At 39.0% G+C, this 72,089-nt stretch overlaps 1 protein-coding gene across 1 annotated transcript; it reads left to right on the top strand.

Moving 5' to 3' along the window:
* Positions 1-23,647: 23,647 nt before the first annotated feature.
* Positions 23,648-69,123, top strand: CYSLTR1 (cysteinyl leukotriene receptor 1). Its single transcript, XM_062183396.1, has 3 exons — positions 23,648-23,965; positions 58,748-58,832; positions 66,699-69,123. The coding sequence occupies exon 3, from the start codon at positions 66,726-66,728 to the stop codon at positions 67,746-67,748; it is 1,023 nt and encodes a 340-aa protein (XP_062039380.1). The 5' UTR covers positions 23,648-23,965; positions 58,748-58,832; positions 66,699-66,725; the 3' UTR covers positions 67,749-69,123.
* The last annotated feature ends 2,966 nt before the right edge of the window (positions 69,124-72,089 follow it).

Here is a 72,089-nt window from a genome sequence, read left to right as displayed (position 1 = left end):
GCTTCGGATCAGCGCGGTGTGCCGGTCGCAGCACGCCAGCCGTGGCGGCCATTGGAGGGTGAACCAACGGCAAAAGGAAGACCTTTCTCTCTGTCTCTCTCTCTCTCACTGTCCTCTCTGCATGTCAAAAAAAAAAAAGAATCTTGATGTGAATGGGATGGGAGAGGGAGTGGGAGATGGGATGGTTGTGGGTGGGAGGGAGGTTATGGATGGAAAAAGCCACTATAATCCAAAAGTTGTACTTTGGAAATTTATATTTATTAAATAAAAGTTTAAAAAATTAAAAAAATAAATAAGATTTTAAAAAAATAAAATGAGGTAAAAATTGTAAAGTGTGGTCCCATTTATTAACACTCACATATACATATGCATGTATGCTTATATATGTTTGCATATGCACAGATTATTTCTGGAAAGACTCACAAGAAACTTTCAATAATGAAGCTGGTATGGGGTTTTGGTTTTCATCTAAAATTCTATGTAGTTTGAGAGACACATAGACTAATGGAACAAAACAGACACCTTAGAAGTGAACCCACACATCTACAGGCAATTGATCTTTGACAAAGGATCTAAGAACACACATTGTAAAAAGAGCTGTCTTTTTTTCAATAAATGGTATTAGGAAAATTGAATATACACATGCAGGTGAATGAAATAACCCCTACCTCTCAGTATGTACAAACTCAACTCAAAATAAACTAAGTATCTAAATATAAGACCTGAAACTTTCAAAGACTAGAATAAAACATAGGGAAGATACTTCAGGACATTGGAATGGACAAGGAATTTTTGGATCAGATCCCAAATATAAAAAAAGACAAATGGAATTCAACTAACTAAAACAGCTGATATACACACAGCAAAGGAAACAAAAGAATGAAGAGATAACCTAAAAAAATTGAGAAAATATTTTCAAACTGTATATCTGACAAGGGGTTAGTAACCAGAACATACTGGGTCAAACATTCAGTGTAGTGGTTAGGATGCCAGTTGCAATGCCTGCATCCTATATCAGAATGTTGAGGTTCACGTTCCAGCTCTACTCCTGATCCCAGCTTCCTGCAGATGCTCACCCTGGAAGGCAGCAAATGATGACTTACATGGGTTGAGTCTCTGACACCCACATAGGAAACCTAGATTGAGTTCCCAGCTCCCAGCTTTGGCCTGGCCTGGCCTGGCCTGGCCTGGTTCAGTCTGTTGTTGCAGGCATCTGAGGAGTGAAACAGCAGATGGGAGACCCCCCCCCCCTCTCTCTCTCTCTCCTCCCTCCTCTCTCCTCTCTCCTCTCTCCTCTCTCCTCTCTCCTCCCTCCTCTCTCCTCTCTCCTCCCTCCTCTCTCCTCTCTCCTCTCTCCTCTCTCCTCTCTCCTCTCCCTCCCATCTCTTCTCTCTCTTTCTCATACAAATAAAACAGGTTTTTAAATTTTAAAATAAATAACCAGTGGGTTCGGCATTGTGGTGTAGCAGAGAAAGTTGATGTTTGCAATGCTGGCATCCTGTTTGGGCACCAGTTCATATCCCAACTGCTCGACTTCCAATCCAGCTCCCTGATAATAGCCTGGGAAAGCAGTGGAAGATGGCCCAAGTGTTTGGACCCCTGCCACCCATGTGGGAGACCCAAAGGAAGCTCATGGCTCCTGCCTTTGGCCTGGCCCAAAACTGAATGTTGCAGCCATCTGCAGAGTGAATGAACAGATGGACGATCTCTATTCTGTTCTCTTTCAAAGAAATACATACATTTTTAAAATAAATAACCATTAAATAAAACAACTCAATAGAAAAAACATAGATAATTCCATTTTAAAATGGCCAATAGATCTAAATAGACATTTTTAAAGGAAGACACTCAAATGGCTAGAAGGTACATGAAAAGATGCTCAACATCATTAACCAAAGAAAAATAAACTGAAACCACAGTGAGATATTATTTAACTCCAGTTATATTGAATATTATTTTTAAAAGAAAAAAATAAAAAGTGCTGGCAATGATGTGTAGAATAGGGAACACTTGCACACTATTGGTGGGAATATAAACTAATATAGTATGGTGGTTCTTCAAAAAACTAAAAATAGACTACCACATGATCCAGAAATTGCATTATTGAGTATAAAATCCATGAGAAATGAAATCACTTTGTTGAAAAGACATCTGCACTCTCATGCTTATTTGCAGCACTATTCACAATAGCTAAGAAATCAAAACAACTTATGTGTTCATCAACTGATTAATGGCTAGAGAATATGGTGCTTATATACAACATAATACTATATAGCCATGAAAGAGAATAAAATCTTGTCATTTGTAACAACATAGATAAAACTGAAGGTCATCATGTAAAATGAAATAAACCAAGCATAGAAAGACAAGTACCATATGATCTCACTCATTTGGGGAATCATAAAAGTTAATCATTTAGAATTTAGGAATATAATATTGGCTACCAAAGACCAGGGAAAGTAATGGGAGGGAGGGAAGAGGAAAATTTGATTAACAATTGACACTTTTTGATCACATAAATAAGACCAAATGTCTGCTAATAATAATCGATTGAATTAAAAGGAGAGAACGATCCAACATGGGAAGCAGGACACACAGCAGACTCATAGAATGACAGTGAATTTAAATTTTTCTATATTAACACATAGTTCTTACACAATAATAAAGCACAGTGCTATTTTTAAATCATAAAAAATAAAAAGGCTGACACAGGCATTTGGCATACTGTTTAAAATGATGTTTAAGATGCTGCTTGGGACACCAGCATCCTATATCACAGTGCCTGGATTCAAGTCCTTGCTCCACTCCTGGTTTGTTTTCTGCTAATGCATACATGGGAGGCAGCAGGTAATGGTTCAGTCTGTTGAATACCTCTCCTTCTCCTTCTCTTTCTCCCCACTCTACTTTCAAATAAATAAATATCTTTTTTATACAAAATTTTAATCAAAGCATTAGGAAAATCATATTTGATACATAGAAATAATCAGACTATAACAATGCTGCATAGATAGTGACATTAGAAGTTCCCTGAAACTTAAGTGACTTCTTTCTAACTAAAACTTCAATTTTCAAGTCATCAGGAAGAAAATAGTGGAGGCCTTATTTCCCCTCTCTGAGGCTGCAAAATCACTTCAATGGTGAGAAGTCACACCACTTTAACAACAAAGATTATATTATCCTCCAATTTAATTCTGTTCCCCTCTTGTTATTTCTCAAAGATGACAATTTGGAATGGAAGGATTATTGGAAGGGAATACAAAATGAATTACCACTTAGGAGATACACTGAGCAGTGCCTGTCTTAAGCAGACAAAACACTGAATTAAGTTTAAAAAATTGCAACCACACTATTATGCTGAACTAAAATTGCCAAAATGATTACTTTTTTATATAAGACATTGCATGCATACTAAAATAAAACTGACCTGTTTCCTATCTTTTCACCTTCAGTAGAAAAGAAATGTTTATCAACTAATGGTAGTTTGAAAAATAATTTTCGCAGAAAAGCATTATCTCTATAGAGATCAAAATCTTTTCTGAATATTTAAAATAGATTTAATCATTCCATGAGAAACTGCTAAAATTTTTTATGAGTACTTTTTCAAAAGGAAGACAATTTATTTGGAAGGAATTTCTGGCTGGAAACACAGTTCTTTAACAAAATATTGTTACCCTGAGACTCTCAAAATTACCAGTTTTTAGAGGCCCTCTCCAATGCATGAAGAAGAAATTTATAGGATCTAGCCTCTTAAGAGTTACCTACATGAAGAATGTTCTGATTTGAAAAATTTTGGCTCCCCAGCTACACTGATAACAAGTCACAACCAAAATCTTGGAATGTAATACAATATAAGGAAATTCTACATTCATTTTGGGCAGGCTTCCACCTTTTCTAAGAGTCTGTCATCCTTGCCATGGTCTTGAAAACTCAACCTATAAGTAAATTGATAGTTTTCCTAGTAATAGACCAGACAAATTTGTTCAAATACATAAATCTTTAAAACTGAAAAAGCATACAATAACTTTAGGTGACTTGATGCATCTGTTTAATTCCTTGGGACCCTTTGTGTCTCTAGCCTTAATGCATGTCTATGTAGATTCCTAACTTCTCTCCATACTATGACCAATAAATGTTCTTGTTTTCAAAGATTGAAGAGCTGTTTAGAAGTTCAAATTTCACCAAGCTTACCAGCACTCTTGTATTTTATAACCATAAATGGTTATACAGTTCTTTTAAAGTTTCATAATATAATTTATTTCAACCTCTACAGCCCACATTTGTCAATGTTTCTATATATGTATACCTGCATAAGATATACATGTATGAAAACATTTCATGGTACTCCATAAAATGTACAATTTTTAAATGTGTCAGTCAAAATGAAATAAAATATTTAAAAATTTTAAAATAAAGGGTTCTAGTCTTCGAATTAAAATTTTTGTTCAACATTGTATTACACTAGCATAGCTTATTTACTCACATGAGAAGCCTATAAATAAAGATTGGGGAAGGAATTCAGAGGAATTCAAGAAGGAAAAACTGACGTCATCAGCCTTTTATAGTCCTCTAACCCCTGACCCTTGTTCAGTGGTTCTCATAAGAAAATATCTCAATGTTATTTATCAAAACTGTAGATAAACTCTTTAAGTGTAACAATAACAGCAAAAAACACTTCTTTACCTAAGTTTCTGAAACATAACTAAGCCATGTATTATCCCTCTTAGAAAAAGGTATTATTTGTTATTTATTTTTTCAGACATACTGTGTTGAGCAAACAGCCTGTGATAAAGGATTATTATTGTCTCGAGTTTTATATACCCACTATAATATTGAACATAGTACTATGTTCATTTATGTTATTCACTATAAACCTACTAAAGAGGCAATGAAGAAACAAAGATGAAATCACAGTTCTTTCCTTCAAGTTCACAGTCTAATGAGGAAGAAAAACTTAAAACAAAATGTGGTGAGTACTATAAGGGGTAGTGTAAAGTCTTCCTCGGCACAACATGATGTTAAGATATTCCTCACTCCTTTGTGATACTTTTTGATGAGACAGGTAGATGTTTAGAGGTAAAAATGTAGATCAATACAGCAGTGAGCAACCAAAATGAAAGAGGAAGAATTCAGATAGAAAGGAGTTCTTCCCTGATTGGTATATGAATAAATGTGAACCAAAAGACCCTCTCCATCAGAATACATCCACAGACTGAAATATGCAAGGAAATATTGGTCTAACAAGGAGATCCTATCCTGGGAGTCAGGACACCCAGAATTAAAATCAACTGGTGTCCATCCAAACAGTGAAGCAATCATCAAAAACAGTAAAAAGGTAGAGACTAAACAATAAGAAGATTGGGGGAGGGGGAGAGGAAGAGAAGTGTAATGAGACTACATTGGTAAAAATAAACCAAAACTGAATTTAGACCCTCTGAAATAAATAGATTACTCAACTCTTATCTAATCAGCCAGCAATACCAGCAATACCTAGTGGTGTGCTAATACTTTCTGTCTCCTCATTTTTCTAAGAAATAGAAGGCTTATCTTTAATCCTTTTATGGGACTTCTAGCACTGTAGATAAGTAATATGTGGGGAAATGATGCTCAGATTACCCTCTTAAGTATACAATCATGATTAGAAAAGAAATAGAAATGTATTTTCTTTAGTCCCTAGCTATTCTAGTAAGTGTATAATTTTATTGCATACTTAGTATGTATGCAATGAACCACATTGTGGCTTCTCTCAGAATGTATAACTATGAAATCATATAATAGTAGCATTGGTAGAATTTCAGATATTCCAGCAATGGAAGAATTCTCTCTATGAGTATTACATTCTTGACATATGTAGTTCTACAACCTGCAACAAGAAACTCAATTCAGTAGTCCTTACAACAGCCAACTAACTCTATTGATGAAAATTTGCACTTCAGAAAATTTTTTCTATTGTAAGTCAAAACCAGTTCCTGTTACATCTACCCTAGCTCTAGCTCTCCTCTAGGAAGCTAGAATCATCACTTTCACTCTGTAATGGACTCAACTTGACTTGTTCATTTCTCTCCCCTTCCAAAGAGTAGTTTTAGACTAGATACTACCATTAAACACAGAAAGCTCAATTTGCCAATCTGTGCAATAAGAATAATAACAAGGATTGCACAAAGATAAGTTAAGTAATATAAGTAATATCTAATAATCCTTTAAAGTTATGAACCCATTAGAAGAATATCAATATAATATTATATGTGGTTGCTAAATCTTTAGTTTGGGTCCAGGCAACAAAGGAGAAGCTTTTAATGAGATTAGGTTATAAAATTAAAGAGGTAGATTGGACAAATTTCATATTCCTTTTCCTAATATTGGTTCTCAACTCATCAGAATTACATTCCTTTACTCTTCCAAAGAATTCCCCTGATTTTTCTCTCTTGTGTATAATTCAACATTCTCATGATCCAGTTTGATTTTTAACATTCCAAAGAAAATGACTAACATCAAATGATTCCCAAGATTGCTCAGAAATTTTCAACCCAGCTCTAGGCAATAATATACTTTTTAAATTTTTAAAGATTTATTTATTTATTTATTTATTTATTTATTTGAAAGGCAGAGCTACAAAGAGGCAGAGGCAGAGAGAGAGAGAGAGAGAGAGAGAGGTTTTCCATATGCTGGTTCACTCCCCAGATGGCCACAACAGGCAGAGATACACCAGTCTGAAACCAAGAACTTCTCCCAAGTCTCCTACACGGGTTCAGGGGCCCAAGGACTTGCACCATCTTCTACTGTTTTCCCAGGCCATAGCAGAGAGCTGGATTGGTAGTGAAGCAGCTGGGACTCAAACCAGCGCCCATATGGGATGCCGGTGCTGCAGACTGCGGCTTTAACCCACTGTGTCACAGTGCTGGCACCACATTTTCTTTTATTTTTTAGACCATGATGAAGATTTTTGTACATAGACTCCTAGAGAATATATAATTAATTAAATTAAAACATCTGATCATCTCCTTAATTTAATTAATCTACTATATTCTCTAGGAGTCTATGTACAAAAATCTTCATTCATGGTCTAAAAAATAAAGAAAATGTGGTGCCAGCACTGTGACACAGTGGCTTAAAGCCGCAGTCTGCAGCACCAGGCATCATATGGATGCAGGTTGAGTCCCTGCTGCTTCACTTCCAATCCAGCTCTCTGCTATGGCCTAGGGAAAACAGTAGAAGATGGCCCAAGTGCTTGGGCCCCTTTACCCGCACGGGAGACCCAGAAGAAGCTCCTGACCCCTGGCTTCGGATCAGCTCAGCTCTGGCCATTGCAGCTATTTGGGGAGTGAACCAGTGAATGGAGGACCTTTCTATCTCGCCTCTCTGCTTGTAAGTCTACCTCTCAAATAAATAAATAACCTTTTAAAAATAAGCAAACCTATTTCACACAAAAAGGTACCAGAATTCTAGGATTAGTTGACTAAGATTTAAGAATGTCACTAAGAATCTGTTTTGATAAGTACACATTATATACATGTATTGAAATGTCACACCTGGAGGGGTTCCAAGATGGTGGAATAGGGAGAGAGCTTACTGATCTAGTCCAGGAGAAGATAGTTTAATAAAAGTGGAGATAGTGTAGTCTCAGGGAAGAGTTAGGGAAAAACAGCAGAGGAAATTCTTCTGTAATTAGAGGGACTTTGTGGACCTACGTGGAGGGCATGGGTGCCCACAGCTCGGGACCCCAGCTGCCAAGAGGCTCTGCACCAGCACTGGAAAAAGAGGTGAGACGAAACTGCAGTAGCCTGAGACACTGGCGGAAAAGCAGCAGGAAGAGCCTAGAGGGAACAAGGCTTGAATACTCGTGGGGGAAAGTACACCAGCCTCACTAGAAGAGAAAAAAATAAAAGGGACGGTACGGACATAATTCTCTCTTTCCACACACCTTACAAAGACAAGCGAGACAATAGAGCAGGTGCCATTTTGGACATACATAACAGCTGCGCCAGCTCGGGCCTGTGCCTGCCCTCAGCCAGGCAGAAAAATCTAACTCTGGTAGGGAGAAATAACAGGAGACTAAGACCTAGTGAATGTGTGGAGCTTATGAACCAGAACTGTGAAAAAAGAAACTGAGGGTGTGTGGGAGAACTCATGATGTAGCTGAGACATGAGTAGTCTTGGTGGGAGATGCCACAAACTCCTGAAATCCATGCAGGACATGAAAGAAAATCTCTCTCAAGAAAATGAAATCTTAAGGAGGAATCAAAATGAAATGAATAATTCAATAAAACATGAAATTGAGATATTGAAGAGAAATCAAAATGAAATGAAGACTTCAAAAGAACAAATAAAGAATGCAGTTGAGAGCTTTAAAAACAGAGTCAGTGAAGCAGAAGAGAGAATATCAGGCTTAAAAGACAGAGCACAGGAAAGTATACAGTCAAACCAAAGAAAAGAAGAGTAAATTAGAAATCTAAAAAATATTGTTGGGAATCTACAGGATACTATTAAAAAAAAACAACATTGGGGTTCTGAGAGTTGCTGAAGGCATGGAGAGGAAATATTAGAAGGCTTTTTTAGTGAGATACTTGCAGAAAACTTCCCAGGTTTAGAGAAAGAAAGAGACATCTTAGTACAGGAAGCTTATAGAACCCCTAATAAACATGACCAAAAGAGATCCTCACCACGACATGTTGTAATCAAACTCACCACAGTGAAACATAAAGAAAAGATTCTAAAATGTGCAAGAGAGAAACACCAGATTACTCTCAGAGGATCTCCAGTTAGACTCACAGCATATTTCTCATCAGAAACCCTATAGGCTAGGAGGGAATGGTGAGGTATATCCCAAGTACTAAGAGAGAAAAACTGCTGTCCCAGAATATTATATCCTGCAAAGCTCTCATTTGTGAATGAAGGTGAAATAAAGACTTTTCATAGCAAACAGAAATTGAAAGAATTTTTCACCACTAGTCCAGCCCTGCAAAAGATGCTTAAAGATGTGTTACACAGAGAAACACAGAAACATGGTCATCAATATGAAAGAAGGTAAAGGAAGAAAATCTCTCAGTAAAATATCACAGGAAGTTCAAAGTATATATTAGAAATATATTGGCGGAAATGGCAGGGCAAAGTCACTACTTATCAATAATCACATTGAATGTTAATGGCCTCAACTCTCCAGTTAAAAGATACAGACTGGCTGAATGGATTTTTAAAAAAAAATCTATTTGCTGCTTACAAGAAACACATCTTTCAACAAAGATGCATGAAGACTGAAAGTGAAAGGTTGGAAAAAGATATTCCATGCCAACATAAACCCAAAAAGAGCTGGCGTGACCATCTTAATATCAGACAAAATAGACTTTAACACAAAAACGGTTAAGAGAGACAAAGAGGGGCACTATATAATGATTAAGGGATCAATTCAACAGGAAGATCTAACTATTATAAAAGTATATGCACCTTATTACAGGGCACCAGTTTATTTAAAAGATATGTTAAGGGACTTAAAGGGAGACTTAGATTCCAATATAATAGTATTGAGGGACTTCAATACTCCACTTTGAGCAATGGACAATCAACCAGACAGAAAATCAACAAGGAAACAGCAGATTTAATTGACACTATAGACCAAATGGATCTAACAGATATCTACAGAACTTTTCATCCTACACTTGAAGAATATGCATTCTTCGCAGCAGTGCATGGAACTTTATCTATGTTTGACCACATGCTAGGCCATAAAGCAAGTTTCGGCAAATCAAAAGAATCAAAATCATACCATGCATCTTCTCAGACCACAATGCAATGAAGCTGGAAATTAGCAACTCAGGAATCCCTAGAGCAATGCAAACACATGGAGACTAAACAATATTCTCCTGAATGAAAAGTGGGTCATAGAAGAAATCAAAAGAGAAATAAAAAACTTTCTGGAAGCAGATGAAGATAACAACACAACATATCAAAACTTATGGGATACAGGCTGGCTTGATCACGGGAAAGGAGTGGCAGTCAAAGTAGGAAGGAAAAAACACTGTGCCTGAGCAGCTAGTAGAAGGATAGAGTGGTTTGTCCGTGTTCCCTGTGGCTTGTACCAGGGCTATGGGAACACACTACCTTTGGACCAACCTGGACTCTCAGGGCACAAACAGCCTGACTGGAGGCAAAACATGGATCCCCTCACTTTCCTGTCCAGGCCTGGGCTGCTGGTGCCTGCAAATGCCTCTGACTACTACATGGACCCTTAAAAACGAACACAGCTTAAAGCCATTCTTGCCCAGATGAATCCCAGTCTGAGGCTGCAGCTGTGCAAGACCAACACCAAGGAGGTGGGAAAAAAAACTAAAAAAAAAAACTTATGGGATACAGCAAAAGCAGTGTTAAGAGGAAAATTTATAACAATAAGTGCCTATATGAAGAAATTGGAAAGACACCAAATGAGCTATCAATGCATCTCAAGGATCTAGAGGGGGCCGGCGCAGTGGCTCACTTCGTTAATCCTCAGATCCGCAAAGAGATCAGGAAACTCCACAACAACAAAACAAGCAACCCATTTAAGAGATGGGCAAAGGACCTCAATAGACATTTTGCAAAAGAGGACTCCAAACGGCCAACAGACACATGAAAAAATGTTCAGGATCACGAGTCATCAGGGAAATGCAAATCAAAACCACAATGAGGTTTCTCCTCACCCTGGTTAGAATGGCTCACATAAGAAATCTACCAACAACAGATGCTGGCAAGGATATGGGGGAAAAGGGACACTAACCCACTGTTGGTGGGAATGCAAACTGGTAAAGCCACTATGGAAGTCAGTTTGGAGATTCCTCAGAAACCTGAATACAGCCCTACCACACAACCCAGTCATCCCACGCCTTGGAATTCACCAAAAAAAATTAAATTAGCAAATACAAGAGCTGTCTGCACCTCAATGTTTATTGCAGCTCAATTCACAATAGCTAAGACATGGAATCAATCTAAATGCCCATCAACAGAAGACTGGAAAAAGAAATTATGGGATATGTACTCAATAGACTATTATACAGTAGTAAAAAAAAAATGAAATCCGGTCATTTGCAACAAAATGGAGGGATCTGGAAAACATCATGCTGAGTGAAATAAGCCAGTCCCAAAAGGACAAATATCATATGTTCTCCCTGATCGGTGACAACTAACTGAGCACCTAAAAAGAAACCTGTGGTAGACACTATGAGAAACAATGACTTGATCAGACTTTGTCCTGACTCCTGAGGAACAACTTACTATTTTATTCCTTTTAGTATTATTTTGTTCTACTTAATACCATTATTTGAACTCTTTAATTAACACATAATTATCTTGGGTGTTTAAGTGTAACTGAAAAGTGATCCCTGTTAAATATAAGAGTGGGAATAAGAGAGGGAGGAGATGCACAGTCCAGCACATGCTCACTTGGACTTACCCCTAATGGTAGAGCTAAAAACATGCCAGGGGATTCCAAATCAATCCCATTAAGGTACCATGTACCAATGCCATATTACTAGTCAAAGTGATCAGCTTAAGTTCATAATTGATCATAATGCTAGGATTAAGTGTCAAAGGGATTACATAAACAAGATTAGTGTCTGCTAATACTAACTGATAGAATTAAAAAGGAGAGAACAATTCAACATGGGAAGCAGGATACACAGCAGACTCATAGAATGACAGATGCCCTAAACAGCACTCTGGCCTCAGAATCAGCCCTTAAGGCATTCGGATCTGGCTGAAAAGCCCATGAGAGTCTCAGGCATGGAAAGCCAAGACACTCTGGAAAAAAATGACCTAAATGAAAGATCTCTGTGAGTGAGATCCCAGTGGAAAGAAGAGGCCATCAAAGAAGGAGGTACCTTTCTCTGAAGGGAGGAGGGAACTTCCACTTTGATTATGGCCTTGTCTAAATAAAGTCAGAGTTTGTGAACTCAAGAGGCTTTCATAGCCTTGGCAGCTCATGACAAGAGCCTCAGGTGATTACTGACGCCATAAATAAGAATGTCAATTGTTAAGTCAACAACTGGAGTCACTGTGCACTTACTCCCCATGTAGAATCTCTGTCCTTAATGAGTTGTACTATGTGAATTAACAGTAAAACTACTACTCAAACAGTACTTTATACTCATGTATCTGTGTGGGTGCAAACTGTTGAAATCTTTACTTAGTATATACTAATTTGATCTTCTATATATAAAGATAATTGAAAATGAATCATGATGAAGAATGGGATGGGAGAGGGAGTAGGAGATGGAATGGTTGCAGCTGGGAGAGAGTTTATGTGGGGAAAAGCCACTATACTCCAAAAGTTGTAGTTTCAAAATTTATGCTTATTAAATAAAAGTTTAGAGGTGCCGGCACCATGGCTCACTTGGTTAATCCTCCGCCTGTGGCGCCAGCACCCAAATTGGGTGCTGGTTCTAATCCCAGCTGCTCTTCTTCCAGCCCAGCTCTCTGCTATAGCCTGGGATAGCAGTAGAAGATGGCCCAATTCCTTGGGCCCCTGTACCCACGTGAGAGACCTGGAAGAAGCTCCTGACTCCTGGCTTCAGATTGGCGCAGCTCTGGCCATTGCAGCCATCTGGGGATTGAACCAGTAGATGGAAGTTTCTCTTTCTCTCTCCTCTCTCTCTCTCTCTCTCTCTCTCTCTCTCTTTCTCTCTCTCTCTCCTTCTCTCTCTCTCTCTCTCTCTCTCTCTCTCTCTCTCTGTTACTCTTTCAAGTAAATAAATAAATCTTTAAAAAAATTTTTTGGATATGTACTCCGTGGATTACTATATAGCATTAAAAAATGAACTCCTGTTGTTTGCAACAAAATGGATGAAACTGGAAAACACCATGCTTAGTGAAATAAGCCAGTCCCAAACAAACAAATACCATAGTTCTCCCTGATCCAAGGTAACTAATAAAACACCTGAAAGGTAATGTATAGAAGTGAAATGACACTGTGAGACGCAATGACCTTGAACAGCCCTGCCTCAACTGTGGAGGAACAGTTTTTTTCATACTATTTGTTGAAATCTTTACTTTGTATACAGTTAATTGTATGTGTATAAAGTTAATTGAAAATAGATCTTAGTTAAAAATAAGGATAGGAATAGGAGAGGGAGGAGTTAGAGGGACAGGATCGTGGGTGGGAGAGCAGGTACAGTGGGAAGAATCACTATGTTCCTAAAATTTTATTTATGAAATGCATAAAGTTTGTATTCCTTAATTAAAAGGTTTCTGCGGAAAAAAGAATGGATTCATTCAATGTGGGAAGATCATGGATGATTTTATTGATACTTTATTGCTTAGTAATATTCCATATTTTCATAGAACCAAAATAAAATAACATCTATTCAGAAAAAAAGAACAGTTAAAATTTATTTAAACAGAAGTGTTAGTGACTTCTCAGATCTACATTCCTTCAAACTGTTAGAATATAAGCATAAGTATAGAAGCACTGGTTAAAACAGTATAACTTGAGTTTTCTGAGAGGTAGAAAATCTACCTCCTGAAAATTGAATACAAAGCAATTTTGAAGTATATCTTACACAGAACAAAATTAAAGCAAGGGTGCTCTAGATTTTAAAAAGCTACTATTACTTGCTATTTTAGTAACAGCATACGGATAGAAATAGCACAGTAATTTAAAACAAAAAAGGAAACCAACATAAGAATTTTATTATTCTAATTTTGTTTTCTTTAAAAATAGATGCTTAATTATCAATAAGTAAGTCAAAGTATATTTTATTTGTGTAGGATACATTTTGATTGTAATTTAATTACCATGACATGAATTCTAAGAAAAATACTTCAATACAGAATTATTCTCAGCTGCATGTACAGTTAATCAAGTATGTAGGCAACCATACTTTTAACATTATATTACTGGACATTTTACTTTAAATAAAATAATGCTTACATAATTACCTCTTATTTATTATTTGGTTTTACATTTAAGGCCACCAGGTGATCAATAATTAGAGAGGATCTTTTCAATATTTCATATGCATTTGCACATAAAATATTACATTTTAAAGAAGCATGTATAGTATAGGTTCTAGAAACATAAGTTGCAACAAACCTTTTTTAAAGATTTTATTTATTTATTGGAGAGGTAGAGTCATAGATAGTGAGAGGGAGAGACAGAGAGAAAGGTCTTCCATCCACTGGTTCACTCCCCAAACAGCCACAACAGCCGGAGCTGCGCCAATCCGAAGTCAGGAGCCAGGAGCTTCCTCCAGGTCTCCCACGCAGGTGCAGGGGCCCAAGGACGTGGGCCATCTTCCACTGCCTTCCCAGACCATAGCAGAGAACTGGATGGGAAGAGAAGCAGCTGGGACTAGAACCAGCGCCCATATGGAATGACAGTGCCACAGGCAGAGGATTAACCTACTGCGCCACAGCGCCGGACCCGCAACAAATATTTAAATAGCAGTACTAGATACAGTATTAATTTCTTGAAGAAAATAAATTGCACAAATGAAGTTAATGACTGTATTTTTATTGGTGTACCCAAATAGGTCCTCTAACTTTAAATAGTAGAAATTAATAAGCTTCTGCATAGCAAAAGAAACCCTCATCAGAGTGAAGAGGCAACCAACAGAATGGGACAAAATATTTGTAAGCTACACATCTGACAAAAGATTAACAACCAAAATATATAAGAAGCTCAAGAAATATAAAACCAACAAAACAAACAATCCAGTTAAGAAATATGCAAAGGGAACTCCCTGCTCAACAGAGCTGGAGAGGCAGCAGATGATAGCCTGAGTATATGGGCCCCTAACAATCATGTGGTAGACCTGGATGGAGTTCCAGCCTCCAGGTTTCAGCCTGGCCCATCCCTGGCCATTGTGGTCATTTGGGGAGTGAACCAGCATGTGAAAATTTCTCTCTCTGTGTCTCTCCCTTTCTCTCTGTTGCTCTGCTTTTCCAATTAATAAATGAATAAATATTTCATAAAAATAATAAGAAATGCCCAGAGTTTCTGAGAGAACATCTCAGGAAAAAAATACAAATAGTCAGCAAACACATGAGAAAAATATTCAGTGTCATTAGGCATCAAGGAAACGAAAATCAAAGTCACAATAAAATATCATCTCCCTCCAGTTTGAATGGCTGTTATCAAAAAGTATAAAAAAAAAAAAAAACCACAAGCGGCCGGCGCAGTGGCTCATTTGCTTAATCCTCTGCCTGCGGCACCGGCATCCCATATGGGCGCCAGGTTCTAGTCCCGGTTGCTCCTCTTCCAGTCCAGCTCTCTGCTGTGGCCCGGGAGGGCAGTGGAGGATGGCCCAAGTGCTTGGGCGCCTGCACCCACATGGGAGACCGGCAGAAGGCTCCTGGTTCCTGGCTTCGCATCAGCGCAGCACCAGCTGTGACGGCCATTTGGGGAGTAAACCAATGGAAGGAAGATCTTTCTCTCTGTCTCTCTCACTAACTCTATCGGGAAAAAAAAAGGGGGGGGGGGGAGCTGGTACTGTCGTGCAGCAGGTTAAAAGCCCTGCCTGCAGCCATTTGGGGAATGAACCACTGGATGAAAGATCTCTGTGTGTGTATGTGTCTCATATACTCTGCCTTTCAAATAAATAAAATAAATGTTTTTCAAAAATGAAAGTAAAAGCATATTATCAATAATGTAACAATTACCCTTGAAAACATTGTGATTAATCAAGTTAAATTATTTAAGGACAGCATTTTCACCTCACCACGTGTAAAGTAAGCATTAAAAACAGTATTCTAATAAATATTTCTTGCTGAAAGCAACCAAAGAAAGAAAGAACAAAACATGAACAGAAGTGCTGGATGTTTGGATAACATCAGAGATAAAGAGGAGAAAAGACATCTCTAAATAAAAGAGAAGCTAAGAGGAGCTCATTGCATTTCTTCCCTAATTTTCCTCAGGGCTAACCCTACTGTGCTGACAGTTTTAGAGTTACTGTCACACATTTGGCAGACAGGCCATACCACCAAGAAGACGTTCACAGACTGGAAGAGATATTTCTATCCTTTTTTCTTCTTTAAAAAGACCACTGACTGGCTCTCCTGAATATCTAAGTTTAACAAAACCATCTGTTGTACTCTTTAAAGTCAGAAAGGAAGCAGCATTTATGTAATATGGGGCAATTATTTGTATAAAATATTATCAGCACTTCCTTCTTAAAACAGGAAGGAAGAGGAGGACTGACAGTTATGAACTCAAAATGAGTAAAATGAGAAGGCATTTTTATCTCAGGAACAAAAAGACAGACTCTCACCTAGAGCTATTATGTGGAGTTTCCATGCTGACAGCTTTGGTTTTTGCCTATTATGCTGGATTCAGTACAGCCTGGAAATCAAATAGTTATCAGATTCTATAATTGCTTCGTTTGGAGATCAATGTGGGCATTAACATGATTTCCAGGGAAGGAGGATGCCTATTATACTTTGGAACAAGAGAAAAAGTACAACATTCTCTAATAAGAGCACTCCACAGCCAACACTAAGCTGGTAACAAATAATAATGTCAAAATTCTATAATGCATTCTCATTTCCAAAGTGCTTCTTCAGACCTCTTAAGTTTGGCCCCTATGTTAAGAGACAAAAAAAAAGTAATCAGTTTGTATGACTAAACACAAGATAAACCTTCACTCATCCTATGAAATGTACTGTATTTTCTTTTTTTCCCTGTTTCTACTAGTTTCTATAAGGAAAATATTCACCTAATCGCTAACTACACATTTGAACCCCCTGAATCCCCACCCTCCCCACACATCCACAGAATTTGACCACTTTTTTGTGAATGGATGAGAAAGAAACTGTTAGGCACAACTTCATGGAAACAAATTAACAAATCAGTAAACTAACAAAGTGAATTTGGGATTGATCCACAGAGGCATAACTCAGAAATGATGAAACTGAACAAGCTGAGTCGTCTGCTCCATAACTACATCAATTATATTTCTAGGGAGCAGCTTAGCTCCATGAAACACATACCATCTTTTATGCTCTCCTGAGTCCATGGGGAAAAAATCTTCATTTTTGTTAGTGTGTTTTAGTCAAGGGCAAAAGCCTAGGTTAGGCTTCAACTGACAAGTGGGAAGAGCCTCTGGGCAGAACAGGAATTCACATGTAAGGAGATCATATTAAGAAGAGCAATTCTGATCACTTGTAAGCAAAAGTAAAAAAAAAAAAGATCAGAAAAGTATAAAGTGGAAATGCTACAGAACTATCTTTCAAAAATCACAAATGTATTTTGCATTCAAATTTTGCACAATATTGCCTGAGCACTCACTTGTGTAAACCACCAATCTAGCTAGGCTAAGATGCAAGAAGGTTCTTCAAGTTCCATAAAGAAGTCATTCTTTTGGACAGTGTCTTAATTCCAGGATCATAACTGAAATACAAATAACTCTGAGAGAACAAGTATCACAATGTGAATAAAAATAAAGCTACATTTATTAAGAACATAATTTGTGCCAAGAACCACTATATTTAAACCTCATAACAACTCCAAGGGATAGTGTAATAATTGTCCCCATTTTGCAGGCCAGCAATCTGAGGAGCCAAAAGGAAGAATTATTTGTTCAAGATTACAAGTAATAAATGGTGAAAAAAGATTCATCCTAGATCTGTCCGCCTCCAGAGTTTCAAAGCAACAGCCTCCCAAAAAACGTTTAAAGGAGGTCATTGAAAATACACTGAGTAAATCCACGGCCTGTAGTGCCGGCATCCCATATGGGCACCAGTTTGAGTCCAGACTTCATTTCCAATGCAGCTCTCTGCTAAGGCCTGGGAAAGCAGTAAAAGATGACCCAAGACTTTGGGCCCCTGTACCCACGTGAGAGACCTAGAAGAAGCTCCTGGTTCCTGGTTTCATATCGGCCCAGCTCTGGCCATTGAGGCCATCTGGGGAGTGAACCAGCAGATGGAAGACCTCTCTCTCTCTCTCTCTCTCTCTCTCTGCCTCAGCCTCTCTGTAACTCTTCCTTTCAGTTAAATAAATCTTAAAAAAAAAATTTTAAAAAGAAGGAAAACACACTATTTGCTTCAGAATGTTTTGCCCAAGACTACTTTTGTTTGTATTTTTTGAAAGCCAGCGTGTCTCAACAAAAGAGGTAAGGCTAGACTCAAATCAAGTACTTAAATCAGTTTCCTTCCTTGGCTAGAGTATTAGCTGGTTCCTACTAAGATAAAGGAAATATGCCAAAGACAACTTCTGAGCATGTCTCTGGAAGATTTCCCATGTTACTAGGAAATAACAATGAGATTGTTTTTACAGCTATTTACAGGTCACATTGATTTCCAGTGAAATGACTGGGAAACATCACTATCTCTTTTAGGCATTTTGATTACAAATGGAAAAATTGAAGCTCAGAAAAATCCAAGTGTTCTTTCTCAGGTCACACTAGAAGTGATGGAGCCACAATTACCCTGGGTCTTGGGATTTCAGTTTCAAGTCAAATGAATGTTTTCACTTTACCTTCACTTTACCTTTAGAGCATTCCAGTGGCTAAGTAAGGTTTATAAATAGTACTTCAAAAATCCCCTAAGCTTAGTTTTTAAGCCATTCATACACACACACACACACTCACATTAATCCCATAGAAATACACCTAGCATATGCGGCTATTGTCTACAACTTAACTCCAGATATAAAAGTGGGCCTTTGCAACTCCATCCTCAATGGCAATAGTTCCCTGTTCTAAGAATGTAACACCCTTTGGGGCTGGTGCTATGGCACAGCAAGTTAAGCCTCTGCCTGTAGCACCAGCATCCCATATGGGTGCCAGTTTGAGTCCTGGCTGCTCCACTTCCAATCCAGGTCCCTGCTAATGCGCCTAGGGAAGCAGTGGAGGATGGCCCAAGTCCCTGGGCCCCTGCACCCACATGGGACACCTGGAAGAAGCTTCTGGCTCCTGGATTCAGATCAGCACAGCTCCAGCAGTTGCAGCCAATTGGGGAATGAACCAGTGGGTGGAACATCTCGCTCTGTGTATCTCTGTCTCTCTGTCTCTGTCTCTCTGTCTCTCTCTCTCTGTAACTCAGCCTTTCAAATAAGTCTTTAAAAAAAGAACAGGATCTCAATTTTTCTCAAAGTTACCAAGTTTTCTCTCTCTCAAAATAAAAAAAAAAAAGAATTACTTACAAGAAGTCATACAATGTTTTGAGTTAAAGAGGGCACTTAGGAGGGGAGAAAGATGGATAAACAGACAATGTAATAATTATTATTTCACAATACTTCACAGTGCATAAAGTCCTTTTCACAGTTCCTATTTTTCAATTCTGTGAAAAAGGCAGAGCTGATATTACAATCATTTTTCCAATAAAAACACTAAGATTCAGAATGATGGAATAATTTATCCAAGAATGGCAAAATAAAGTCATGTTTACAGAGCCTCTCTAGACTCAGTTCTTCATCTGTAGTATGAGAGGGTTGGGCTAGACCTATTTACTCTGAAAATCAAACAAAGCAACACTACAGTTAATTTGTATCACAAGTTTCCTCGTGTGCAGAATGAAAAGACACAGATTTTCTCCTGCTCCAACATTCTACCAGAATCTGCAAGATTCTAGAATGCCTCCAAGCTTCAGGGCAAGCTGAAACTGTACCCAGGCTCTGTGTCTCCCAAACCTGCTTGGTGAGTGGGAGTGGAAGATTTACTCAATATAATCTCAATATCCCCTCATACCTTTCATGTACCTACCTGCACAAGAAGTTAGTCATTACCCAAACCCTACCACTGGATAATCCAAGGTATGCTTTTCACACCCAATTCTCCTAATTCATAGTGGATGATTTCTCCTACAAGAGTCAGTCCTTGGGCCACTTCTCCTTTAGTGGCTCTTAATTTAAAGGCATCTAAAAGAATATGCTCATCATGAGCTGCACTTAAAAGCATTTCAGGATTATGCTAGGTAGTTCAAGTAGCAAGAGACTGGAAGAGCTACAGTCTTCTACTTTCACCAGGAATTTATGACACAGTGTCTTCTCAATTTTTTTTTCGTTCATTGTCCTTGAGGGGAAAAAAAACACACACACACACTTTTAAGTAGTTGTAGATAATCTCTCTAAGTGAAAATAGCCCTAACTCTTGTAGGTCTTTGCTCAATTCCTCTATTGCTGGTCCTCTCTTGAAGCAAAAGATGAGATGGAAACAAACCAATCAGCCCTGGTTCCTAGGTTTAGAGGCTAATAATAGGTTCTCTGACCACACACCCACATGGCAGACTCTCTCACCTCAACTGGCAAAATGATCTATCAGTTCTGCCCTCTTCCCTGTCTGCAGCCATCTCCAGCTGAATTCAGGGGCAAACACTAAGGAGGGAGAAGTACAGCTGGAGTTCATCATAATTATAATATCTTCCATTTTTATAACTATTTTTCTTTTCATTGCACATTTATGTATATTTTCTCTTTGGGTTCTGTCAGGGGAAAAAGTGCTGTACAAATCCATGCAAAGGATCTCCCTCATCCATGACAAATAGATTCTCCCCCCCAAAAAAAAGACTTCACAGTGTACCTCAATCATTCTCATAGATGCACACTGAGATAGACATCAATACATAGTGGGGTAGAAATCAACCTGCTTACACTTGATTCGGAGTCCAGAAACAGATTCTTTTCCCAACTTGGCACTTAATTATATGACATTGTATTAGTGATATAATCTATCTTGAATTAGGTATTAATTTTAATATCTTTCTACATCTGTGCTACTCAATGACATAGCCATGTGTAGATATGGCTGAAATGTGGCAACTGAAATGTGGCTGGTCCAATGGGAGGACATAATTTTTTTTAGTTTAAGTAACTGCATGATGTTATCACATTGGACATCACAGAATAATGTAAAGCCTTAGATGATCTATAACATCTCTTCCAGGTAGTCTATGTTATTCTGTTCTACAAGGTTCATTCGAATTCATCCAGAGTACCCCTACCTCACTAGAAATAAGAACCCAGGGTTATGTTATGTCCATGGTACAGAGCCTGGAACAGGAAGAGAAAAAGTAGTGAGACTCCTAGTATTTCCATGTCCAGATATTTTTTAATTGTTTCCAGGTTTCTGTAAGCTGGAACCCAAAGTTCCCAGTCTCTGAATAAGTATATTTGTGTGTATGCAATAGTATATCAACAGTATTTATCCATCCTTCAAAAATACCATTAGTATTGACTATGGAACAATTTCAGTCCTGGAAGGGAAAAATATGACTCTTTTTGATATTGTGGTAAAATTTAATAGATCTTGAGAGTAGCTTCCTTCTTTCAAGTCTCACTTTCTCGTCTGTTATATGTGAAGTTATGCTAGATTTACTTATTCAACAAACCAAAGAAATAAGCTAACAGCTGGGGACACAGTGGTGAATCAGACATGGCATACTCTCAAGAATTCAATTTAATAAAAAGTCTAAACAACATGAATTTTCAAGGCCCTTTTCATCTCTGATTCCATATGGCTCATAGCTAATATGCGAATGCTATATGACTGAAAATTCCTTAATCTTCTACCTAAGTTCTATTTCATTAAGACATATTAGCCATCTAAATATTTACTCAATGTTGTCCTCTTTTTTCCTTCAGCATTCCTTATTTGGTTTTCTCTACTTCAATAAGAACTTAAAGAGTCTGGGAAAATGGCTGGAGCCACAGCTCACTTGGCTAATCCTCCGCTTGCGGCACCAGCACCCGGGGTTCTAGTCCTGGTTGGGGCGCCAGGTTCTAGTCCTGGTTGCTCCTCTTCCAGTCCAGCTCGCTGCTGTGGACTGGGAAGGCATTGGAGGATGGCCCAAGTGCTTGGGCCCCTGCACCCACATGGGAGACCAGGAGGAAGCACCTGGCTCCTGGCTTCGGATCAGCGCAGCCGCCAGCCGTAGTGGCCACTGGGGGGTGAACCAACAGAAGGAAGACCTTTCTCTCTGTCTCTCTCTCACACTAACTCTGCCTGTCAAAAAAAAAAAAAAAGAGTCTGGGAAAATGAGAAAGAATAAAGAGATGGCAGCATGGAGGTATCAGTTTGAGCCCTTCACCCTTTCCTGAAATAATAGAAAATGTAAAGATAGGTATGTAATGAAAATGGATGGAGAAAAAATAAAGGAAGGAGAGGTGAGGAAGGGAGACAAGGGATTTGATGTCAATTATACAAAATATGGTATAAATTTATGCAACTTTATGAGGAAAAGACCCATTTAAGGTTGAGAGGGGTACTGTCCTTCACATTCAGGAACTGGAAAGTAGCTGAGGGGAGCACATGGAACCTCCACAGGGTAATCCGACTCTGCTGTAGCTACAGTAACGCAGTCTTAAAGCTAGAAGATCTAACCCTTTTCTCTTCTCTTCTCTTCTCTTCACTACTTACATATGAATTAGCCTTCTACCACAACTCAAAATGACTCTAATGTTTCTAACTGGAGAGGAAGTGATAATTCACTATCTCCTTTTTTAAGATTCCTATAGCTCTCTGGGGATCCAAACTCTATTGAAGAAATACTGGTTAGAATGTCTGCATAGTTAGTAAAATTCCTCAGGGGAGTATTATAAATTCTGATCTTGAATCCAAGAGTTATCTCCCCTTTTAATGTGGTTGAATGGTCTTTTCCCCAACCATCACTACCAGCATCACAAACAAGGGCTCTGTGAAAAGAAATGAGAATTCCAGGGGCCTTAGTGCCTTGGCCCCAGGGTTAGCTATGAGCTAATTCTGGTGCCTAAACAGGCAAAGGTTGAACAAATCACTTACCCCTGCTACAGGTAGCAGGCAAGGAAGCTATTACTGGGCTCACATTTTAAGGGTACCTCAAATCAGTTGTTAGTTATGAAGCCATGTTTACAATGTGTTAAAATGAATATATTTATACACACATGCATACAGAACCTTCTTAATAAAGTCCATATAATTGCTGTAAACAAATCATAACATGGTCTTATTCATTTAGTTTTTTTTTTCTTAATGGAGAATGGGACTGGGAATGGGAGAGGGAGGAGGTGAGGTAGGAGTGGGAGTAGGAGGGCGGGTATGGCAGGAAGAATCATTTAGTTTTTAACATTAAGTTTTTAACCAACCACGCTCTAATCAGCACAGACCTGCCTGCCCTGTTCCTATTCTCCAAAAGCCAGACTGAGCAATTTACAGTTCCAACATCTCAGAGAATAGCCAAAGGACAAAAGTACTTACCTGATCCTTAAATTCCTAACACAAGACCACTGACAGAAGTCCAGTCATTCTAGACCATTCTCATTGGATAAGGGGGAAAAATCGCATTTAGTCTAATGGAGGCACTTCATTGTTGTGGGGATTAGAAGAAATCAAGTTCAAACCAAGGCCCTTATCTTCTAGAACGTAAAGCACCAGAGAGGAAAAGGTTTTATAGAACGTGAATATAGCCACAAATGTCATAAAGGAGAAAGAAAGAGGGAGAAATATGAAATTTATCTTGTTTAAGATCAAGTTTTACATAATGCCAGATCTATTAGCATATACCAGCAGGATTATTTTTCCCCACCTACAAATAATTAAACCATCCCCTACAGCCATAAAAATCAGAAAGAACTAAGTTGGACAGAGTATACTCCTCCATGCTTCCCATCTCAGAGCAGCTGCGTGATTTCCTGAGGATTCTGATGCTGGAGCTAGAGATAAAAGCTCAATTACACACACAATCTGAAAATCAGTTTCTATTCTTCCTCCCTGTGTCCCTTCCCCTCCCCCACTCTGCACCAGAGAAGTTAAACTCCAGTGCACTTTGAACAGCCTGAGGACTACTCTGAAAGAGGAAGAATCTGTATGTATTGGCTAGCAAATGTGCCTCTCCCTTCTTGAAAATAGCAGCAAGCCAGTTTGCCTAAGTAGACCCTCAATGCTTCTAGGACCATTCAGGGTATCCAGATTTACTTTGCAGCTGGTCAGAGAAGGTTAGCTCTCCACGGGACTGGTAGATTGGACTTACTGAAGACTTGGATCTTGCTTCTGAGAACAAACACCAGAAAGACTCTAAACTACAGAGAAGTTAGCAGGTAAGGAGATTCTGTATTTTAGTGCTGGGATCAGGAGGGTGTGTAGTAAAATTATGCTGATGAAAGATTTTTGCAAATTTCCAGGAGTTTTGGGATGCCTAGCTTGCCTTGCTTGCTTTAAATTAGTCAACCAGTATAAATTCTTTCTGCTTTATTTCTTGGCCAGAATTTTGATAATCCATTCTGTCAGCAAGTATTGCTCAATGTTTCTGCTAGGGACTCAATGTGGCAAAATACAAAGGAGTTACTCTCCAAGTCTCCAGCACTTTTGCAATTAAGCCAGAAATATAAGGCCTATTTTAAAATTGTATTTTAAGGGCTCAGTGGAGTTTCCATAACGTAGTGGCAGTTTCCTACAATATGGAAATAAAATATATGATGATTGTTGAAGGCAAATTAAACAGTGAGGAATAATCTAATGTTTTCACAAGGTAGTTTCACATTCATATCCCACTTGAATTTCTCAACATCCTGTAATTTAGAGAGGGTATGTGTTACTCCATAAGGAAATAAACTCAGAGAGGTTAAGAAATATTCTTGAAAAACATTCTGCAACTAGAAATTGGCCAGTTCTGAATAGAAAGTACAAAAGAAAGCTCTCTCAACTACAAATGAATATAAGGAAATTGCAAGATCTACTTTGTAATTTATACATATCTGACGTAGGTCAGGTTTACACAGAACCAAAAATTCATACATTTTAATAAGAATCTTTGACCAGAAGCATTTTTGTACTTAACAAACGGGCTGCCTTTCTGGGTAAACAAATGGGTTGGTGTTCTCCCCCTCCTCAGTTCAGTGGTTTTGCCTGCCAGTGTTCTCATTGTTTTGAAACCTAGACAGAGGCAACAATACCATGCATTCGCAGGTGATTAATTGAAAAGAAAATGTAACTAGTCATGAACTTGTTTGTGTATCATTTTAAATACAAAAATATTTATGTTTTACAATGTATTATAAAATACAATAGATTGTATTGTTTATATATATATATAAGTGAAGTTTATTTTGAGACTTTTAAGTTTAAAATAGCTATCATAACAATTCACAATCACTCAAAAATATTATCTTTTTGTTTTACTATTAATGCTCCAATTAGAACTAAAAGCTACCTGTGTCTACATGATCAATAAATGCCCTCAAGTGCTATATTTACATCAATCACCTTAAGAAAAGAAATATCTATTTCCCAAGGCCCCTAAATATTTATATCCGCCATCAATTCCTGCAAATAAAATAAGTCAGAATGGGAATCCCGACAGAACAGTAGGCTAAAGAAAGTTTATAGATTAAGTCTAGGCTTAATCTAGCATATTAATGTCTTCCTAAGCCAGTATCATCAATTCTCATTTTCCACTACTTTCTCCCTCCTACCCTTAATCAACCTTTTGATGCATTTAGGACCTCTGTTTATTTATTTGAGATAAAAGCAAGATACTTCCATGGTACAAAAAATTGTAAATGTGTCTTCACAGCATCATTGGCTGATAATAAGAGACAATAAAAGGAAGACATTTATTCTTAAGATACATACCAAACCTTGTGAATTTGATGCTATGAAGGGTAACTATCATAATCTCTCAATTAACATATCTCTACACAACTTCTACTTTGATTGTTTTGTTATTTCCCATGCTCCTATTGAAACATCTCAAATTTATTGCAGTTGAGCCAGACAAGTGTTGATCAAGCTCAATACAGTATGTGGCACAAAGTGAGGTAAGGCATGGCCTCTGCCCTTATGGCACTGACAACATAGGTAGAGATATAAGACCTACAGAATGTAAAAATATGAGTGAGTAAATTAATGTCATTTTTTAATGGCAAAAGAGTTCAGAGAATATAGACATCAGTGGGATGGGCTTAATGAAGAAGGGTTCACAGAGGACACAAAAATGAGATAGGACTAGGATAAGGAACCATGCTGAGCACATTTGCCATGCACATAGTAGGTGGCCAATATGTGTTGTTTGGATTTGATTCTAGTCACAGAAATAATGTAACCAATATATTGTATCAGGAAGTGAGCTTGGGAACCTATAGGGTACACCAACAAGCCTGCACTGGCTAGGGTAAAGGAATAGGGTTGGGAAGTGAAAATAAATTTGCATGGAAATTTGAGACAAGACTATTAAACATTTAATTTTAGGTGCTTTCTAATGGGAGATTATCAGCAAACTTTAAATAAGTGAGGACATAATGGAAAAACATTTTGAACAGATGAATTTGAAAATTTTTCATCAGCTGGACTACATTTAGGAAAAACTAGAGACAAAAAGAGCATTTAAATGGTGTAAGTTAATGAGACTCCTGGTAGGTTGGTGAAGGTAGAAGTGGAATGAGAAACTACGTTATGTGTGTGTGGGTGTGGGTGCAAACTGTTGAAATCTTTACTTAGTATAGAGTTGGTCTTCTGTATATAAAGTTAATTAAAATGAATCTTAATGAAGAATGGGATGGAGAGGGAGTAGGAGGTGGGATGGGAGTGGGGGTGGGAGAGGGTATGAGGGGAAAACCACTATATTCCTAAGCTTGTACCTATGAAATTTACATCATTAAATAAAAGTTTTAAAAAATAAAAAAAGAATAGATGGAAGTTGGTGAGTGATTAGATGCAGGCAGCATGAGAGGAATAAGTTAGAGATATCTCTGAAATTTTGTACCAGTGCAATCTTGGCAGTGATGTTAGTACTGTTCAAAGGAATAAGTAACTTGGGGATGGAAGTGTGGATTGTGGAACATGATGAGTTCTGGTATTGCCCTATTGCATTTCGAAGTAGTAGCAAGAATTCCAAGGACTGATGGGTAGTTAGAAAGTAATGACCCTGAATGTGAGTTACAGGTAAAAGGTGGAGGGCAATATTGTATTTGGAATCGTAGAATAACCAAGGCCATAAAAACGGCTTAGTTTAGAGAAAGGAAATCAAAGAGATGACCAAGGACTGAAGCTTGGGTAGTGCTATACTTTCAGGAAAGAGGAAGAGGATCCAGAGAATTAAGAGCCACATAAATACAATTCTTTTTTCTCCTCAAAAGATATCAAGAGTCTTGAAGGAAGGTGCTGGGTTATTTATTCTTTAAGCTTCTCCTATCCAACAATAATGAACACAATACCTCAAACACATCAATGATACTCAGTCAACGGTAAGCTATTCTAACATAAGCAGGCATGGGGAACTTTTGCTTCAAGTTGTGCTCCAGCTTGAATGCTGTCATAAATTCTTTACAACCTAACAATGGCTGCCATATACTATTTTGTTTCACAGATTTCGATGAGAAAGGATCTAGGCCTGAATAACTGGAAGGTCATCCTTGCTTTGACATTTATTCATCTGTTTTTCTAACAAGTTACTGAACATCAATATTTCTTGATTCCTTCAAGTATCAAATGTAGTATGAGCTGATAGGCATATTATCCAAATCTGCTAAAATAATAAATATGAAAACAACTTGAAATGACAAACCACCACACAAAAGGGTTTTGTTTAAAGTTGATTCATTCCAGGAGGATAAAACATAAGAAAACGGATTGTATGTGAAAGTACTATGCCAATCTACTTTCTGCTCCCTGCATTATATATTATAACTAGGCCACCAGCCCCACAATACTTGTGTGTATCTCAATGTGAATTCTAAAAGAAACAAAATATTTAAAACTAGTATTTAAAAAGTATTTCTATGAAATACTTCATTCATTAACTATTATAAGAGCACTCAAAAAGGTCATGGAAAAACAGAATTAAAAGACAAATTGGGGCAGGTATTTGGTCCAGTGGTTATGACATCGACTGGTTAAAATGTATTTGTCTCATATCAGAGTACCTGGGTTGGAGTCCCAACTCTGACTCCTAATTCTAGATTCCTGTTAATGTGGATCCTTGGAAGCAGCAGGCGATAATTCAAGTGGGTGGGTCCCTGCTACCACGTAGGAGACCTAGATTGAGCTCCCATATCCCAGTTTTGTCCCAGCCTATTTGTGGTCATTGTGGGAATTTAAGGAGGAAGCCAATGGATAATCTGTTTTTCTCTCTCTCTTTCTTAGTCTCTCTCTCTGTCTCTTTCTTCTGTTTGTGTGTGTGCATGTGTTGTGTGTGTGTCTATCCACCTCTAATATACACAAAAAGCATTTGAAATCTATGCATGTTTTTTCATTATATTCATTTTCCATAAATCTTTTGAAAGTCCCTAATACTTCCATTAAGACCATCAATTATTAGGATTAAATGAAAAGGATCAAAATAAAAATTTTACACCAAGTTCTGAACGTAATACAATGTTACACTACTTTGTCATAAAGCCAATTACACAGCCACAGATTTGATTATACAAAGGTATGTACAGATCATGTGTTTCTCCTTAAAATATAAAGACCTAAATCACTTTTATCCCTAACTGAAGTGTTATTTGGGTTTCAGGCTATATGAACATCTATGTAATATAATTTGAAGACCAGTGAAAAAGCTTTTCCAGTTCAATGAAGCATTAAAAAAAAACTCCTAAGAAACACATTTATACTAATCAACCCTATTAAAGAAATGGATTTCTGGGTCAGAGTGTCAGTTTCTGATTTGCAGTGAGAAAATACAACTTCTAACAAGCCCAATAGATTCATAATATGTAATGACATGTCCTCATCCCTACACAAAAGGAAATAAAGGAAGTTATTAATTGGATTAATCTGATTAGATAAACACATACATCTTAAATCCATTAATTTATGTTACAATTCCATTGCTAAAACACCTTCAAATGGCTGCTACTTTTGCCTTTAACAATTGTTCACAGGTTAGTAGAGAAAGCACTATTTAAACATAAGTTTAGTTTCACAAAACTCCCATCTACTGCTTTATTCTATTCCATTCCACTTATCCTTTCATAATCTCTCCCTTCTTTGTGTCCCACCTGTCCTTCCTCTGGATTGAGTGGATGCATACAGGAGAAAAGAGAGAGAAAACTCTTAAAAAAATTGCAAGAAGTTAATCAGGGAAAGGCTCTTGTAGAAATAAGGAGAGTCAAAACAGAAGGGTAAACATAGGCCTTGGCTTTTTAACACGTCGTTGGTTTTCCTTTTGATGAGTAAAATGTTATTATCTTATTTAGAGTGCTTGTGGAATGAATACAACCCAGACATTTGGGCTTCTACTTAAATGTAAGCAATGGAAAAGGACTTGAAATCTATCTGTAGAGTCCCCTAGCTCTTTCAGGCTTTCTTTTATTTTCCATAAATCCCTTTTCCATAAAAAAGAAAAAAAATCCAGTTTGGAATCACATTTTGAGATGTCTAAGGTATAAGAGTTACTAAGATTTCTCATCTATCAGATTGATAGCCTTTGCTTTTTTTTTAAAGATTTTATTTATTTTATTTGAGAAGTAGAGTTACAGACAATGAGAAGTAGAGACAGAGAGAGAGGTCTTCTGTCCGCTGGTTCACTCCCCAAATGACTGCAATGGCCAGAGCTGCGCCAATCCGAAGCCAGGAGCCAGGAGTTTCCTCCGGTCTCCCACACAGGTGCAGGGGCCCAAGGACTTGGGCCATCTTCTACTGTTTTCCCAGGCCATAGCAGAGAGCTGGATTGGAAGTGGAGCAGCTGGGACTGGAACTGGCGCCCATATGAGACGTGGAGGATTAACCTACTGCGCCACCGCGCTTTGTTTTTACAAAGAGTTATCTGTCTTAAGAATTCAATATGCCAAGTCGAATTGGGCTAACAATAATAACACTCAAACATCTCTAATATGTTTTATGTACTTATTCAAAGTTCCTAGGAAGACTCTAGGCCTCAGAAGATACTAAAAGCTGCTTTTCATTCCAAATTGGTTATCCTTTATGCTTAATCTGAATTTGAATTCTTGTTTAAGACAATGGATCTTCAATATAAAACAATATCCTAGAGAACAATTATCTTGCTTCCGAGATCAGTACACATTATATACATGTATTGAAATGCTCCACTGTAGCCCATAAATATGTACAATTATTGTTAATAAAAAGTTTTTTAAAATAAATAAATGCCCAAAAGCTAGAGGTAGGCCTCCTTAGGCTGTGATCAATGGCCTCAGAACTTCAAGGAAGTCCACATTGCCAATAATTAAGTAGAGACTTACACAGGATGGAAGGAAGATGGTAGGCTTTCTAGTTAGAACTTTATAAAAAGTTCAAAAATACTTGGGCTTTCTGTAAAGTATTTGTATCACCCAAACTAAAGGTGGAAATATGTTTCCATCCAACACCCATACCCATATTCATGCACTCTTCAAGGTATCTATTCCCTTTCTGTAACTTGAATTTCCCCTTAGGTTTGGCCTTATGCATCATTTTTATCTGATCACATAGGATAAAACATTTATTGCACAGTAATATGCAAGTGGGTGTACTATGTCACTATCTATAAACAACTAGGCTTGTAGTAATGCAACACTCTAAGGTACCTCTGAGCTTCACAGTGTCCTGTGTTTGGATTCCAACTGTCTGGCAACAGGATGACCTGATTTCTTTTTCTCCTCTTAAGGAGAATATGCTACTGCAGAGGAAACATCTGAGAATTATCCATAATGCAGTTTCAGCTCGCCTTAGTTTTTCAAGCATATTGCTAGAAAGCATATTGCTTGAAATAAATATTTTCAAGCATATTGCTTGAAATACAAATTAAGAAAGCTACTTATTAGAATGATAGAGGTACAGTGATGACAGAAATTTTTCTGATCCACTACCTCAAAAACAATCCTTTATTACCACAAAGCAAAGCCACTTGGATCATTACTACAAGCCTACTTGTTTATAGATTAAGTCCCCCTAAAGGATGAGTAGATTTTCTGCAGTCAATATCCAATCATTCAATAATCACTTATGACATGGTTTTCTATTTTTAAAGCACTGTAATAAGCTAGATAAGGAAAAAGAAAAGACTCTAGTTTTTTCTCTTGCATTAGGAAAGTTCACAATTTACTTATGGAGACAACATTTCTATGTGTTAAAAAATACAATATAAGGTATTGACTGCCATATTATTGGCAAAGATGATAAACATATTAGAAGTTCCAAGAGGGAGATGAGTGTGGGATATTTCAGTCAAAGTAGGTGTTGAGATACTAGAACATAAACTCAGCCTAGTATGAGTAAGAAGGGGAATGATAAAAATGTATATTTTATTGTGCTTTACTGTTTACAAAACACTCATATTTGTTGATTTTTCTATTTATTAATATATGCATTGGAAAAATTTTATTGAGTGCCTGTTGTATTAAAAGATCAATACTAGATTATCCCTAACCTCCCTGAGCTCAGATTTATAGAATGAAAAACACTTTCGTCTTTTTTCATTTTATAATATGGACTACATACAGAGGAGGAAAAGGAGCATTGGGGATTTGACCAAAGAAAAGTGGGGCCTCACTGAGCTGTACCCTCATAAAATCTAGCTTTCCTGTATCTTGCCGCTGCTTAGCACATATGGAGGAATTATCTGCCTTAAAAGGCAGAGTCTCAAGTTCTAGCCTTACCCCACTTCCTCTCTTGCTTCAGCCTTATTCTTTTCACCCCCACTTGTGTTCGCAACTCTCCAACACACACAGATCACCCAGTGCACACTAGCATTTATTAGAAAGGTTAAGGAAGTTTGGGGAGCTCAACTTAATACGACCATAAAGCTACATCTGCATACTGATTTAATCTTGCCGTCTCTCTTGTTGGTTCAATTTGAAAACATACATAATCAACCTCACCCAGACTCCATAAGTCACACACACCCTTGGGTCCTTGGATTCTCACCAGTCTCTGACTTTTAAATAAGAAAAATAAGAAAGGAAGGAGGAGAGAGGGATGGTAGAGTGGGAAGTATCAGTATGCTCTTAAAACTGTATTATGACATATATGAAATTTGTTCCCTTACATAAAAAAATTCAAAAACACATAAAACCATACAGCTACTCTTCTAAAGTTGCCTAATTAGGAAAGGAAGAGAGAAAAAATAAATGAAGCACACTTGCTGACATTAATGGACTCTGTCTAAATGGATATGGAAGACATGTAAGGAAAAATAGTAACTGCAGCACTGTAATTAATAAATGAGATAATCAAATCATGCATATGGTAACACTCACAGAGAACAACAATTTCAATCTGAATCACAAAGTACAAGCTGACTTCAAAAACTTCATGGAAAATAGAATGAAAAGACAATCTTATTTTTGTGCAAAAATAAATTTGAAACCCTTGTGTAATTTTTTCATGTAATTTTTTCTATGGACTATCTGAAGTCCCCTCACAAAAGTTCACATTCATCTCTGGCCATATAAAAGTAAAATAGGATGCGTAGTTTAAGTATCTTCAAGTAGCTGCGGCATGATGAGATAAGGATTCTGAACTAAGTTGTCTTAAAAGCGAGAATCAGGAAGTATTACAAAACAAAAATCAACAAAACTTGATGAAGGATAAGATAAGGGAGGGGTGGGGTCAAAGATGACCACCAGATTCTATGTCTAAGTGATGGGAAATTATTAGTATCAATGAAAACAAAACAAAAAAAAGTTGTTTTTTTAATATTTATTTTCATTATATATAAAAGCCAGAGAGACAGACAGAAGAGATCTTCCATTGGCTGTCTAACTCCCCAACTGCCTGCAACAGCAAGGACAAGGCCAAGCTGAAGCCAGGCGTCATGGGTGGCAGGGACCCAAGTACTTGAGCCATTGCCTGCTGCCTCCCAAGGTGCACATTAGTAGGAAGCTGGAACCAGAAGCGGAGCCAGGAGGCCAGTGCTGTAGTGCAGCAATTTAAGCCACCATCTACAATGCTGGCATCCCATATGGTTGCCAGATCAAGTCTCAGCTGCTCCAATTCCAATTCAATTCCCACCTGGGAAAAAGAGTAGAAGATGACCCAAGTGTTTGGGCCCCTGCCACCCATGTGAGAAACCCAACTGAAGCTCCAGGCTCCTGACTTTGGCCTGGCCCAGACCTGGCTACTGCAACCATTTGGGGAGTGAAAGAGTAGATGGAAGACTCTCTCTCTCTCTCTCTCTCTCTCTCTCTCTCTCTCTCTCTCTCTCTCTCCTCCCTCCCCTCTTTCTGCAACTCTGCCTTTCAAATAAATAAATAACTTCTTTTTTTAAAAAAAAGTAGACAGGATATGAAGCCAGGCACTCCGATATGGGATGCAGGCAGCCTGTTAATCCCTGTGCCAAACATCTGTCCCTTGTTTTTAAACATGTTGTAATTAAGAAAAAAAAGGGAAGTGATGAGCAGAATAAGCCACCTCTTGGGACACCCACATCCTATATTCGAGTGCTGGTTCAAGTCATGGCTACTCTGCTTCCAATCCAGCTTCCTGCTAAAAAAAAAAAATGCACCTGAGAGGCAGAAGAGGATGGCTCAAGTGATTGGTCCACTGACACTCACATGGCCAACCCAGTTGGAGTTCTGGACTTCTGACGTCAGCCTGGCCTGACCCAGCCATGGCTGCAGACATTTAGGGAATGAACCAATGGATGGAAGATGGATCTCTCTCACTCACTTGCTTTCTGTCTCTTTCAAGTACATGAAAATAAATAAACAAACTTTTTTAAAAAAAAAAGAAAGAGACTAGTGATCCAAGAGAAATCTAATAGGTAAAAATGAGATACTAAAGTTCAGGCAAGTAGTGTGTGGATGAGACAAACATTTGAGTTATCCACACAAAACTGCTATTTTTAAATGATAAAAATGGATAAACACTGCAAGAAAAAGGAAAAAGCTAAGAACTGAGGACAAAACATTGTCATTTCTTGGCAGATCTTGGCTTTAGTCCTCAAATGACTACTTGAAAAACATGCCGGTGCCACGTTTCAACAGGCTAATCCTCTGCCTAGTGGTGCCAGCACACCGGGTTCTAGTCCTGGTTGGGGTGCCGGATTCTGTCCCGCTTGCCCCTCTTCCAAGCCAGCTCTCTAGAGGCTATGGCCCGGGAGTGCAGTGGAATATGGCCCAAGTGCTTGGGCCCTGCACCCCATAGGAGACCAGGAGAAGCACCTGGCTCCTGCCTTTGGATCAGCGCACCGGACACGGCGGCCATTGGAGGGTGAACCAACGGCAAAAGGAAGACCTTTCTCTCTGTCTCTCTCTCTCTCACTGTCCACTCTGCCTGTCAAAAAAAAAAATGTCACTGATGAAAAGAAACCAAAACGAAGAGAAGAACTGGTTTGTTAGTCATAATCCCTGATTCTAGTCCAATTCCTGTCACTAACTATGTGCTTTTGAGCAAGTCACCACCAGCCCACTTCAATCGCCAGGTTTCAGTTTTTTCATATGTAAAAGTCTGTTGAACAGGATTTCAAAGATTGCTTCTGGCTCAAACTGGCACCTACAGAAAACATCTTCTACTAACCTGGATCAATAACATAATTTCCTTAAAAGAAAACGACATAAAAGCTTACTAGTCATTCATTGTGTTCTAGATTTATAAGCAAAGTATTGTGCTAACTACTGTAGAGGAAGAGTGGATAAGTTTAAGAGTTAGAAGTAAATTAAAAGATGTGAAGATACAGTCCCTGCTTTCTAGAACTGTGCAATCCGGTTGAACCTACTGCTCACTTTCAACTGATTCATAGTAAATCAAACTTCATCTGTCAGACTTACATATAATCTTAGTTGGATGAGGAACAAAAAGCTTGCTGGATATGATTTGTTCCCCCAAAGATTCATATGCTGGAAGGTTGATCCCTAATGTAATAGTACCTACTGGAAGGTAATTAGGTCATGGGGCACTATGCTTGGAGGGGTTTAATGTAGTTCTCACAGGACCAGGTGAGTGCTCACAAGAACAGATTGCTACAAAGCAATTTGCTTGGCCCCTTCTTCACACAGCCATTTCCCTTTCTGCTTCTCCACCACATTGTGACACATCCATGGAAACCTCTATCAGATGCCAATACCATGCTGCTTGGACTTCCTAGCCATTAGAATCAAGAGGCAAATAAGACTTTACTCTCTATAAAGTACTTGTACATGGATATTTTGTCATAGCAACAGCTTAAATTTAACTCTCATACAAAATTTTGCTTCTTAATTTTTGGCTTTGCTAGAATGTTTTCAAAAAAAATCCTTGTTACTGGGGCCAGTGTTGTGGCACAGTGAGTTAAGCTGCTGCTTTTAACACCAACATCCCATATCAGAGTGCTGGTTCAAGTCCTAGATTCTCCATTTCCCATCCAGTTTCTTGCTAATGCATCTGGGAAAGCAGTGGAAGGTGGTCCAAGTACTTGGGCTTCTGCCACCCATGTGGGTGACCCCAGTGAAGTGCTATTTTTAACCTAAGGCCTAGCCCAGATCTGGGTGTTGCAGCCATTTAGGGAATGAACCAGTAGATGAAAGATCTCTGTTTCTTCCTCTCTCTACTGCTCTTCTAAAATAAATAAATAAAATCTTGTTACTTCTTTGAGAGCTTCACCAAAGAAAAATAAAAAATAAATATAATAAATGAACCATAGTGAGTTAGTGTAATTCAACACATTTTTCCCAAAGAAACCTTTTAGTTAATGAATACAAATTTCATTAAGTACAACTTCAGGAATATAGTGATTCTTCCCACCATAGCCGCCCTACTACCTCCACTCCCACCCCATCTCCTCCTCCCTCTCCCATTCCCAGTTCCATTCTCCATTAAGATTCATTTTCAATTAACTTTATACACAGAAGACCAACACTATACTAAGTAAAGATTTCAACAATTTTCACACAAAAAAAAGTTTGAGAACAATTTTTACAGTTAATTCTCATAGTATAACTCATTGAGGATAGAGTTTCTGCATGGGAAGTTAGTGCACAGTGATTCCTGTTGTTAACTTAACAATTGAAACTCTTATGTATGACGTCAGTAATCACCCAAGGCTCTTGTCATGAGCTGCCAAGGCTATAGAAGCCTCCTGAGTTCACAAACTCCTACCTTATTTAGACAAGGCCATAATCAAAGTGGAAGTTCTCTCCTCCCTTCAGAGAAAGGGATCTCCTTCTTTGATGGCCTGTTCTTTCCACTGGGGTCTCACTCACAGAGATCCTTCATGTAGGACATTTTTTGCCACAGTGTCTTGGCTTTCCATGCCTGAGATGCTCTCATGGGCTTTTGAGCCAGACCACAATGCCTTAAGGGCTGATTCTGAGGTCAAAGTGCTATTTAGAATGATTGCCATTCTATGAGTCTGCTGTGTGGACTGCTTCCCATGTTAGAACATTCTTTCCTTTTTAATTCTTTTTTTTTTTCATTGTTGCTTTTTTTTTAACTTTTATTTAATGAATATAAATTTCCAGTGTACAGCTTATGGATTACAATGGCTTTCCCCCCCCCCCATAACTTCCCTCCCACCCGCAACCCTCCCCTCTCCCGCTCCCTCTCCCCTTCCATTTGCATCAACATTCATTTTCAATTCTCTTTATATACAGAAGATCAATTTAGTATAAAGATTTCAACAGTTTGCACCCACATAGAAACACAAAGTGAAACATACTGTTTGAGTACTAGTTATAGCATTAAATCACAATGTACAGCACATTAAGGACAGAGATCCCACATGAGGAGCAAGTGCACAGTGGCTCCTGTCGTTGACCCAACAAATTGACACTCTAGTTTATAGCGCCAGTAACCATCCTAGGCTGTCGTCATGAGTTGCCAAGGCTATGGAAGCCTTCCAAGTTTGCCGACTCTGATCATATTTAGACAAGGTCATAAAAGACAGAGTGAGGATAGTAACCAATGATCCTAAGAGTGGCATTTACCAGGTTTGAACAATTATACAGCATTAAGTGGGGAAGAGGACCATCAGTACACACATGTTGGGAGTAGAGCCATTGGTGGTAGAGTAGAGGTTATGATTACAAAGGAATGAGGCCCAAGTGCACTAGACAGGGCCTAGAACAAAGGACAGAGTCATTATTAGAGGGGCTAAGAAAGGTGCTGTCTAAGCTACAATTAAGTTTTCTGATTGAGAGGCAAATAGAACCTGACAGAAGGGGCTTGATAATAATCTGGTGGGCTTTAGGCCTTGTAAATTCAGAGGCCCAGACCTATCTATCTCTTCACATGGGGTATATCCTAAGGGAGGTGTGAACCTCCTAGGGGAAGGCACTCTGTTGACTTTCATTACTTGGCTGGCCTGGGAGGAGAGCTGGCCAGGTAAAGGCAGGGGGCATCTCTAACAAGAAATTTACAGTTCTGCCTGCAATGTTGCTGACCCTACTTGACCATCCCCTCAGCTTCAGTGGTCACTTTGGAAGTTGGGCTGAGTAAAGGGCTTTTCAGCTTAGAGCCAATAAGATCTGTGGCTCTGACCTGGGCATCCTTCGACTCCAGGGCAGGTCCATTTCCAGTGATCCAACTCTTGGCAGAGCTGCCAGGGCTCTTCACAAGCTGACTTCTGCTGAAGCCCAGGCTTACCACATTGAAAGCCACTGCAGTGGACTGGCCTGTTGGGTCTCCTTGAGGGCAGATCACTGTACAGATCAGCCATTAATAGGCCTGCCACCCATTGCTTCTGATGCCTAGCTTTCTTTTCCTTCTGGTTTGTGTTAAAGCAGACCAGAGGATGCAAGTCAAGGGAGTGCCCGTTTCCCATCTCTAATCTTCGGTGGCCTGAACTACAAGTCTATAGTCACAGGCATGTTCTGTAGTAGTTTTTCTAAGGTAGACAATGCCCATGAGGAAAATTATATTCTCACTTTGAAACTTTCTTTCCCTTTGGTCTGAAAGGGAGGTTTTTTCTACTTACTGTATACTTCGCTGATGGCGAAGTGAATCTAGCTATGAGATTATTATTTAAGTTCTTATTTTGGCTATGCTATTGCAGAAAAATGTTAGCCATCTCTTTTATAAGGTCTAAAGATTAGATTGTGCATCCTACAGATTCCTTCATAATAGAATTAGTTTCCTACCTTGAAGAGAATAGAGAAATGAAAGAACAAGTTGGGCTTAGAATAGAGAAATGAGGGAGCAAGTCCTAGATCGCTTGCTGACAATAGCAATATCACATGAATACTTAGCAAACCGTTTCAACCATTAGATAACAACTTAAGAAAACATTTACCAGAAGGTCCAATGCCTTCTATAAATTTTAAGAATCATGTATTTGAAAACACCTCTTAAATATCTAACATGGTGTAGTTTGTTTAGCCAGTAAACTTAAGCACAACCATCTAAAATGTTTTTAGTTTCTTTCTACCAACAAGTCTAAAACATATGATACACAGATTCAGGTCCCACAAATTAAAATGTATCTTTGATTGATTTTAGCAGCTTAAATTTATGGACAATCTTATCTATAAGCCATTTAAAATAAAACTCTTAATAAAATTTCCCCATGTGGACATACAATATGTACACACATATAATATAGCATAATAGACCAATATAGCAATTTTAATAATAGCTTTTAAAATCTTTAACTCTTTTTGTAGATTGCCAATTGATTTGAATTGCTTTTTCTTTTTAGTAACCTCAGTTAACCATACTTTCTCTCAGTTGGTACTGTTAATACATTATTGGCTTCATCTGTTTACAGAGCCATCCCAAAGTACTGAATACAATAAAAGTGGCTGGAAAAAGTCCATAGGAACCTATAGGAGGACAGCTAAACACAGAACCAACAACGCTTTAGTTTTATGAGCAGCACATCATATATAACTGTGGATGACAAAAGACTTTAAGTCGCCATGTTTAAAATTAGAAACTCATCAACCAAGAAGAGGCACTTGCTTACTTCACAGTATTTTTGAAAGCACCTGTAGGATTTTACAAGTATTTAACCCTTTAAGCCTCTGGGGCTTTCTCATTAAGGTAACTATCATGTCTAGTAACACAAGATCATTAGACTTTTTAATTCTCAAACATTTGTATTAATAGCATTTTCCATTATAGAAACTTAAAGTCTGGTACCACATCACATCTTGACAGTCCTTCTAATATACTCCAAATAGACTGATTAGTTGGTGTCTCTATAACATGAGAGACATAGGTCCTTCGATTTTTTCAGTTGGGCCCAAACTGGAAAAACCAAAGTCCAGGATTTACTGGAAATTTTAGAGACCAGATTGTTTGAAACTTTGATTTTTTGAATGCCTGTCAAGAATGCCAAGAAGGCTCAAAATCCAAAATATCTGGTTGAAATAAGATTTCTTAAAATCATGACATAACATAGACCAAATTTGATCATTGTTACAAGGTGATTATTCAAATCTTTGAAAAAAGCACATATTTAAATAACCCATAGCTCTTAATAAAAATTCAGCTGTTTTTGAACAATTAGAATTTAACAGACATCAAGAGAACATAATAGATTACTTTAACACATTGCTTTAACAGAGCATCAGAGTTTAATTCTATGTCAAACAGAAATTGAGCTTCCTGTGATCTTTTGCTGTGAGGTTTCCTTCCTTTACCTTCTTTCATATTGGTGACCATGTTTCTGTGTTTCTGTGTGTAAGACATCTTTAAGCATCTTTTGCAGGGCAGGATGAGTGGCAACAAATTCTTTCAGTTTCTGTTTGCTATGAAAAGTCTTAATTTCACCTTCATTCACAAATGAGAGCTTTGCAGGATATAGTATTCTGGGCTGGCAGTTTTTCTCTCTTAGTGCCTGGGCTATGTCTCGCCATTCCCTTCTAGCTTGTAGGGTTTCTGATGAGAAGTCTGCTGTGAGTCTAATTGGAGATCCTCTGAGAGTAATCTGACGTTTCTCTCTTGCACCTTTTAGGATCTTTTCTTTATGTTTCACTGTGGTGAGTTTGATTACAACATGTCGTGGTGAGGATCTCTTTTGGTCATGTTTATTAGGGGTTCTATAAGCTTCCTGTACTACGATGCCTCTGTCCTTCTCCAAACCTGGGAAATTTTCTGCTAGTATCTCACTGAAAATGCCTTCTAATCCTTTCTCCCTCTCCATGCCTTCAGGAACTCCTAGAACCCGAATGTTGGGTTTTTTAATAGTATCCTGTAGATTCCCGACAATATTTTTTAGATTTCTAATTTCCTCTTCTTTTCTTTGGTTTGCCTGTTTCCTTTCTTGTTCTCTGTCTTCTAAGTCTGATATTCTCTCTTCTGCTTCGCCCATTCTGTTTTTAAGGCTCTCTAATGTGTTTGTCATTTGATCTATTGAACTCTTCATTTCATTATGATTTCTAGTCACTATCAGAGTTTCTTGTTCCACTAGTTGTTTCATTTCATTTTGATTCCTCCTTAATATTTCACTTTCACGAGAGAGATTTTCTATCTTGTCCATGAAGGATTTCTGTAGTTCAAGAATTTGTTTTTGAGAACTTCTTAATGTTCTTATCAATTTTTTGAGATCCGCTTCTTGCATTTCTTCGATCTCATCATCTTCATAATCTTGAATTGGGGTGTCTTTTTCATTTGGGGGCGTCATAGTTTCTTCCTTGTTCTTGTTAGCTTGGTTTTTGCGTTTGTTGTTTGGCATGTTGGAGATATTTGGTTTCTTCACTGTGGTGTTTTTTCTTGTTACACTATGGCTCTATATTAAGTGGACTGTCTGCTTTCGGTGGAGCCTTAGAGGCTTGAGATGAGTGTGGACTGAGAGCTGTGTTTGGTTCCTCAGGGTTGAGGGTGTGTCAAGGATGACACTCCCAGGTTAGGTGTGGTAAATCTCTCTTTCTTTTTTTGATTTAAAAGGGAAGTAATTCCGCACAGCTGAACGTAATTGGAGGTAGTTAGCAGGCAAATGATATACCCACAGGAGCCAGAGATCGGAAGCTCTTTCCCAAGGACCACACAGGGAATCTCTGCTGCCCTCAGTGTGGGCTCCAATTCTCCTGCAGTCTCCCACTGGGTTGCCAAGTTAGATGCTAATCTCCTGTTATTTCACCCCTCCCCACAGAGTCAGGTTTTTCTGCTAGGCTCAGGGCTGGTGCAGACCTGAGGTCGCCCTGCTTATGACGTATGTCCAAAATGGCGCCTGCTCTGTCTTGCTCGCCTTTGAGAGGTGAGCGGAGAGAGAGAAACTTGTGTCCGTATCAGTCACTTTTTTTATTTTTTTTTCTCTCTCTTCTAGTTAGCCTGGTGAACTTTTCCCCACGGAGTTTCAAGCCTCGTTCCCTCTAGCCTCCTCTTTCCGCTTGCCTGCTGGTATCTCGGGCTATGGAGGTTCGGCTCACCTCGCGTTCCAGCGCTGGTGTGTTGAGTCTGCCGCTGGTGTCCCGAACTTGGGCTCCCACGCTCTCCACGCAGGTCCACTGTGAATCACTAGTTCCGGAAGAGTTTCCTCTGCTGTTTCATCCCCTACTCTTCCTTGACCCTGCAGTATCTCCACTTATATTAAACTTTCCCCCCGGACTAAGTGTGCTCCCTGCCCATTCCGCCATCTTGCCGCCTCCTACATTCTCCTTTTTAATTCTAACAATTATTATTGTCAGACACTTTATATTATTTATATGATCTCTTTAACACTTAATCCTATCTCTATGATCAATTCAGCACTTAATATGATAGTTTAACACTTAAGATGGCATTCTTACCACCCAGTTTAATGGGATTTGGGGTCCCATGGCATTACTTCTGCCTCCCAGGGTCTGCATTGGAGGGAAGTTGGTCAGGAATTGGGGCTGGGAAATGAACCCAGGTACTGTGATGTGAGCACAGTGTCTTAGGAGCTAGGTTGAACACCTACCCCAAAATGTTTATTTATTATTTACTTCTTTAACTGAAAGACTAAAAAATAACCACAGTCATTCCAAAAGACTGCGAATTGGGTCAATGCTTATTTTTCTAGATTTAATCAAATAAAATTTTGCTTTTTTCTCATTGTTATGCATTTTTATTTCCTTCTTGTTTGACAACATTTGATGATTCCACTTATTCCAGGCATAAAGATTATTCACTTACACCCATATAAAGTAATCAAACTCTACAAGAGATAAAAACCATTTCAAAATACAGTCATGAATTTTTATTGTCAGAATTCAAGTATGATTTTAACATTTCAGATAAACAGCAGATTTTTAATACAAAACATTTTCATACTATTTTGGAACTCTGACTATGAAAACTTTGAGAATGGTCCTCTGTATTATACCATAGAGAACAGAGCTGAGAGAAAAGATGAATGGCTGTGAACAGCTTCCCATGTGTATCTAACTACAAGTGCACTGGAATATTTTTAATCTGTCATTGTCTACTCTCTATTATCTCCTATCTAATGACTGAATGAATCATATAATTTTAAGATGCAGTCATCAACTCTATATTTATTCACACAAATGAGATGAGAAAGCTTGTCTGTATTCAGAAATGATTTACTGAAAGATGTCTTTATAAAGCGCCTGTTAGATAAATGGGGGAGGGGGGAAACCTGGCTTTTATTCTTTGTGTAGTTTATTATGATTTATAAATACTATGGAAAATATATATGGGAGCATGAATAGGAAAGTGACATATGGCAATGTAATAGCAGAATATGCTAGTATTTTTAACCTAAAATGTGATGCCTGTTAGAAATTTTAAGCTTCCATTTTCAATTTACTTTTTAAATGCAAAACTTAATTTAGCAAATGAAAACAGAGTATAGCATGTAAATCTTGATTTACTCAAAATATGTTTCATAAATGTTCAAAGCTTAGATTAAGGAAAAAATGCCTAAAATACAAATATATTTAGCTCCACTAACTATTCCAATATCATATCACAAGTGGAGTTGTTTTAACAAGGTCCTATATAAAATTTATGCTACAGATCAGCAACGCTGGAAAACAAAGATTTTCATTACAGAAAAGGAAGTGAATCTTAGACAGATTGCCAGAGTTATTCATGCCCAACATGTGAAACCTCAAAGAAATTTATCACAGGGAGCACAATAATGCGTAATCATATTTGTCTTGGCAAGAAATCACAGAATTGTTTTGCTGTTGCTATGGCACTAATGTGTGCAACACTTTATGCTATAATGTTTTCTGCCACACGTGCTATAAATGAAATAGGCAATCTGTATATACTTTTAAATCCATGAAATATTTTCACACAAGTATCCCAGTCTGAAATTTTTTAAACATCTCATTGAGGGAATTATTACTGTAGCAGGAGGGAACTAAATTATGTGAAGCATCCCCCATGTGCCAAGAAGTATATCTATGCTCAGTTGATTCCAATAATTACCCTGCATGGAAACTATCATTGTATCAATTCTTCATGTTAAAGGGAGAGGTGTGATTTGTCTAACCCTACCTGGTTTCTATGCAGGTGAAATAGGCTTAAAACAATGTTCCAATGCAAAACCCAGGCTCTCTGTCCATCCCTAACTCTGACAAAATTTCAGCTCATACTTTACCTTGATCCCTTAAAATACTATAATTCACAGAGTAAGTGAAAATCTCAATGCATATGCTTCCCTGGATCACTTAGAATTTCCCTATCCATATATGTAATTTCCTCTGAAGTTGCCATGGGAATTAAACATGGCAATTTACATCTGTAAGAGCTCCTACTCATTTTGAAATGCCTAGATTTTTGGAATTGTCATCATTCTTACCAGTTTCATTCAGTGAATGCTTCTGCTAAGCAATAGTGTGCTTTTACATGATGGGCTACACTGGGTAGTACAGGTTGATGAAAAACCTCTTCCTCTCTGAATAAAACTGGAGTCTTATAAACTATTCCCTTTCTTTTTGGCATAAGGAATTACCTCTGGTTAACTGAGATCACACAAACCAGAGAAAATGATGCCTGGGTTTAGATTAAAGAAAATATTACTTTCAGGACTAGTGCATAGAAGGTTAAGCCTCTGCCTGCTGTGCTGGCAACCTATATGGGCATCAGCTTGAGTCCCAGCTGCTCACTTTCAATCCAGCTCTTTGCTAATGAGTCTAGTAAATCACAGGAAAATGGCCCAAGTTCTTGGGTCCCTGAACCCGCATAGGAGACAGGAAGAAGCTTCTGGCTCTGGGCTTTTGACCACTGTGGCCATTTAGGGAATGAACCAGCAGATGGAAGATGGATCTCTCTCTCTCTCCCTCTCTCTCTCTCTCTTTCTCTCTCTCTCTCCTTCCCTCCATACCTCCCTCCCTCTCTCCCTATCCCTACAAATTTCATAGGTACAGCTTTAGGAATATAGTGGTTCTTCCCACCACATCTGCCCTCCCACCCCCACTCCCATCACACCTCCTAATCTCTCTCCCATCCCATTCTTCATTAAGATTCGCTTTTAATTAACTTTATATACAGAAGAGCAACTCTATTAAGTAAAGATTTCAACAGTTTGCACCCACCCACACACACACAAAATATAAAGTACTGCTTGAGAACAAGTTTTACAGTTAATTCTCATAGTACAACACATTGAGGACAGAGGTCCTACATGGGGAGTAAGTGCATAGTGACTCCTGTTGTTGATTTAACAATTAACACCCTATTTATGACATCAGTAATCACCTGAGGATCTTTACATGACCATGGCAAGTTTTTAAACTGTACCCTGGGATCGGCGCTGTGGCACAGTGGGTTAACACCCTGTCCTAAAGCGCCAGCATCCCATATGGGTGCCGGTTCGAGACCCAGATGCTCTACTTCCGATCCAGCTCTCTGCTATGGCCTGGGAAAACAGTAGAAGATGGCCCAAGTCCTTGGCCCCTGCACCCGCATGGGAAACCAGGAAGAAGCTCCTGGCTCCTGGCTTCGGATCGGCATAGCTCCAGCCGTTGCGGCCAATTGGGGAGTGATCCATCAGATGGAAGACCTCTCTCTCTCTCTCTGCCTATCCTCTCTCTGTGTAACTCTGACTTTCAAATCAATCAATCAATCTATTAAAAAAAGTTAAAAAATAAACTGTACTCTAAGAATTAAGTCCGTAGGAATGTATGCAGAACTATACAGATTTACAGTTACAAACTTCCTCCTCCCTCTCTTATTCCCACTCTTATTTTTTACTGGGATCTATTTTCAATTGAATTTATACACATATGATTAGCTCTATGTTAAATAAAGAGTTCAACCAATAGTATTAAGAAGTTAAAAAAAAGGGCCTGGTGCGTGGCTCACTTGGTTAATCCTCCGCCTGTGGCACCAGCATCCCATATGGGCACCGAGTTCTAGTCCCGGTTGCTCCTCTTCCAGGCCAGCTCTCTGCTGTGGCCCGGGAGGGCAGTGGAGGATGGCCCAGGTACTTAGGCCCCTGCACCCACATGGGAGACCGGGAGAAGGTTCCTGCCTCCTGGCTTCGGATTGGCGCAGCGCCGGCCATGGCGGCCATTTGGGGGGTGAACCAACAGAAGGAAGACCTGTCTCTCTCTCTCTGTAACTCTACCTGTCAAATAAATAAATTAAAAAAAATCTAAAAAAAAAAAAAAAGACTTCCTCAACAGTCAAGACAAGGGCTGTTCAAGTCATTGCTTCTCAAAGTGTCAATTTTACTTCTACAGATTTCCCTTTAGGTGCTCTAATAGTTATCACAGATCAGGAAGAACATGCGATATTTGTCCCTTTGTGACTGATTTATTTCACTAAGTATGATGTTTTCCAGATTCATCCATTTTGTTGCAAATGACCGGATTTCATTTCTTTTTTTACGCTGTGTAGTATTCCATAGATTACACATCCCATAATTTATCTAGTTTTCCGTTGATGGGCATTTAGGTTGATTCCATGTCTAAGCTATTGTGAATTGAGCTGCAATAAACATGGGGGTGCAGATAACTCTTTTATTTGCTGATTTCATTCCCCTTGGATAAATTCCCAGAAGTGGGATAGCTGGGTCATATGGTATGGTTATATTCAGATTTCTGAGGTATCTCCAAACTGTCTTCCATAGTGGTTTTACCAGTTTACATTCCTACCAACAGTAGATTAGGGTACCTTTTTCCCCACATCCTCGCCAGCATTTGTTATTTGTTGATTTCTGTATGAAAGCCATTCTAACTGGGGTGAGGTTTAGCCTCATTGTCAGCACATTTATTGGGTTCAAAGGATAGTTCTCCTTGCTAGGTTCTGCAGAAACTGTTCATATTAATTAGATCTGATCCTTGTCCTCAAAATGTCTATAATTTAGTGGTACATATTGGGAAAATACACAAATTACTCAAAAAATTAAAAAGAAGAAATAGAAACACAGAATAAGTAGAAACAGCAAGTTGAATTCTGTGGTTGACCTCTCTGATCAACTGTTCTCCAAGGTTCTAACAGTCTAAGAACATCCTATACTTCCTTCCTCCTAACTCCTCCTTCAATAGCTCACCTTTCTTTTCATAATATTTATGTATTTATTTGAAAGGCAGGGTGAGAGTGAAAGTGAAAGGGGGGATTAATCTTCCATCCACTGGTTCACTCCTCAAATGCCCACAAAAGTCAGGGACATTAACCCATTGCACCCCAGCACCTGCCCCACCTCTGACCTTTCTAGCAAACATTTCCTCACTGTGCTCTATTTACATTGTTAGTAAATTCTTCTACATCCTAAACCTTTTAGAATAATTCTCCCTCCCTACCCTTTCTTTAAGTGAAATTGGGTCCTTCTCATCAAATGTTAAACTGATTATTTTTTACATCCTATCTTCTATCAGATAGTCTGTTATCTGTCTTCTGTAACCCTGGTATCACTTCTACCATAATACAAAAAGTCAATCATCCATGTTACCCTCTAATCTTCCATATTAACAGCATCACCTATTGACTTCTTAGCATTTTTTCCTAATTCACTGAATATTTTGACATTTGGCTGAGTCTTCCTTTCTATCCTGAATCCTGATATTGGTAAACTTCATCTTTCATGTGATTAACTAACCCAGTAAAATTACTTCAAATGTTCTTGACCACCTGATCTTGAATAATACCCATTTACATTGCACCTTGGTTACTTATTCCATGGCTATACTTGGGGCCTTCTTTATCATCAGAGAACTGAAATTTTAAATTTCAGTATATCACACTCTGACCACAGCTGCTACACTTTCAGTTCTCTCATTTCCCTATAACCACAACACCATTTTTTACATTTCAGTGAAAATCAAGTCCTTTGGTCCTTCCCTTTTTTCTCCAATCTATTAAACTTCTCTTTTAACCATTCTTTTGATAGCATTCTTAACTTCCTTACCCAACTGTTCTTCCATAATACTTGCTCTATGACCCCAGCCATAGATCAATTTAAGCATTCACATTTCTCTCCTACACTTAGGGTGCTTGCTGAGCACTGGAGTAAATCACACAATCATGAAGACTGGGACGTTTAAAAATCCATACTCTCAAATTTCCATTAGCCTTTTAGTCCCTTCTTGGTAATATTCCTCTCCAGTTCCTCAGGGCCACTATTCAAATCTTCATCCTCTTCAGAAGAGCTGAACCACACTGCAGCTCTCTTAATCTCAGAAGAAAACATTCTCTCTTACTTCATCAAGGAAATCAGGAATCTCGGGGATGAGCAACCTCTATCTTTGTCACTATGGTTCCCCTTTCTCTTACATGTCAATATTCTTCTTACACTCTGCATCCCTTAATAGCTCTGCATTTCCAAGAGGATAAACTCAAATGATCTGAAATGGCATACATGACCCTTTATGATCCAGTTCCTATATTTCTTTTCAACCTAAAACATCCCATACTATAATCACACACCAGACACAAATATACATACATGCATATACATAAACCTTTTGCCTTACATTTCAGCCATTTAAAACTGTTCTTTAAATATGCCATGCCTTGCTCATTCTATTTGCCTCCCTGGCCCACAATTCTCCTCTCCATCTGCCCTAGCCTTCTACCTTTCATGAAGCCTTTTCTTTTTTTTTAACTTTTATTTAGTAAATATAAATTTCCAAAGTACAGTTTATGGATTACAATGGCTTTCCCCCCCATAATTTCCCTCCCACCCGCACCCCTCCCATCTCCCACTCCCTCTCCCCTTCCATTCACATCAAGATTCATTTTCAATTATCTTTATATACAGACGATCAATTTAGTATATACTAAGTAAAGATTTCATCAGTTTGCACCCACACAGAAACACAAAGTGTAAAATACTGTTTCAGTACTAGTTATAGCAATACTTCACATTGGACAACACATTAAGGACAGATCCCACATGAGGAGTAAGTGCACAGTGACTCCTGTTGTTGACTTAACAATTTGACACTCTTGTTTATGGCATCAGTAATCTCCCTAGGCTCTAGTCATGAGTTGCCAAGGCTATGGAAGCCTTTTGAGTTCGCCAACTTCGATCTTATTCAGACAGGGTCATAGTCAAAGTGGAAGTTCTCTCCGCCCTTCAGAAAAAAGGTACCTCCTTCTTTGATGGCCCTGTTCTTTCCACTGTGATCTCACTCGTAGAGATCTTTCATTTAGGTTTTTTTTTTGTTTGTTTGTTTGTTTGTTTGCCAGAGTGTCTTGGCTTTCCATGCCTAAAATACTCTCATGGGCTCTTGAGCCAGATCCGACTGCCTTAAGGGCTGATTCTGAGGCCAGAGTACTATTTAGGACATCTGCCATTCTGTGAGTCTGCTGTGTATCCCGTCATGAAGCCTTTTCTAATAATACACTAATTATTTCCACTCTCTGTATCAATTATGTACTTCCATTGAAATAGCCAGCTGTAATGATGCAATGCATGTTAAAATGTCTGTGTTTCGAATTATTCTTAGGTGTCTAAACCCAACTGAAAATTGATCCCTGTTAAAAATAAGAGTGGGAATAAGAGAGGGAGGAGATGTACAGTTCAGCACATGCTAGCTCAGACTTACCCCTAAGGGTAAAACTGGAAACTTGCCATGGGACTCCAAATCCCATTAAGTTGACAGGTACCAATGCCATCTTCTAGCTACAGTGATCAGCTTAAGTTCATAACTGATCATAAAGATAGGATTAAGTATCAAAGGGCTCACATAAATAAGACTAGTACCACAGGCACCTCGGCTCAATAGGCTAATCCTCCACCTAGCGGCGCCTGCACACCAGGTTCTAGTTCCAGTCGGGGCGCCGGATTCTGTTCCAGTTGCCCCTCTTCCAGGCCAGCTCTCTGCTATGGCCCAGGAGTGCAGTGGAGGATGGCCCAAGTGCTTGGGCCCTGCACCCCATGGGAGACCATGATAAGCACCTGGCTCCTGCCTTTGGATCAGCACGGTGTGCCAGCTGCAGCACGCTGGCCGTGGTGGCCATTGGAGGGTGAACCAATGGCAAAGGAAGACCTTTCTCTCTGTCTCTCTCTCTCACTGTCCACTCTGCCTGTTTAAAAAAAAAATAAGACTAGTGTCTGCTAATACTAACTGATAGAATTAAAAAGGAGAGAACGATCCAACATGGGAAGTGGGATACACAGCAGACTCATAGAATGCCAGATGTCCTAAACAGCACTCTGTCTCAGAATCAGCCCTTAAGGCATTCAGATCTGGCTAAAAAGTCCATGAAAGTTTCTCAGGCATGGAAAGCCGAGACGCTGTGGAAAAAAAAAAAAAATGACCTAAATGAAAGATTTCTGTGAGTGAGATCTCGGTGGAAAGAAGGGGCCATCAAAGAAGGAGATTCCTTTCTCTGAAAGGAGGAGAGAACTTCCACTTTGACTATGGCCTTGTCTAAATAAGATTGGGGTTTGTGAACTCAGGAGGCTTCCATAGCCTTGGCAGCTCATGACAAGAGCCTCGGGTGATTACTGATGTCATAAATAAGAGTGTCAATTGTTAGATCAACAACGGAGTCAATGTGCACTTGCTCCCTATGTAGGACCTCTGTCCTTAATGTGTTGTACTATGCGAATTAACGGTATGACTAGTACTCAAACAGTACTTTATACTTTGTGTGTCTGGGTGGGTGCAAACTGTTGAAATCTTTACTTAGCATAGAGTTGATCTTCTGTATATAAAGATAATCAAAAATGAATCTTAATGAATAATGGGATGGGAGAGGGAATAGGAGGTGGGATGGGAGTTGGGGTGGGAGGGTGGTTATGGAGGGAAGAACCACTATAATCCAAAAGTTGTACTTTTGAAATTTATATTATATAAATAAAAGTAAAAAAAGTGCTTCCCTCTAGTAGATTTTATATAGATTTAAGTAAATATATATAAACACATATAAAATGGTTTTATAAAAAATAATAAAATTTTATATTAAAAAATTTGTATAAAATGATAAAAATATATATTAAAAATATATATAATGTTATCTAAGCAGGGCTTGGTCTTGTTTTCCAAAGACATAGAACAGAAATGACATGCTAAGAGGTTCCCTTGGGGCCGGTGCCATGGCTCACTAGGCTAATCCTCCGCCTGCGGCGCCAGCATCCCAGGTTCCAGTCCCGATCAGGGCGCTGGATTCTGTCCCGGTTGCTTCTCTTCCAGTCCAGCTCTCTGCTATGGCCCAGGAGTGCAGTGGAGGATGGCCCAAGTCCTTGGGCCCTGCACCCGCATGGGAGACCAGGAGAAGCACCTGGCTCCTGGCTTCGGATATCGGCGCAGCATGCCAGCCAGAACGTACCGGCCATAGCGGCCACTTGGGGGTGAATCGGCGGAAAAGGGAAGACCTTTCTCTCTGTCTCTCTCTGTCTCTGTCTCTCTCTCTCTCTCACTGTCTAACTCTGCCTGTCCAAAAAAAAAAAAATGTTCCCTTGGGACCGGCATTGTAGCATAGCAGGTAAAGCTACTACTTGCAATGTCGCCATCCTATATGGGCACCGGTTTGAGTCCTGGCTGCTCCACTTCCAATCCAACTTCCTGCTAATGTGTGTAGAAAAGCATCAGAAAATGGCCAAATCCTCGAGTCCCTGCACCCACATAGGAGACCCAATAGAAACTCCTGTCTCCTGTCTTTGGTCTTGCCCAGCTCTGGCCATTGTGGCCATTTGGGGAATAAACCAACAAATGGAAGATACCTCTCTGTTTCTCCCTTTCTCTCTCTGTAACTTGGCTTTCAAATAAATAAAACTTAAAAAAAGAGGTTCCCTTAATGTAACTAGTGTATCACAGTAGAACATAGGACAGTAATGTTTTTATGTAGGAGGTAATATGACATTGTCTTACAGGTGGTTAAAATTACATCTGGTAATGATGACAATAAAGGGCATTTCATAGATGGAAACATGACCTGGGCAAAGGAAAAGAAACCAAAGGAGGGATGGAGCTAATCATGGAGTCATATTTTATAGCAAACAATGGAGAGGTGAGTCTATAAAGTTAGGATGGAATATTATTACAGTCTTGAATAGTTGTCTGAGTTCAATTAATAGGTCACTGGAGACTTTTGAGAGGGAAATGATATGATTAGAACTGTGCTTTAAGAAAATTAAATCTGCATAAGTGATAAGAATAGATTGAACAGAAGAGAAAGATGGAAGTTTAAAAGAAAATTGCCATTTCTAATATTGAGTGAAAAGTATTCCCAGGTTATAATAAAAAAGCTAACAAAGAAGTGGATCAATCTTAGGCATTTGTGCAGTCCTCTATACATCACTTTATTCAACTGCTATGATTTGGACAAGTATACAAATTTCTCATAGGTCAGTGTTTATTGAAAGGCCCTGTGGAATCTGAAACTTAAATACTGGTGTAGTGAAAATAGCACTGAACTATGAGTCAGGCATCCTGGTTCTGCTGCTGTACATTACTTTCAGCAATCATTTTATCTTTCTGGGTCATGAGGGAGTGGGTTTGAGCATATGTTCTCTAAACATATTTTCAGGGTTAACATTTTGTAAAACTAAGTCATTCAATCCCAGAGAGTTCTATAGTGACTACTGGTAGCTTCGTTCTACTAAGAAGCTATGTTTGAGAATTGTTTTTATTATCCTAACATATACTTCCTTTTACTGACTTGTTTACAGTGCCTTGGTTCATCTTACAGTTGTGTGTAAATATAACTTTTATTTTTTCATATGACTCAGTCTATGATCATGTTTGGTCTCAAATCTTTATAAAGGCCTAAACACTAGGACACTGATAAATCACTCTTTGTCCTTTCATTTCTTATTCTAAAGAGTGCCCAGGTAGCCCAGCTAGAATTTTTCAAAGAATTAAATACATCTTAGAGAAGTGTTTGATATTATGCTGATAAATTTACAGTATGGAATGGGCATTTAGCTCAGAAGTTAAGTGACCTCTTGGGATGCCTGTATCCCATATTGTAGTGAATAGTTTGAGTCTTGGCTCCTGTGCTTCTGATCCAACTTCCTGCTAATGTTTAGCCTAGGGAAGCAGTAGATGATGGCTCAATATCTGGGTCCCTGCCACTCATGTGGAAGACCTGAATGGAGTTCCAGGGTCACAGCTTTGGCTTGGCCCAATTCCAGCTCTTGTGGCTATTTGAGGAGTGAATCAGAAGATGGAAGATCGATCTCTCTCTCTCCTGTGTGTGTGTGTGTGTGTGTCAGGAAAAGGAACTTATTTGTTTGGGTTATTAAGGTCCCAAAGAACCAAAATGGTCCACATTAGCGAAGAGATATACTTTCCTAGGGATCAAAGCCTGTTAAAACTTTACAGTGTAGATTGTAGGCATCAGTTAAGATATGGATGGATGGATCACTAGTCCTGGAATCCTGAAGCCGTATGATCAAGCAGGATAGGCACCTCATAAAAGAGAAGATTAAAAACTAAGAAAGATGACTTTAGGAGTTTGTCTCTTAAAAGACCTAAAGAATGTTGGTTCTTCTGATAGAACAAGAGATGCCATGACTTGTAAAACAAAAGGGGTACCACAAAAAAGGACTTGTGAACACTGACAAATGGGGCAACTTTAAATCACAAAGTTATCACTTAGCTTATAAACTACTGTCAGATCTAGAACTACTGTATTGCCTTCAGAGGGCCTGGTCAAGCCTATATCCTGAATACAGCTGATATATTAAAAGAAGAATTGAAATTTTTCCTCAGATTCAAATATCTTGTATTACAAAACAATGAAGATCTCACAGAAGGGAATTGATTTGCCCAAGAAATATTAATCATCCATCAGAGCCTATGATATGATCCAAACCTTCTGCCTACTAGTTCTACAAATTTTCTATCATGCTCATATTTTTTCATGCAATTATTCCCTCTAATTTGGATAAAACATCACCAACATGATAAAGAAAATGGGTTATTCAAAATTGATTTACAATCTTTAAAATGCACTGTAATATGTACAGCAGGAAAAACAAAAAGAATAGGACTTGTTTATTGCCCTTCAGTCTGGTGAAGTGGGGTGGGAATATATGTTGAAGTTTAAGTTGAACAACCACAGAGATGACCACGACAAAGTGATAAATAAAACTTGTCAAAAAAAGTACAAACAAAATACTGCAGTAGTGTAAAGGAAAGAAAAAACAAAATAATTTTAAAAGCAACAAATTGGAAGGCCTAAAATGAATGGATAAATTCCGGGACACATATAACTTATCAAAGTTTAAGCATGAAGATAAAAAAAAGCTTAAACAGATCAACAATGAGTAATGAGATTGAGTCAGTAATAAAAAGTCTCCCAACAAAGAATAACCCATAAAGAAATTGATTCATTGGTAAATTCTACTACACATTTAAAGAACTAATACCAATTCTTAAACTATTCCAAAGACTTGGAAGGGAGGGAAATCTTCCAAATTCATTGGAAGTCATCATTACCCTGATACAAAAACCAGAGAACAACACAGCAGAAAAAGAAAAATAGAGATCAATATCCCTGATGAACATAAATGCAAAAATTCCCAACAAAATACTAGCAACTCGGGCAGGTGCACTGGCTCACTTGGTAAATCATCCGCCTGTGGTGCCGGATCCCATATGGGCGCCAGGTTCTAGTCCCAGTTGCACCTCTTCCAGTCCAGCTCTCTGCTGTGGCCCAGGAAGGCAGTGGAGGATGGCCCAAGTGCTTGGGCCCCTGCACCCTCATGGGAGACCAGGAGGAAGCACCTGGCTCCTGGCTTCGGATTGGCGTAGCTCCGGCCATAGCGGCCATTTTGGGAGTGAACCAACGGAAGGAAGACCTTTCTCTCTGTCTCTCTCTCTCTCTCTCACTGTCTGTAATTCTGTCAAATTAAAAAAAAAATACTAGCAACTCAAATTCAACAATACATCAAGAAGATGAGATACTATGATCAAGTGGGACTTATCCTAAGGATTAAAGGATGGTTCAACATATGCAATTCAAAAGCATATATATCACATCTACAGAATGAAAAGGAAAAATAATGTGACCATCTCAACAGATGCAGAAAAGCACTGGATAAAATTACTTTCACAATAAAACTTCTGAACAAATCAGATATAGAAGAAATATACTTCAAAATAATAAAGGCTATATGTGGTAAAAAACAATCCAACATCATATTTAGTGCAAAACAGCAGAATCCCTTTAAGATCTAGAGCAAGATAAGGATGCCTCTTTTCATGACCTTAATACAATACAGTAATAAAAGTCCTAGAGCAATTATACAAGAGTAAGAAAAGGCATACAAATAGAAAGAGAAGTCAAATTAACCATGTTTGCAGATTACATGACTCTGTATGTAGGAAAACCTAAAGACTATACCAAAAGACCTAAGAACTGCCAAACAGATTTAGTAAAGTTGCAAGATACCAATTAAATAATAAAAAAAAGCCAGGAGCATGTTTAAACACCAATGACAAACTTGTTAAAGAAATCATGAAGTCATTCCATTTAAAATATCTACCAAAAAATTCTACCAAGGAAATGAAAGACCTCACAAAGAAAATTACAAAACACTTAAGAAACTGAAGAGGGGCTGGTGCTGTGGCATATCAGGTAAAACTGCCACCTACAGTGCTGGCATCCCATATGGGTGCCAGTTCGAATCTCGGCTGCTCCATTTCCAATCCAGCTCTCTGCTATGGCCTGGGGAAGCAGTAGAGGATGGCCCAAGTCCTTAGGCTCCTGCACCCTTGTCAGAGACCCAGAAGAAGCTCCTGGCTCCTGGCTTCGGATCAGCCTAGCTACAGCTGTTGTGACCATTTGGGGAGTGAACCGGCAAATAGAAAATATCTTTGTCTCTCTCTCTCTCTCTCTCTCTCTCTCTCTCTCTCTCTCTCTCCACCCCCCCGCCTCTGCCTCTGCATCTCTGTAACTCTGCCTTTCAAATAAATAAATAAATCTTAAAAAAAGAAAGAAACTGAAACTGAAGGAGGTATACAAAGAAGGAAGGATGTCCACGTTCATGCATTGGAAGAATTAATATTGTTAAAATGTCCATACTACCCAAAGCAATTTACAACTTCAATGAAATTCCTATTAAAATAACAATGTCACTCTTCACAGAAATGGAAAATAAATTCTTAAATTCCTATATAACCAAGAAGATGTCAAATGGTAAAAGGAAGTTTTAATAAAAGAAGAAAGCAGAAGGCACCACAATAACTGATCTCAATACATACAAAGCTATAGTAAACAAGACAGCATAATTCTAAGTGTTATATAGATGATATGGATAGGATTAAGTGTTAAAGTGATAATATAAATAGGATCAAGTGTTTTATCAATCATATAAATAGGAATAAGTGTTTGGTAGTAATAATAGAATTTAAAAGGAGTGAATGCTCCAACATGGGAAGTAGTCCATACAGCAGATTCATAGAATAACAATCACCTTAAGCAGAACTCTGACCTCAGAATCAACCCTTAAGACATTCTGGTTTGGCTGAAAAGCCCAGGGGAGTATAATTCAAGCATGGAAAGCCAAGATATTGTGGCAAAAATGTTCTACATGAAAGACCTCTGTGGGCGAGACCCCAGTGGAAAGAAATGACCAACAAAGAAGGATGCACTGGGGCCAGTGCCATGGCACACTAGGTTAATCTTCTGCCTGCGGTGCCAGCATCCCATATGGGCAACTGGTTATAGTCCCAGTTCTCGTCTTCCAGTCCAGCTCTCTTCTGTGGCCTGGGACAGCAGTGGAGGATGGCCCAAGTGCTTGGGCCCTGCACCCACATGGGAGACCAGGAAGAAACTCTTGGCTCCTGGCTTTGGATCAGCATAGCTCCGGCCGTTGCGGCCATTTGGGAGGTGAACCAATGTAAGGAAGACCTTTCTTTCTCTCTCTCTCTCACTGCCTGTAAACTCACCTTGTCAAATAAATTTTAAAAAGAGAAATATGTACCTCCCTCTGAAGGGAGGAGAGAGCTTCCACTTTGCCTATGGCCTTGTCCAAATACTGACGAGTTTGTGGATTCAAAAGACTTCTATAGCTTAGGCAGCTCATGTCAAGAGCCTTGGGTGATCACTGATATAATACATAAGAGTATTAATTGTTAAATAAACAACAGGAGTCACTGTGCACTAACTTCCCATGCAGGACCTCTGTCCTCAAAGGGTCGGAATTATGAGACTTAATAGTAAAACTTGTTCTCAAAGAATTACTTCATTTTGGTGTATTAAGTGGATGGTATTGTTATGTTACATAAATTATAGTTATGTCTAAATGCTCATAAAAGATGCATCATTCTTGGGTTCTTCTTTAAAGCTAATAAAGTTTCTTAAAAAAAAAAAAAGCAAAATTACCATCAAGATGCAATGACTTTCAACAACCCTTGTCTGGACTGCTGAGGAACAGATTTTGTTCTTGGCTTTTTTTAAGTTTTTTGTTTTTAGTTTTGTTTCTTTTTCCTTTTTTTCCTCATGCAAAGTGCTGAACTCTTTACCTAGAACAGAGTTAATCTTCTGTGTATAAGGTTAGAAGAAAATAGATCTTAGTAAAAACAGGACTGGGAATGGGAGAGGGAGGGGGAGGAGGAGGAGGAGGGCAGGTACAGGGGGAAGAATTACTATGTTCCTAAAGTTGTATTTATGAAATGCATAAAAATAAACAATTTTTTTTAATTTTAAAAAAAAGACCGCATAGTACCAGCATACAATTGTCACAGACCAATGGAATGGAATAGAGAACTCAGAAATAAATTTTTGCACCTACAGCTAACTAACTCTCAACAAAAGCATGACAAACATACATTAAAGAAAGAGAATTTCTTCACTAAGTAATATTATGAAAACTGGATATCCATATGTGGAAGAATGAAGCTAGATCTCTACCTCTAATCCTATACAAAAATCAATTCGGGGCCAGCATTGTAGCACAGCAGGTTAAGCAGCCACCTGTGGTGCCAGCATCCCATATGGGTGCCAGTTTGTGTCCCAGCTGCTCCACTTCCAATTCAGCTCTCTGCTAATGCATCTGGGAAAGCAGCAGAAGACGGCCCAATTCCTTGCTCTCCTGCCATCCATGTGAGAGACCCAGATGGCATTCCAGGCTCCTGGCTGCAGCCTGGTCATTGTGGCCATTTGGGGAATGAACCAATGGATGGAAGATCTCTCTCTCTCTCTCTCTCTCTCTCTCTCTCTCTCTCTCTCTCTCTCTGCCTTTCAAGTAAATAAATAAATCTTTTGTGTGTGTGTGTGTGTGTGTTTTTGACAGGCAGAGTGGACAGTGAGAGAGAGAGATAGAGAGAAAGGTTTTCCTTTGCCGTTGGTTCACCCTCTAATGGCCGCCGCGGTAGGCGCGCTGCTGCCGGCGCACCGCACTGATCCGATGGCAGGAGCCAGGTGCTTCTCCTGGTCTCCCATGGGGTGCAGGGCCCAAGCACTTGGACCATCCTCCACTGCACACCCTGGCCACAGCAGAGAGCTGGCCTGGAAGAGGGGCAACTGGGACAGGATCGGTGCCCCAACCGGGACTAGAACCCAGGGTGCCGGCGCCGCAAGGCAGAGGATTAGCCTATTGAGCCGCGGCGCCGGCCAATAAATAAATCTTTAAATAAAAAAGGTTTTTTTACTTTATTTAAAGATTTATTTATTTATTTGAAAGGCAGAGTTACAGAGAGGCAGAGGCAGAGAGAAAAGAATGTGCAATATGGGAAGCTGGCATTTAGTTTAACAGTTAAGACACCCACATTCCACATCAAATGACTGGATTCAAATCTCAGCTCTAACTCTTGAATCTAGTTTTCTGCCAATGCAGACCCTGGGAGACAGGAGTGTGGCACACATAATTGAGTTCCTATCTCCCATATGGATGACCTGCATTGCAATTCTGGCTCCTGGCTTTGACCCTCATCCAGGTCTGACTATTGCAGTCATTTGGCAAAACAAACCAGTGAGGAGGATCTCTCTCACTCGCTCACTTGCCCTGTTGCTCTCTCACTCTCACTCTGTCCATCTCAAATAATAAATAAAAATTTAAAAACAAAAACAATATTATATACACATACACAAAGGAACACAAGGACTTGGGCCATTAGCTTTCCCACTGCTTTCTCCGCTGCTGGATCTCCACTTTTCTTCACTGCTTTCCCAGGCCATTAGCAGGGAGCTGTGTCAGAAATACATCATCCAGGACACAAACCAGTGGCCATATGGGATGCCAGCATTGTAGGCAATGCCTTAATCTGCTATGCCACTGACCCCCTAGTTCATAATCTTTTAAGTCATGAATCCTTCAAGAAAAACTGTTCCAAAACCATCCACACAAAGATACTTGGTATTTTTAATGTTCTAATTCTTATTCTTAGCAAACTATATCCTTGAATATGAACTTCCAAATTATTTCTCCTTTGAATTTTATAACAAGCTTCTTAGAAGGTAAAATAGGGGAAATACTATGGTTTCATAAAATAGGGATGCTTTACAATGCTGTATTCATCTTTAGATACAGCAGTAAATACTTGAACTAGCCATGGCCTTTATCCCAAGTTTCTCCCTTGAAATGTATAAAAGGTTGGATGGAAAAGAAGGAGGTGTAGAATCTCTCAGTAAAGCTTTGATGCCCCATCACACACTCTGGATCACTCTTTAAGACAGAGAAGTTCCCATGACCCTCTGAATTTCTATTCAGTTTGCTAACTTCCTTTTCAATCTTTTGATTTCAGTTTGGGCTTCCTCTAATATTACAGCATAAGGAGCATTAACCATCATAAGGAACATTTTTGAAGAGTACTTCAGTGCCACAAAGAGGTATGGCTCCATTTTCAAGATGAACCTTATATTTTCAACTTGCAACTACTTTAACAAAGTTACTCCATCACCTGAAGTAAAATTAAATCAACTTAATTTATGTTTATTGCTACCTTTTTTTATTTGACAGCTACAGTTAGACAGCGAGAGAAAGAGAGACAGAAAGGACTTCCTTCTGTTGGTTCACTCCCAAAATGGCCACTACGGCTAGAGCTACACAGATCCAAAGCCAGGAGCCAAGTGCTTCCTCCTGGTCTCCCATGAGGGTGCAGGGGCCCAAACACTTGAGCCATCCTCCACTGCCTTCCCAGGCCACAGCAGAGAGCTGGACTGAAAGAGGAGCAACCAGGACTAGAACCTGGCGCCCATATGGGATGCCGACGCCACAGGTGGAGGATTAACCAATTGAGCCACTGCACCTGCCCCTATTTTAACCTTTTATTGATCAATTAGTGACCCACTTGTTTTGCACTAAGATAGTTTTCACTATACTGTATGAATATTGTAACCTCTCCACTCCTTGAGTTATCACTCCTCTCTCCCACCAGACGACAAGCTGCTTAACTGCAGAGATGAGTTTTTAGGGATCATAGCTTTCCAAAGGAACTTTCTGTACCCATCTAGTTGCAGTCATATTATTGGAGGATCACAATAAATCCTATATTAATGAATTAAATACTGTTTCAGACAAGTAAAGCCATCATTGATGAAATGAATGGCTTGTACTAAATGATCTAAACTCCTCTAGAATTCATTTCTGGTTAGAAAGTTTTACAATATTCTTTTTATGGCCTACTATAAGTCACTGATTTGATTTCGTTGTAAATAAACATTTGAATTTAAATATCAGAATTTATAGAAAAGCTTATCTTGGTCTTCTATAAAGGCTGGGAAGTTTAGAAATGGGACAGAGATCATCTGTTTCTTTGTTTGTTTTATTGTTACTTACCAATTTTGTTTGGCATCTTTAATTCAAAAATCTGAGAATTTCAAGTTTCTTTATAACATGTACCAGACAAATAAATGATTACTTTGTCAACAATATGAGTGTTTTTTAACCTTACAGATTTAATACTTTCCTTAGTACTTTAGAAAGCAACTTCACAGTAACTTCAGGCTCTGAGACTGGAAAGATTTTAAATTATATTGGAATGGGATGATTCCAAAAGGATTTACATGATAAATGATACCTTCCAAAGCCCAACTTGCTCTGTCATTCATTTACTTATTCACTGAACAGTCATTGAGCATTTATGTGGCCCTCTATGGGATACTTTCTTATATATCAATCAGATCATCAAGGAGGGAACATAACACATTTGTACAAATACTTGATTTCCAAAATAGGATTAAAGTCCCCTAGAAATTCAACAAAGAAATTGCTTTGAATGTAGGGTAGGAGAAAGCTTAATCAAGAAGATGTAATTTGGGCTGAAAGGTGTTATTGCATACGTGTAGATGGAGGAAAGCACATTTCTTGTAGAAGAAATATCATGAGAAAAAGATAACAAGGTAATAAAACTTCTGGCACATGTGTCTGGTATAGTAAAACAGTTGTTTCCTTTAACTACAGTGTTTGCAAAGAAGAGAAGTGAAAGATAAATTGCAGCCTAACTGTAGGGAGCCTTAAGGTTTAAAGATCACACCAAGAAGTCCATATTTTATCCCAAAGGCACTCAGGAATCATTGAAGGTTTTTTTCTGGCAGGGGGTGGGTGGAGAGGAATATTTAACAACATGAGAAAAATTTATGAAATATTATAAATAAAGAAGTAAAAAAACAGGGGCTGGCACTGTGGTGTAGCGAGTAAAGCTGCTACCTACAGTGCCAGCCTCCCATTTGGGTGCCGGTTCTTGTCCTAGCTGCTCCACTTCTGATCCAGCTCTCTGCTGTGGTCTGGGAAAGCAGTAGAAGATAGCTCAAGTTCTTGGACCCCTGTACCCACATGGGAGACCCATAAGAAGCTCCTGGCTCCTGGCTCAGATCGGCTCAGCTCTGGCCCTTGTGGCTATTTGGGGAGTGAACCAGTAGATGGAAGACTTTCTCTCTCTCTCTCTCTCTCTCTCTCTCTCTCTCTCTCTCTCTCTCTTGTTCTGCCTCCCTGTAACTCTGTCTTTCAAATAAATAAATAAATATTTTTTAAAAAGAATTAAAAACCAGATTACAAAATGGTAAATACAGCATGATGAAAATTAGATAAAAACACATAGAGATATTTACATGTACACACATAATATACACATGGCAAAGATAAGCACCAGAATGTTTTTTTTTCCCCATAGCTGTCTTTATTGGGGTCTATGTCCAATAGATGGATCAAGTCTCTTCCCTGCCCGCCCGCCCTCCTACCTCTGCCAGGCTGCCTGCTCAGACCTCCAGTTTTGCAGTTTTCAAAAACACTTTTGTAAACAGGCACCCGGAAGCAACCAGAATCCCGAGGAAACACAGGGAAGCACACATTTGTCACGATTGTGTTGCAAGCACCATAATTAAAGCTTTGTGTCCTAGCTAGGTCAGATTCATCATCTGGTCTTTCATTCAGGACTTTGAACTTGAGCTTTACAAAGTGCTGAGGAAGTAGCTGAAGTGCAGAAGGCAGGCAGCAATTCGAGTTTCAATCTGGTCTCCCGGATGAGAGGCCTGGGCTACATCACACCCACTCACGATGAAGCCACGCCCCCACCCCCAGCCGGCCACACAGGAAGCAGCGCCACCCCGGGGACCCAGTCATATTACCCAGATCCCGGCAACACCTTGCCACTCAGCCTCTCCAGGGTGACGTGGCACATTCAGTGCCTGTGTGTGTGTGGCAGGGGCGCTTGGGAGCACTTTAACCACCCAGCACACCCAACCGGCCCCCATGCCGGCCACTTCCTCTGCAGCCATCACCAAGAATGAGCAGCAGCAGTAACTGTTTGATGCTGATGGAGGATCGGCAGTTTCTCAATTACACATCAGATGGGAGTTAGAACACCTTCTGGAACCACTGCTGTTTCTGCTGCTGCAGGCCACTGGGCCCAACACCTGCACCTTATGGGCAGATTTCTGTAGGCTACATTAATCGGTGTGCAATTTCTAAGTCCAAAATATTTTATCAGGGCAGGCACTCTGGCATAGTAGGTTAAGCCTCTGCCCGCGGCGCCAGCCTCCCACATGGGTGCCGGTTTCCGTCCCGGCTGCTCCTCCTCCGATCCAGCTCTCTGTTATGGCCTGAGAAAGCAATAGAAAATGGCCCAAGTGCTTGAGTCCCTGTACCCACGTGGGAGACCCGGAAGAAGCTCCCGGCTCCCGGCTTCAGATCAGCCCAGCTCTGGCTATTGCAGCCATTTAGGGAGTGAACCAGCAGATGGAAGACCCCCCTCTGTGTCTGTAACTCTACCTCTCAAGTAAATAAATAAAATCTTAAAAAAAAAAAAGGGTCCTGGGCGGACCTCTGCCGGGGCTGCTGAGTGGTACAGCCAGGGAAGGAAAGGTAGCCACTGGCAGAGGCTGTGGAGACTGGAAAAGAGAGAGCAGGGGATCTGGAGTCAGGTGCACCTGGTTCAAACCCTGTCTTCTCCAATTTCTGGCTGGGTGGATTTAGTCTGATCTAAGTCTCCCCATCTATGCCATGGAAGCAATATTGTGGCCTTACCTTATAGAGTAGTGGCAATGAAAGCAAATACAAACTCAGCACAGCCCCTGTACATAAGAAAGGCTCGATAAATGTTAGTAATGATTCTATGAGTGGCCTTGAATCTATTCAGAGAGTGAAACTGGGGCAGAGGGAGCACAAAGCCCTGAGTGTCCTGTACCTTGGAGCCTAGTGTGAGACAGGCAGTCACCAGGCCCACATTCTGCGCAGGCTCTGCCACAGCTGCCCGGGTGAACTTGGGCAAGTTCAAGGGAGGCTTTGGCTTTTGCAGCCTCTGTGGTAAGAGGCTGGGAGACAGAAAGGGCTTGGACCAGAGATTTAGTTTTAACCAAGGGGAGGGACTGAATAAGTAGCTCTCCAGGTTTCCTCATTTTTACCTTCTTTCCCTTCTGGTCTTAACCCCAGCAGAATTCTGGATAAAAAATAATCTCAAGTAGAAACCCAGTAGGTGACACCAACACAGCCAGTGTGCCGACGGAGTCCAGGCTTCCACCATTTAGAGTCACTGGGAAAACCCATGGACCGAGTGATGCCCCAAGTCTGCATTCCAGAAATTCACTAAGCCTTGGACCAGACCTCTTCAACATGCTGGAAGCCATCATGTGCTGTCTGTACCCCAAGTGTGCACGTGTAGTGGGGTGAACCCAGGAAAGTCAGGGACTCCCTGGAGTGGGCATGGGGGACGCCCAGGGGTTCCCCCTGTACAGAGGACTGGAAATGAACTGCTGTGAAGGTGGTAATGAGCTAAAGGTAGATGCATTCTTCCTGCTGGCTTCCTATTTTAAGATTATTTATTTTATTATTTGAAAGGCAGAGTTAGAAAGAGAAGGAGGGTAGGAGGGAGAGAGAGAAAGAGAGAGAGAGAGAGATCTTCCATCTGCTAGTTCACTCCCCAAATGTGGCCAACACTCAGGGATGTGCCAGGCTGAAGCCAAGAGCCTGGAACTCCAACCGGGTCTCCCACATAGCTGGAAGGGCCCCGAATACTGTGCACATTAGCAGGGAGCTGGATTGGAGGTGGAGCAGCCGGGACTGGAACCGGCGCCCACGTGGGATCCAGCATTGCAGGCAGTGGCTTTACCTGCTACGCCACAGTGCCAGCGCCCTTGCCAGCTTTGACACGGCATCTCTCTGTGAGTCCCTCGTGGGTCTAGTAACAGTCTTCAGGACGTTCTTCATTGAATTTGAATCAATCTTGACACGATCGAGTCCATGAAATGGTTTTCCCACCAGTGTGTCTTGCCGAATTCTGGTGGAGGAGTTGTCTCTTGCCTCAGCCTCACCAAGTTACTCTCCCGCGTTCAGTTCCTCCCACTTCGTCATAGCAGTGCCCTTCCCGCCGAGTCCCTTGGCGCCTCCAGGGTCGGCCGCGTGTGGCTCAGGTCTGGTAGCAAAGCACTCTAGCTTTCGAACAGGCAGAGCAGGCCTGCATCTGAGCTCCCCAGGCCCGATCTATCAGCTCCAGGAGAGGAGGATAGCAGTGAGACCACGGCTGTGAGGGAAGCGGAGTGAGCGAGCCCAGGCAGGCTGCAGGGAGCCGGGTGGTCAGCAGATTCTGGCCTCTGGTAGGGGCGCCTCAGACACAACACCACAGCTGTGCGAGGGCGGGGCCCCTTGTCAGAAGTGCATCTTTGGGGCAAGGCATTTGGCACAGGGGTTAAGTAGGCCCTTGCAGCAGCCCCATGCCATACAGTGTCTGGGTTTGAGTCACTCCCGCACTCCTGATTCCAAGCACCAGAATGTTATCAGTACTTAGCTTTCTCTAGATTATGAGTTTATAGATGGCTTTTATAATAGCATAATAAAAACAGTATAATATATTTTTAAAAGAGGAGACAACAAAACATTTTTTTTTCCAATAAGGCTGACTGGATACCCTATCTGGTCCTTTTATTGAAAAGGGATAGAACAAAGAAAATCCTCTTCTTAGATGATTGCCAAGCTGGTACATATACACAGAAATCTAAAATAAAGTCAAAGTGGAAATCCAGGTAGATAAGCAACTACTAAAATGTCTTTCACTCTGAAGGAAATGCCAAATTCTAATGAATTCAGCTTCATTTTAATAATCATACAAAGTTGATGTAGTCATGTGATGAAGGTTTTAAAGCTACTACATGACATAATCTGAAGCTACAATTAATGTGCGGAAAGTTATTCTGGAGTTTGTCACAAGACAGATTGAGGGCTGATGCTGGTAGGAAGAGCTGTTAGTAATTATCTAATGCCTTTCACGTGTGGTTCTTTGAAAATTAATATGAAGCAGAAGATGAAAGGATGGTTTCCAGGGGCTTGAGAGATGTTCAAATGATGTGAAACTTCAGTTATAAGATGAATAATAAGATGAATACGTTCTGACTATAGTTAATAACAATTTATTGTATACTTGAAATTAGCTATGGAACTAGATCTTAACCGTTCTCACCACACATCAAAAATGGTAAATATGTGAGATGATAGATGTGTTAATTAATTTGACTGTGATACTCATTTCACAATGTACACCTAAATAATCATCACATTGTAAAGTGATTGGGTTAATCATTATCATTTCACAATGTCTATGTATGTCAAGCCATCATGTTGTACATCACATTGTGCCTGCACATCAAGTACATGCAACTTTTGTCATCTGTACCTCAATAAAGCTGGAAAAAGAAAGGTCCATATCAAAAATCTCAACAGCACCATCTAGTGCCTTGCAGAATAATATTGCCCAATTTGGAGAAAACACCCAATAAAGGACTAACAAAAAAGACTGGACTAACTTTAGACAGTGTTCCTTCCTTCCACAACTGCATCTGAGTTCACAGAAACAATAGTGAAAGAGGCAGGTAACTAGAAATAATGCAGAGGTTAAGAATAGTGGTCTCATTTTTCTCTGTGGCCTCAGAACTATTCCTTTTCAGTTTTTTAAATATTATACCAACAGTTCTTGGTAAAAATAATAATAATAATAAACTTATTAAATGAAAGAAAAAATGAAACAACTGGGATAACTAGACTCATAGATAACACATCCTCAACAACAAATGTAATTATTAGCAGCTGTAAACCAGAAAAGTCATATCTCACCTGCAACCACTGCCATAGCTGTTTCTATATCCATGGTACAGGAACAAGATCATTCCACTCTACTGCTGGCAGTTCTTGCATGCTAAAGCAGACTTTCCACCTTATAAACTCCAACCCCTCTCTTACCAGGGAGCAGGAGTCACGTGAAAAGCGAACAAATCAGATTTTCATCAAATATCGTCTGCCATATTACATATTGATGACTTGCTTCCACCTTTATAAATAAGAGGAACATCTCAAAGAACACTAAACAAATCACCACTTCTACATGATCTATTCCTAGGTCTTTATGATCAGAGCTTGTTGACTGCTCTGGTTGATAAAGCTGAATTAGGCTAGACAAGTAACAACTTCTTACTACAGGAGAAATAACTTAAGGTTTTGAGTATAAGTCTAGGAAGAATATAAAAATAAATAGCTACAATTTCCTCACCCAACAAATAAATTAAGTACTTGTACCACATCTTTCCTCCAAACCTCAAATTACAGTATATATTTTAAAAATGGATTTCACCTCTCTGTGAATTTTTTGTCACCATTAAAATAATGATACAGCTTCTAAGATTTCTCTAAATAAAGTCAACCACTGCCTAGATTGAGAACCTCCCACATGGGAGTTTCATTAATAATAAATTAGATTATTTTCCTTAGGTGTAAACAGCACCCTGCAGATCGTATCTACAAGACCCTCTTCTTAAGAGAACCAAGCATTTTCATCCAGATTTTATTCTCTGAAGAATTCAAAGGTCTTAAAATAGGTGATTAGATAAACAGATGATAGAAAAGTCATATATGTGAAACTATTATCTGTAAAGCTTTTCTATAATTGAAAAACAAACTCATTTAAAGTGAAAAATTATGGAAAAGTACCAGGGAAGTATGGCTTTTGCCTAGATATCGAAGGTTAAGAGGAGGCTCATCAGGCAAACATGGATGAAAAAGGAGGCAAAAAAGTTTTCTGGGTGATAGAGGATCCAAACCCTTCTGGAGACAAGATGTGGTTGAATTCCTCCTCATCACCTCAGTAGCCTTGCTTCCTACTGTAGTCAAAAAATATACAGAGTGACTCCATGAAATTCAAAATGTAGTATTCCCTATAATTTATGGTGTGGCAGAAACTCATGAAATGTCTTTTTATATTTCATTATATATTACAGGCTCCAGGAAAAAATTCCTAGAGAAACATGGACGAAGCCGGAAATCTGACAGTATCTTCTGCCAGTAATAACACATGCCATGACACTATTGATGACTTCCGTAATCAAGTGTATTCCACCTTGTACTCTATGATCTCCGTTGTGGGCTTCTTTGGAAATAGCTTTGTGCTCTATGTCCTCATAAAAACATATCATGAGAAATCAGCCTTCCAAGTATACATGATTAACTTAGCAATAGCAGATCTACTTTGTGTGTGCACACTGCCTCTCCGTGTAGTCTATTATGTTCACAAAGGAATTTGGTTCTTTGGTGACTTTTTGTGCCGCCTCAGTACCTATGCCTTGTATGTCAATCTCTATTGCAGCATCTTCTTCATGACAGCCATGAGCTTTTTCCGCTGTGTAGCAATTGTTTTCCCAGTCCAGAATATTAATTTGGTCACACAGAAAAAAGCCAGGTTTGTGTGTTTTGGAATTTGGATTTTTGTAATTTTGAGCAGTTCTCCATTTTTAATGGCCAAATCTTACAAAGATGAGAAAAACAATACAAAGTGCTTTGAGCCTCCTCAGAACAATGAAGCTAAAAAACATGTGATTGTCTTGCATTATGTGTCATTATTTATTGGCTTCATCATTCCTTTTGTTATTATAATTGTTTGTTACACAATGATCATTCTGACCTTACTAAAAAATTCAATGAAGAAAAATTTTTCAAGTCGTAAAAAGGCTATAGGAATGATCATAATTGTTACAACTGCCTTTTTAATCAGCTTCATGCCATATCATATTCAACGCACCATCCACCTTCATTTTTTGCACAATGAAACGAAATCCTGTGATTCTGTCCTCAGAATGCAGAAATCAGTGGTCATAACCTTGTCTCTGGCAGCATCAAATTGTTGCTTTGACCCCCTCCTATATTTCTTTTCAGGGGGGAACTTTAGAAGAAGGCTCTCTACATTTAGAAAGCATTCTTTGTCCAGCATGACTTATGTACCCAAGAAGAAGCCCTCCTTGCCAGAAAAAGGAGAAGAAATATGTAAAGAATAAAATCATCCTCCAGTATAACCTAATGAAGAGTTTTCAAAATAAGTTTCTTTTTTCAAATCATTTATGATAATAAAATTTTCATTAGTAATTTACAAATGCTTACTCTGTGCCTATAAATCTATCTCATTTATGCATCCACAATATCAAGTACTTAAAAGTATTCTAAATATTTAAAAATCAGTCCACAACTAAGAACTAAATGATAAACAGTTTTTTGACCATTCAACAGAAATTTGGGAATATTTGTGTCTTTGCCCTGTAAAACATGAGTCTGAGATCAAGGCTTTCCTTCTCAAATAAAAGCTTTACAAAGGATAAGAACTAGAATTATAAGATATAAAATTAGCAAATAGTTCTTAACCATCCTAACATATCCTTTGCATGCATACCATCAGATGAGAACTAGAGATGACCCAGAAGCTACATAAAATGTACTTCCAGTCTCACCATTTGTTGTACTGTCTATAAAACTAGGGCCATTTATTCCAGAGGAGAACGTACGAGTGCTAAGAAGAAAGTAGTATTTAGCCAAGTAGCTCCAAATGCTGAATCTAGAAACAGGATGATAAACCTATCAGAAGCCAGTTTGTCTCCAATTTTCTTCTCCCCCTGCTCAGACCCTCCAAAATATAGTGGAGTTTTTGTTGTTCGCTTAAGTTCCTATAGGGAATTCTCTCCCTACGCTACATATAATTCTTCCTTAAGAACCCAGACAACTGACACTCTCATATATGAACAAAAGTAATTACAAATTCATGTGAAGAAGAAGAAAAGGTGTTTACTTTTTCACATGCCTGTTACTGTGATGAAAATATTAACTAGAATTGATTTTGGAAGAAAAATTTGAATGTCCACGTTATAAATTCTTTTTTAAGATATGCAAATGTTTATCTATATATGTATAACTGTGTGTAAGAGACTTTGTTATATATATGCATTTATGAGTGAAAGTTAATTATTACATTTATTATTGTTTCTTACTTTTCACTTTTTTATTGGCATCTTGGCAGGAATATCAAGGCTATGTTTACAGTGCTTTGTATATTATAATGGAAGCTTTGTTCTTAAAACAGCAACAACAACTTGCTTATAGCTGAAATACAATATTCATGGGGAAGCTTTTGCTGATGATTTGTCTGTTTCTTAACTTTGCATCTCAAAAGGCTAATTATTTTAAGGGGAATAATGGTGAAGGAAAAGGAAAACTATGTGAGGAGAAGTGATATCTGAATCTGCCATATGTATGTTATTTCTATTTCACTTCTAATGATGCAGTCCCTCAAAAAAAATCACAAAATACAGAGAAACATGACCTCAAACACATAGTAAAGACTGGTGCACATTTATTTTTTTGTTTAATGTACCTGAGACTTGGAAGTACCTACATTTTTACTTTATATGACCTTTCACTTGCCTGAGACAAAGATGAAATACAATATTTATCATAAAGTTTAGGTCTCATTTTTCATTTACTAGACCTTCTACTCTTCAGCAAACAGCATAGTATGCTAAAAAAGCACAATGTTGAAAGATAGAAGACCTATATGCTAACCTGCTCTCTATTACTTAATAATTGTGTTATCTTAAGCAAGTAATAAATTCTGATACTCAGCTTATTCATTTTTAAAGGGAGATAATAATAATTGCCCTGCCTTTCTCGCAGGGCATTTGTGAAACTTAAATGAGACCAGTTATGTTAAAGTCCACCTTAAAAATATATACTTGTAGGGTAGACATCTGGCGCAGCTGTTAAAATGCCACTTGGAACACCCACACCCCATATTGGAATGCTTGGTCACAAGTCCTGGCTCTACTCCCAATTCTAGCTTCCTGATAATGCTGACTCTGGAAGGCAGCAAGTGATGGCTCAAGTCCTTGCCACTCACGTGAGACATGTATTGAGTTCCCAGCTCTTGGCTTCAGCCTGGACTAACCCCAGCTGTTGAAGACATTTGAGGAATGAACCAGCAGATGGTAAATCTCTACCTCTCTGTCTCTCTTCCTTTTCAAACATATAAATAAAATTTTAAATACAATTTTAAAGTATTTAATGATGACCATTACTTAAGTGCATTGAATCATATTTATCACACAGATTCTCAATTGTGAAAGAATTAGAACAAAATATAGGCACATAAAAAGAATTCTGTTGTTTAGCCCTACTTCCAGGCTTTTGCCCTTGTCCTAATTGCCACTGATAGCCCCACTTCCTGCCGTATAGAAGCATACTATAAAACCTTCAATTACCTGTAAGCCTACCATGAATTTGTTCTTCTTTCATGTCTTATATATTTATAATCTATACCACACTGCTTAGCACTCAAATTTTCTCAATTTCTCCATGTGTGCATTAACCCCCAAAGTGAAGTTTTGTAGAATTATCAGTTCCTTGAGGTAAACAATTATATCTCTAAATGGTATTGTTTAACATTTAGTAAACTCTAATTATCTATTACACTATTTTAAGTGCTTTACCTGTATCAATATATTTAATGTTTATACCTTCCCAGCAAGGTAGATATACCATTATTATCCTTGTTTTACTGAATTAAAAACTGAATCATAAATAGGTTAAGTAACTTGCCCAATGTTAGACAGCTAGTAAGCATAAGAACCAGGTTTCAAACCCAGTCAGTCTAATTTATGTCCCATGTTGTTGTTGTTGTTGTTGTTTTTATTAAACTTTTATTTAATGAATATAAATTTCCAAAGTACAGCTTATGGGTTACAATGGCTTCCCCCTCCCAAAACTTCCCTCCCACCCACAACCCTCCCCTTTCCCGCTCCCTCTCCCCTTCCAATCACATCATGATTCATTTTCAATTCTCTTTATATACAGAAGATCAGTTTAGTATATATTAGGTAAAGATTTCAACAGTTTGCCCCCATATAGCAACACAAAGTGAAAAAAAACTGTTGGAGTACTAGTTATAGCATTAAATAACAGTGTACAGCACATTAAAGACAGAGATCTTATATAATATTTTTTTTAAAAATTAATTAATTTTCTATGCCATTTCCAATTTAACACCAGGTTTTTTTTTTTCATTTCCAATTATCTTTATATACAGAAGATCGATTCAGTATATAATTAGTAAAGATCTGATCAGTTTGTACCCACGCAGAAACACAAAGTGTAAAAATACTGTTTCAGTACTAGTTATAGCATCACTGCACATTAGACAACACATTAAGGACAGATCCCACATGGGATGTAAGTACACAGTGACTCCTGTTGCTGATTTAACAATTTGACACTCCTGTTCATGGCGTCAGTAATCTCCCTAGGCTCTAGTCATGAGTTGCCAGGGCTATGGAAGCCTTTAGAGTTCACTGACTTTGATCTTATTCCGATAGGGTCATAGTCAAAGTGGAAGTTCTCTCCTCCCTTCAGAGAAAGGTACCTCCTTCTTTGATGGCCCCGTTCTTTCCATTGGAATCTCACTCTCAGAGATCTTTCATTTAGGTCTTCTTCTTTTTTTTTTTTCTTTTCCATGGTATCTTGGCTTTCCATGCCTACAATACTCTCATGGGCTCTTCAGCCAGATCCGAATGCCTTAAGGGCTGATTCTGAGGCCAGAGTGTTGTTTAGGACGCCTGCCATTCTATGAATCTGCTGTGTATCCCACTTCCCATGTTGGATCTTTCTCTCCCTTTTTGATTCTATCAGTTAGTATTAGTAGACACTTGTCTTGTTTGTGTGATCCCTTTGACTCTTAGACCTATCAGAGCCATCAATTGTGAACTGAAATTGATCACTTGGACTAGTGAGATGGCATTGGTACATGCCACCTTGATGGGATTGTATTGGAATTCCCTGGCACATTTCTAACTCCATCATTTGGGGCAAGTCTGATTGAGCATGTCCCAAATTGTACATCTCCTCCCTCTCTTTTTCCACTCTTAAATTTAACAGGGATCACTTTTCAGTTAAAACTTAAACACCTAAGAATAATTGTGTGTTAATTACAGAGTTCAACCACTAGTACTAGAACAACAACAACAACAACAACAAATACTAAAAAGGATAAAGTATTACATTGTACACTAGAGTCAGGACAAGAGCTGATCAGGTCACTGTTTCTTATAGTGTCCATTTCACTTCAACAGGTTTCCCCTTTGGTGCTCAGTTGTCACCGATCAGGGAAAACAAATGATATTTGTCTCTTTGGGACTGGCTTAATTCACTCAGCATGATGTTTTCCAGATTCCTCCATCTTGCTGCAAATGACCGGGTTTCATTGTTTCTTACTGCTGTATAGTATTCTATGGAGTACATGTCCCATAATTTCTTTATCCAGTCTACTGTTGATGGGCATTTGGGTTGGTTCCAGGTCTTAG

This window comes from Lepus europaeus, chromosome X, assembly GCF_033115175.1.
Source record: "Lepus europaeus isolate LE1 chromosome X, mLepTim1.pri, whole genome shotgun sequence".
In the NCBI taxonomy this organism is placed as follows: Eukaryota; Metazoa; Chordata; class Mammalia; order Lagomorpha; family Leporidae; genus Lepus; species Lepus europaeus.
The sequence above is the reverse complement of the archived record's forward strand: the minus strand, read 5'-3'. Positions and strand labels throughout refer to the sequence as shown.

Coding starts and splice junctions, on each gene's coding strand:
- CYSLTR1 (XM_062183396.1), top strand. CDS start 66,726: ATGGACGAAGCCGGAAATCTGACAGTATCTTCTGCCAGTAATAACACA.